General features: G+C 38.0%; 1 protein-coding gene across 4 annotated transcripts; it reads right to left on the reverse strand.

Moving 5' to 3' along the window:
- Positions 1-7,194: 7,194 nt before the first annotated feature.
- pspc1 (paraspeckle component 1) lies at positions 7,195-38,954 on the reverse strand. 4 transcript variants are annotated; one of them, XM_059551767.1, is made up of 9 exons: positions 38,400-38,952; positions 34,227-34,528; positions 32,916-33,011; positions 32,590-32,786; positions 26,897-26,981; positions 17,310-17,415; positions 13,099-13,156; positions 12,440-12,552; positions 7,195-8,714 (listed from the first exon to the last, which is right to left on the reverse strand). In XM_059551767.1, exons 1-9 carry the CDS (start codon positions 38,739-38,741, stop codon positions 8,502-8,504), a joined length of 1,512 nt encoding a protein of 503 aa, XP_059407750.1. In that variant the 5' UTR covers positions 38,742-38,952; the 3' UTR covers positions 7,195-8,501. The 4 variants fall into 4 exon arrangements, with proteins under 4 accessions (XP_059407750.1, XP_059407749.1, XP_059407752.1 ...); XM_059551766.1 differs by having other exon boundaries at positions 12,440-12,570; XM_059551769.1 differs by lacking the exon at positions 7,195-8,714 and adding an exon at positions 10,377-10,486 and having other exon boundaries at positions 38,400-38,954.
- Positions 38,955-72,089: the final 33,135 nt, after the last annotated feature.

Genomic DNA, 72,089 nt, shown 5'->3' on the forward strand with positions numbered 1-72,089 from the left:
TTAAGTGTGATTTATCAAGATGAGTTTATTTTTTATCAATGCTATTGTAAATACATTTAAATTCAAATAAAACTTTCTCCAGTTTAATTTAATTGTGCATTGATTCATTCATTTGTAAGAATCATTATTATCTTTATTATTATTTTATCTGTGTAAAAGCACGAGAAAAACCTACACACCAGTCTCCTCACCTTCAGGCATTTGCCCTAGAGTGAATATTTAAAAACAAAGTCATTTCTGAAATAAAATACTTATACATTTTCAAATAGAACAGAATAAAAATAATAAATTCAATCACAGTGGGGGAGTCTTCTTTGGTGTGACTGTAAATAATTTATTTTTTCGGTTGGTTTTCACAAAAAGAGGTAGTGAACACGTGAGAAATACATTGATAGATTTATATTATATATATTGTATATTCTGTTTGTTAGATTCTACAAAAATACTACATATAAAAAGGATACTCGACAGTGCAGTACCTTTGTGTGACCACAAGATGTAGATGTCACATAACGTGTGAACCTGTTAAAATCATATACACGTGAAAAGGGAATGTTGTATATGTATGTATCTAAATGTATATTTAAATATATAGATATATAATTTTTCCAATAAGACTTTTTTACATACCATAAATATATTGTGACAAGAGACAAATATCTGTTTTTTTTATTTCTATAAAACTTTGATTCATAACATGAAAATCTTTTTTTTTAAGACAGTAGTATGACAATTTAATTCTAACAAGAATGAAGACAAAACACAAAGTCATTTCTGAAATAGAGCACTTATCGTATTGCAAATAAATGAACGATTCGCACCATACATGATGCCCCAAAAACACTAAGTCCCACCCATACATTCGAAAATCAAGTAAGTGATCAACTCCATATCTCGGCACCTGGTGGCGCTAGACCGACGAAACCAAGTGCAATCGACTGGGGAGGGGCCAAGGAGTATGATAAACCACGTTTCAGCTCTCTAGCAGATACGGATCACAAGATATGGGGGGTCGATCAATTCAAAGGTGATCAATCTTCGCATTTATCCCTATAACCTAACCCTAACCTAACCCTAACCCTAACTCTAACCCTAACTCTAACCCTAACTCTAAACCCTAACTCTAACTCTAACCTAACCTAACCCTAACCTAACCTAACCTAACCCTAACCCTAACCCTAACTAACCCTAACCTAACCCTAACCTAACCCTAACCCTAACCCTAACCCTAACCCTAACTCTAACCCTAAGGTGATCAATCTTCGCATTTATCCCTATAACCTAACTCTAACCCTAACCCTAAAACCACCCAAAACCTAACCAAAGCACTCCAAAAACACTTGGGGACCCCCGAAAACCACTGGAAACCACTCAAAACCAACAAAGACCCCACCAAAACCACCCAAAACGTGACTAAGTCCAAAATTCCCAAAAAATACTAAGTCCAACCATATGACTAAGTCCAAAATTCCCAAAAAACACTAAGTCCAACCATTGACTAAGTCCAAAATTCCCCAAAAACACTAAGTCCAACCCCCACAAAAACACTAAGTCCCACCCATACATTCGAAAATCAAGTAAGTGATCAACTCCATATCTCGGCAACTGGTGGCGCTAGACCGACGAAACCAAGTGCAATCAACTGGGGAGGGCCCAAGGAGTATAATAAACCATGTTTCAGCTCTATAGCAGATACGGATCACAAGATATGGGGGGTCGATCAATTCAAAGGTGATCAATCTTCGCATTTATCCCTATAACCTAACTCTAACCCTAACCCTAAAACCACCCAAAACCTAACCAAAGCACTCCAAAAACACTTGGGGACCCCCGAAAACCACTGGAAACCACTCAAAACCAACAAAGACCCCACCAAAACCACCCAAAACGTGACTAAGTCCAAAATTCCCAAAAAATACTAAGTCCAACCATATGACTAAGTCCAAAATTCCCAAAAAACACTAAGTCCAACCATTGACTAAGTCCAAAATTCCCCAAAAACACTAAGTCCAACCCCCACAAAAACACTAAGTCCCACCCATACATTCGAAAATCAAGTAAGTGATCAACTCCATATCTCGGCAACTGGTGGCGCTAGACCGACGAAACCAAGTGCAATCAACTGGGGAGGGCCCAAGGAGTATAATAAACCATGTTTCAGCTCTATAGCAGATACGGATCACAAGATATGGGGGGTCGATCAATTCAAAGGTGATCAATCTTCGCATTTATCCCTATAACCTAACTCTAACCCTAACCCTAAAACCACCCAAAACCTAACCAAAGCACTCCAAAAACACTTGGGGACCCCCGAAAACCACTGGAAACCACTCAAAACCAACAAAGACCCCACCAAAACCACCCAAAACGTGACTAAGTCCAAAATTCCCAAAAAATACTAAGTCCAACCATATGACTAAGTCCAAAATTCCCAAAAAACACTAAGTCCAACCATTGACTAAGTCCAAAATTCCCCAAAAACACTAAGTCCAACCCCCACAAAAACACTAAGTCCCACCCATACATTCGAAAATCAAGTAAGTGATCAACTCCATATCTCGGCAACTGGTGGCGCTAGACCGACGAAACCAAGTGCAATCAACTGGGGAGGGCCCAAGGAGTATAATAAACCATGTTTCAGCTCTATAGCAGATACGGATCACAAGATATGGGGGGTCGATCAATTCAAAGGTGATCAATCTTCGCATTTATCCCTATAACCTAACCCTAACCCTAACCCTAACCCTAACCCTAACCTAACCCTAACTAACCCTAACCCTAACCCTACCCCATAACCTTAGGGTTAGGGTTAGGGTTAGTTAGGGTTAGGGTTAGGGGTTAGGGGTAGGGGTAGGGTTGGGAGTTAGGGGTAGGGGTAGGGGTAGGGGTAGGGGTTGGGGTAGGGTTAGGGTTAGGGTTAGGGGTAGGGGTAGGGGTAGGGGTAGGGGTAGGGGTAGGGTTGGGTTAGGGTTAGGGTAACCATGTAGTCTTCAATAGTAATGTATTAAAGATTAGTTGAGTAAGGGTAACATTAGGAAGCTTACATAAGCAAACTAAAATTACCAACTGAACATTTAGGCAACAGGGATCAGAAAACAGGGCTTAAACTATGAAAAATACACTTAAATCCCCAGAAATGTCATTAGACCAGGAATCCCCATTTTGAATTAACTGTCAAGAATGTTGATTTTATATGTTAAATACAGCTGTTTATTAGTGAAAAATTCATGAGAATCTATATAGTCTTTTCATACATATTTGGAAAAGCACAAGATGAATGTAATATTTAAAATAACTTAACCATCATCTGAAACTTCTAGGAGGGAGGTCTGGTAGAAGTGTGATGCCCCACATTATTCTTTCCTGCTACCTCAAATCAGCTGGATTGAGGGAAATGTTCAAGACAACCTCTTCAGTAGTGTACCTAAGGATCATAGAGTGTTAAGCCTGAAGGTCCAGACTGAGTAATCCCAGCCTGGCATCACACCTTCCCCCCAACCTCTAAATCAAAATGCCATTGGAAGATACACACGTGGGAACAACTAATCAACTTTCCCCTCTGTTTGAAGAGCCAACCCCTTTCTCGCTTGTAAATGTAACACACACTTTCGTTGGATGGGGAGAAAACTATACGTAATTACAGCAGGGGTATGAAGACAAATTTATGCGACACAAAATGTCAGGGGAATCTAAACATGTTTTGAGAGGGATTGTGGATGATATGTTAGCATTTGCTGATTTCTGCTAAATAAATTATCCTCTCGGTTATCAGGGGCTGGCGCAAAATGCGGCATCGGCTTCTCACAGCAGCACTTCTGACTGCATCTACAATGAACATTCAATTCACAGGCAACAGCTCTGGTGGACATTCCTGCAGTCAGCATGCCCATTGCATGCTTCCTTAAAACTTGCGATATCTGTGGCATTGTACTGTTGTACAAACTGTCAGAAACCATCTCAAGGAAGCTCATCTTCATGCTCCTCATCGTCCTCATCTGGGTCTTGACCTGACTGCAGCTCGTCATCGTAAATTACTTGTGTAGGCAAATGCTCACATTTGATGGCGTCTGGCACTTTGGAGAGGTGTTCTCTTCATGGATGAATCCTGGGTTTCACTATATAGGGCAGATGGCACACAGCATGTATGATGTTGTGTGTGTGAGCAGTTTGCTGATGTCAAAGTTGTGGATCGAGTGGCCCATGGTGATGGTGGGGTTATGGTATGGACAGGCGTATGTTATGGACAACGAACACAAGTGCATTTTTTGAAGGCATTTTGAATGCACAGACATATCATGTTAAGATTGTTGTGCCATTCATCCACGACCATCACCTTATGTTGCAGCATGATAATGCATGGCCCCATGTTCCAAGGATCTTTACACAATTCCTGGAAGCTAAAAAAAACTTCCCAGTTTTTGCATAGCCAACACACTCACCGGACATGTCACCGATTGAGCATATTTATGATGCTCTGGATCAGCGCATATGACATTGTGTTCCAGTTCCTGCCAATATCCAGCAACTTCACACATCCATTGAAGAGGAGTGGACCAACATTCCACAGGCCACAATCAACAACCTGATCAACTCTATGCGAAGGAGATGTGTTGCACTGTGTTAAGCAAATGGTGGTCACAACAGTTGTTTACAAGACACTCGTTTGGGGTTGATCAATGTGAGGGTGTATAGTGTTTAAAGGCTGAAACCCTCTATGATCCTTACTTACACAACTGAAAAGATTGTCTTGAACATTTCCCTCAATCTATCTGATTTGATGTAACAGGAAAGAATAATGGCAAAAAAATGCCTTCCATTAACAAATACCTAATTATAACCCTAACCCTTAAAACAATTCATTTTTATTTCAGATTTTCAAGAAATGCTTAATAGATGTTTAACTTCCACAAAATATTGAGACACAAAAAAACAATGAATTATCTAATGAGGTTTCCTGTTTCCCCTCTCTTTCATATTTCTGTAACAAAATGCAACTGTTTAAAGTAGGACGTGAAGACATTTTCCTTGTTGATCTGGTAAGTGTTACCAGTCTTACTCTTCCTTGAATAATGGTTGATGAATACCCAAGGGTTTAACAGGACTACCTTAAAATGCCACAAGAAAGTAAAGAACCTAGGCAAAATATATATTTAAACATTACTTCATCATTATAAAAATGCTCTCAGCTAAAGTGAAAACTTTGTAATTACTTGTAGAATTTGAATCTTCAAGTTTGCCTCCGTTGACTCTAAGCTATTAAAGGAAAGTACTACCTAAAGCACAGTTCAGTGTTCCATGTAAGGCTGATCTTGCTGCAGGAATGCACTGCACAATCACAGCGATACACAGAACACAGTCTCTCTGTCTCTCTCTCTCTCTCTCTCTCTCTCTCTCTCTCCATCCACAACAAAGCTGCAGCAAAAAATACATCCTTCCCACGTCCATCCAAGCTGTCTGCTTTAGCCTGGCCTGTTTCTCCTCACACCAAAAATTGTTTTCTCTTTTTGTCCACATGATCAAGGCAGATTTTAAGTACTGATAAAACAAATTATTGGGTTCCAAAAACAATATTATGTTAGACATAATCACAAACAAAAAACACATACTATAGGGGTCAAAATATAACTTTAATAAAATATAAAAGTAAATAACTAACTTGTAATTAAATTGTATTATTTTCAAATTACAATTGTAGCTAGACAGTCCCCTATGGCTATGCTTTTACTAATACAGTTTTCTGATTGATTTGTATAGTCTCTAAAGCATTTAAGCAATGGCACACAAAAAATACTTCAATAAAAACAAAGATTCCTTTTTGTAAGGGTTGTAATGTCCACGTTTTTGTTGAAGAAATTAAAGAGGCTAGCATTTCTATTGCTACAAGGTGGCCAAAATGAAAGATTTAAGGTCCGTTTTTATTACCACAAAAATATTATCTGAATACTTTCTTAAATTATTATTATTTGAGGCGATTTGAAGTATTAAAGCCATGGTAAATTGGTAGTTATCATTGCTACAAGAACCATGTTCTTTTTTTTTTTGTAGTAAAATTATTGTTCATTTTCGAAAGGGAACATGGAAACACAGAGAATATTAAAGAAGATGCGGCATGAATATTATCACAGACATTAAAAAATGTAATTAACTTAATGTTATCAAAATCCAAAAAAGTGTAACAGGATTATTTATGTAGCCTACCTTAAAGTGATGCACGGGCCCATGCTTGGCTTTTTTTTTTTTCTTACCACAGTGCCGGACTACTACTGTTGTCTTTTCCCAGGCATAGTTGACCATCTGTTATGATTATTTGCAGACAGACGCAAACATGAAGTGAGAGCGAGCGCGGGCGCGGATGCATGAATGGCCCATCACGTATGTTTTGCCTGTCTACTGCCTTCACTGTAAAATGCATTTTTTTAATAATTATGTTTATATATGTTCATGTTTACATGCTTATTTACGTTAGATTTTGTCTGAGAGGAGGGGCACTGGACGAGTCAGGGCTGGCGGCGTGTGATGGGGCACACCTGAAGGAAATGGAGCCTCATCACCGCCGCTGTTTAAAAGCCCAATTAACGCGCCTCTCCTCGGGAGACCGGTCTCTTCCCCGTGCATGCACACTGGTGTCCTCGTGGGTCCAGGAAGGGTGCGTTAAGGGACTCCCGCGCCACCAGAAACGTGAGCTGCCGGACCCGTTTACACGGCCGACGGGCCAGGATCCGGGCTGTCCATCCCCTTCCAGCGCCGCGGCCAACGAGAGTGATGCGGCCGCTAGAGGAAGCCGCCGCCCCTCGCGCCCCGGACCTAAGACGGGAGCGCGTGCGGCCGCCGTACTCCGCCCCTTACCTGGACCCTTCCTCCACGAACACTGCCCGACCCACACGAACCCCGCAGCACGACGAGGACACCAGATTCCCTGTTTATTTTGGACACCCTTCCCCTTTGGCCACCTTTATCCCGGTTTATTTGGGTTTCTGTTAATAAAAGCCTCTCCGAGGCCTGACGCCACGCCCACTGTGTCTGTCTTGTGCTCCTCCCGTCACAATATATAAACAACCCAACACAATGTGGGAATTCTGACTCAAGTTGATGGTGGGAAGGAACCCTAACTCCACCGGGTGAGTGAGAAACCAGACTCAAGTCTGACAACCTGTTCTCATTTAGCCTAAGCAAATGAACACAATGTGATACCGATCAAGGTACAACACACTGTAATTTATTTAATTTAGAATGGGCGGTTTACAAAATCAACAACATATAAAAGCACTCACATTACAAAGTATTACGTGAAACATGACACTCAAAAACAAATGTGCCATAGAATGGCTGCATTTATAAAATGAATATGAAAATGTATAAAACATTTTCTAAGTAAAATTCAAAGTAAAAAATATTTAAAATAATTAAGGATTGCCTCCCCACCAACACAATGTAAAAAATAAAGTTATTTTTTATTTTTATGGCAAGGCCAGTTTATTTATATAGCACATTTCATTCACAATGTTAATTCAAAGTGATTTACATAAAGATGCATCAAAATAATCATAAAACAATCACAACAACAAAGAAAAATATTAAAATGAGGATTTAAAAAAAAATGATTTAAAACGCACTTATGTCCACATAAAAAAATGCTTGTCATTTTATTCATGAGATTATACCTGTGAGGTCTGGATGAGAGTCTCCAAGAACACATCAACACTCTGGAAAGAGATGTTCAAAGACTATGTTTGCCAAATTGAAAATCTCTCCTGCTCAGGAAAGGTGATAGTTCTGGGAGTTTGGAAACAATAACACTGCAGCAACGACAAGCATTTGCCCCCCCACAAACAAACTTTCTCTTCCAGGAACATCTGCATGTTTCATATTATCAGGGACCTCTGCACCAACTTCAGAACGTTCACCTTCATGGTACCTTCATCTGCGTGTTCCACACTACAAAGAACTTCTCTGTGCTCCAGAATATCAGCATTACCCAGTTCTTTGTGTTTAAGACCATTTAAGCAGAATCCAACTACTTCTTCCCAGTGCAACACTGCCCGGCACAATTAGTGGAAGACACTGCTGCCATCAGACTCATGCATTGATCAAGTGAAGTAAAGTTACTCAATAGTGACAACTGGGAAATTTATTTCAAATCTTTGACTCAAACACTAATGCAGTTATATTAAAACATTTTTATTCAATTACTGACATTCTACAGAAAGCAGAAAAAAAATGAAGATCTTAAAAAAAAAACTAAAAAAGGAATCCACTACCGTAGTTGTAAGTAATCTACAAATGGCTTAGGATATTTTTACACACAAGCTGATTCAATGACATTTAATAATTTATGACAGTGTTTCACATTAACACAGGGCCAGACTCATGCAATTTCTGTCCATGTTGGACATAAATGCTGCTTAAGAAAAAAACAATGAGAAAGAGAATATATCAGTAATCATTAGTGGATCTGCTTCAATCTGAACATTTGGAAACACAATTATCAGTGAAAAGAAATATTAGTATCTACGCCGTTTGTTATTAGGCCCATCAAAGTTTCCCCCTACTGGACTTCCCCTGGCAAAGCCACTCTGGCCAAGCACAGCAGGAACAGGACCTGGGCCAGCCACCATGGGTGAGTGCTGCTGCTGCTGAGGAGAGTCAACACCAGACTGCCCAGCCACAGAGGAACCCATCTGAAGAGGCGATCCCTCAGAAAAACGATCATTATGCTGAATTTTATATTGATCATATAATATTTTAGTTGTTGCAGAAACAGCCCAAAAAAAGTCATTTATTTTCCCACGAAGTTCAGTGGATGTGAAAGATAAGCAGTAGAGTCCAGGAACACCCAAAAGAGGAAAAAACAAAAAGAAGGAATTATTTAGTTAGTACAGAAAGCATGCAAAATCTTAATGACAACAAGAGTAAAAAAATATGCACAAAGTACACTCAAAGCAATAAAAAAGGTTTGTTAAATTTTACTTCTTAAATTTTATTATAAAGATGGCTTAAGTGGGTGTCCTAACAACTCCTGCTATATGGTAATTCTTTGCCCCACTGGTCAACTGTGGTATTGCTCGTCAACTGCACGGTTTACTAATTAGGGCTTCAAAATACCACCTAACTTGCACTTACTTCAAAATTTTTCTGTTTTGTATTCTGTTGCTCTGGGGGTTCTTTATGCTGTAACATTTAGGTTGTGTTGTGCACGTCACATGACATTAAATATTGGACCATTTTTTATTAATACGAGTACCAGTATATGAGCAGAGTATATAAATTTATCCCTGTGCACCCTCTCCCAAGTGGACAATGTCCGTCTTTTTAAATGTTGGTTTAGCACTGATGACAATAAGATAACTGACAATGTTCCTGTGGCTCAGTGGTAGAGCACTGCGTTAGCAGCGCAAAAAAGTTGTGGGTTCAATTCCCATGGACACACATATTATTAACCTAACCCTGAATGCACTGTAAGTTGCTTTAGATAAAAGTGTCTGTTAAATACAATAAGACCTACTACTATACTAAATAAAAGGCTAGATGCTATGGCAATCTGATTAAGCACATTGGTAGGATAATTTAACAGGCTCCTAGTCTCTTTAAGCTCACTAGTAGCATTGAGTGAGTGTGTTCACGATGCTGCTGACGTGTTTTCTGGCGTGCCCAATAACAAAGATAACATTATGTAACATAACATATGTCATTAGCATCGTACGTCAACTGTCACAGCAGTCATGCTTACAACTGACCCGGAAAAGAAGACAATGCTGAATAAAGTCATAATTTTTGGACCAAAATGTATTTTCAATGCTTCAAAAAATTCTAACGGACCCTATGATATCACATAGACTACTTTGAAGATGTTTTTATTACCTTTATATACTATACAGTGTATGTATACTGTACATACATTTTCAATGGAGGATCAGAAAGCTCTCGGACTAAATCTAAAATATCTTAAACTGTGTTTTGAAGATGAACTGAGGTCTTACAGGTTTGGAACAAAATGAGGGTGAGTCATTAATGACATCCTTTTCATTTTTGGCTGAACTAACCCTTTAACATGTTCCTATGATAGTCATTAAGCTTTAGTAGTGAAACTCAGTTTAAATGGGCCTAACCCTAACCCTAAGATCAAACTCCACTCCAAAGGCAGATGATCTCTTTAACAGAAAACCCTTTTCAAGAACTACCTCGAACAGCTTGTTTAGACTACAGCATGCTTCTTCTGGATATTGTGAGGTCACAAAGTCACTCATTTAAATAATCTCTGCCCAGTGCTCCTAAACATTATAACCGCATTGTTTTTTACACCTGTAGGGCCAGGCTTTGGGCCAATTTTCATATCATAGCTCACACTGGCCAGGGATCGGGGCTTATTTAAGCTTCTCCTTTTTATATTTTAGACATTCATCAGTTAAGGTGCTGGAAAAGATGCTCTGTGTTTAGTGTCCCCGCCAGCAGCAGCAGCCAGCGTGCCTTCAGCGCAGATGGAAGAGTTCTAGAAGAAAGGAGGACTGAAATTAAAACTACAGCTGTCTCGACTATAGATTTTTCTAGTTCAAGTAAGCCATTATTCAACTGATCGCACATTTATATTAATTTAATTACTTAAATATATACTAAACCGTTAGGAGCCTTTTAATAAATTGTCTAGCTAGCCTATTCCAGCCTCAAGCACAAGCATAAAGCTTGCTGCAAAGCATCAGCAGAAGTGTTAATGACTTTCTATAGATAAAGCTTTCAATAGATATTTTTCTTTTTTTTATGTCTATGAGGCAAGTAGCATATATGTTGAGTTTCAGTTCATTTTTGTGATGCGCTCCACTGTTAACGGACACAGAGACAGCAGAAAGTGCATTCCTGTTTGCTTTATTTAACTAAAAGCACAATATTTTGTTGATCATGTGAGTGTACATTAATAAAATTAGACTTTACAGTCTGAATTAAAAGAGCGCTTTAGCTTCCACACTCTGCACAAACACTTGGATATGCACCTAACAGCACACAATTATCTGAGCTAAATGTTTAAACTAACATTGTATTATGCTTGAAGTGTTTATCGATGGATTTTATAGTGTTGGTTAGAGAAGGCTAAATGGATCAAATGTGTTAGTCACCGTGGGCCACTTGTTCTTCACTTTAAAAAACAAAAAATTGTTTAAAGTTTTTTCTAAATTACCTTAAAGTGGAAGTAAAGCAATCAGTCAAATTTACATTTTGTAAAGTGATATCCATTTTATTAAAAAAAAAATATATAAACTCGATCAATGTTACCATTTTAAAGAAAAAAGGATGTTTTGTTGGAGCTGTTGGAGCATGTGTGCCGCCATCTTGCAGTAACACCGCGTTGTTCCACTGGCCAGTTAAGTAACATAAGCATTTCTTCACTTTTTGAGAACACGCTTGTTTAAATGGAGGAAGACAAACTTGAAAAGACTGTTGGGCCCATAATAAGTGCACATGCTTAGTCGAGGACACCGAGCATTACTGCCGTTACAGGTGGAAGAAGTCATGAACCTGATCTGGTTCAGGGTGAAGAGCGGGTCAGAAACAAAACATGTTTTACGTGGATACTCATCAAAACAGCCATTAACATAATATGCTGAGCATTTGCTCAAGCAGACTAGAAAGACCACTCAATTTGGTACTCAAGTAGAGTCCGAGCAGAGCGCTTTTTGCATGTGTGTGTGTGTGTGTGTGTGTAGAGAAACAATCTGTCACAGCACGCGAGTACTGTATTGAAATCTCTTTTGTGCTGAGGCACATTTGAATGGCTTAAAACGCTTTAATGTTTAAACTGACAAGGCTTAAAACACATTAGAATGATAAAGCAGCACCAGCCAGATCATTTAGGTGATTAGGTAAACTGCATTCTCATAACTGCAGGTAAATTCGCAGGAGAACATAAAATATGTTACATACCACTATTGGGAAACAAGCCAGTGTAATGCAAATATGTCTGAAAGGTCTGACATAACATGCTGCATGAACGCTACTGTATGAAGCATTGTTTGTTTACATAACCTTGCACCTTGCATTATGAAAACAATGTTTGGGATACAATGATCAAAAGGTGATAATGATATAGATAATGTATATGTTGAATAAACATCCAAGTAACAGTTAAAATTTAAAAGTTTCAAAAGCATTCAATAGTAAAGATAGGCTTATATTACTCTACGGGCCAGCGGCGCAAACCAAGCGCATGACGTCACACGCAATGGTACTGCAATAAAACACCCTTTAAAAAAAACTAAGTGTTTGTTATATATTTTTTATTTAAAGTGGAAATCAATTTACTAGATAATGTAAACTTGACCGACTGCTCCACTTAAAAAAAAACAATTTTCGTAATTTTTATCATCTCCTTGAAGATCTTAAGTCCGATAAGAAAAGAAATGGCTGAACAACAAACTGTACAATAAGAAGATGCCAAACATCAATACATTACCATCACTCCATTATCTGGAATTAGGGGAGTCCCCATATTTGATGATCCATCAGGCCCCATGGCTCCGACTCGCCCTGCTAAGCCCATTTGTGAAGGGTTTCCACTAACCGCAGCTACAGGGTTAAATGAATCTATGTAAGACAAAGTACATCCAACATACACTGAGAGGGATAATTCACTGAAAGGGTTAAAGAAACTATAGTGCATTGCAATATGATGTCATGTGTAAATGTGTCGTTTTCATCCAAATCATCAAAAAAGGGAATACTGTACTTCACTACAATTTACACACTATGAAAAAGAATGAATAAAAGATGAATAAAATTATTAAAAAAATAGAATAGAAAAATGTATGAAACTTGGCAAACTTGGAAATCTATGTTAAACAGGCAGCAAGTGTGATGATGTTTGTACTCATGCATCAAAATATTACATGATTGCATCCTAAACTCAATGACAGAAAAACACACACACTGGGGTACCTTTACTTAACATGTATTTTAATTATTCAATTAAGTTTAAAGAGAATAAGATTTTTTTTTCAGATTAACTAAAAAGATTGCAAAGCTACACTTTTAAATGCACATGAAAGTGATGCACTGCCCCAAATGACATCAAATAAAAGACATACTGCCTGTGGAGTCTCAGTATGATCATACCTCCCATAGTAATGCCTCCACGGGTTCCCATTTCATTCATTCTCATATCCTGTTCTCTCTGAAAGTGAAGGAGGCATTTTAATTGTTAGAAGTCTCAGTCCACACAGAAATAGAAACTTAAAAAATATGCCCAATTGAGAACACAAGTACACAAAGTACAAGGCTATCATGTACAAATAAGCAAGGATTTAGAGCAAGATAGCAGTATAAAACAACAGCTAGAAGTCTTTGTGGACTCAGGACGGACTATTCATGCAAAACATTGTAATAAGTATACATAATTATGAAACTGTTATACAGTTGAATTTGTTTATACCATAGTCCAGTGTTTCCCACAGACTTGCACTCTATTTGTAGCGGAATATATATATGTGTGTATATATATATATATGTGTATATGTGTATATGTGTGTATATATATATATATATATATATATGTATTTATGTATGTATACACACAGTACAGACCAAACGTTTGGAAACATTACTATTTTTTATGTTTTTGAAAGAAGTTTCTTCTGCTCATCAAGCCTGCATTTATTTGATCAAAAATACAGAAAAAACAGTAATATTGTGAAATATTATTACAACTTAAAATAATGGTTCTCTATTTGAATATACTTTAAAAAAATAATTTATTCCTGTGATGCAAAGCTGAATTTTCAGCATCATTCCTCCAGCTTTCAGTGTCACATGTAACATCAGTTGATCACATGATCATTTAGAAATCATTCTAATATTCTGATTTATTATGAGTGTTGGAAACAATTCTGCTGTCTCATATATTTGATAAATAAAAGGTTAAAAAGAACTGAATTTATTCAAAATAAAAATAGAAATTCTAATAATATATATTCTAATAATATATTTTCTTTACTATCACTTTTTATCAATTTAACACATCCTTGCTGAATAAAAGTATTGATTTTATTGAAAAAAAAAGAAAAAAAAATTACTGACCCCAAATTACTGACCAGTAGTGTATATTGTTATTACAAAATATTTATATTTTAAAAACATAGCTTTTTTTTTTTTATTCATCAAAGTATCCTAAAAAAGTATCACATGTTCTTCATGTATCACAATATTAAGCAGCAGAACTGTTTCCAACTTTGATAATGAATCATCATATTAGAATGATTTCTAAAGGATCATGTGATAATGATCCTAAAAATTCAGCTTTGCATCACAGAAATAAATGATCATTTAAAGTATAATACATTTTTTCTGTATTTTTTATCAAATAAATGCAGGCTTGATGAGCAGAAGAAACTTCTTTCAAAAACATTAAAAATAGTAATGTTTCCAAACTTTTGGTCTGTACTGTATATATATATATATATATATATATATATATGCCAATTCATTCTCTACCAAGAGATAAAAGTTTCCATGGTAACGGCTGTACACAAAGAAGCGCTTTATCAGACATTACATGCGATATTCTCTTGGTCGGCGTAACGTCACAAATCATGTGACCTGCATAGCAACAAGTTGCCGCCGTGTTTGAAGGGTAAAACAAACCGAAGGCAATCAAGGCAAAGCCCGAGGAAAATCAAAAAAGGTATCTATTCACAGAAGTTTTGTTGTGGATTATGTCAGTTATGGATACTAACGGACTACTTTGTATTAATGATGAATGATATCTGTGTATGCGAATGTATGTCGGTGGTGAGAAGTGAAGTGAATGTAATAAAACACTCATGTAAAGCGCTTTGTGACTAACGTTAGATGTATGTGAAAGGCGCTAGCAGCTATACAAATACAGATCTTCTTTCTTCTATTACAGAATGTCTTATCAATATATAGAAAGTCTACTTGTGCCTGCATTGACCAGGTACCACAGAAAGCTGTCGCTTGTAGGTTTAACGTTACAATCTTGTCCCTATCGACATCCAGCTGAGTCCTGGGAGAACAACCCAAAGGCATGGCCCAGGCTCGAGTATCCAGACATATACAATTATCTCATCAATTCCCCTGGTATGAACACCATGTGTACATACCATGTGTCCTACACTTGCAGTCATATTTAAATAGGAGGAGCAAACGTAATGGTAATCGGATGTAGGCCGCCATAGTTTTGTGCTGTGTGCTGTAACACCTCGTCCAATCGCCTGGAGCCATTTCTCTCTCCTTTCTGGCTCAGTTGCCTTGCTAGGTATCATATAAAATGAGAGGTCACTCCTCTTTACGCTGTTGTTTGTGCAACTAACAACACAACAGTTTTTAGGCATGATTCTCGGCAGTTTTGCGCTTGTTTGTCTTCCGCTTCGTGTTGCTTAATGGCGAGCGCTTGTTTGTTTTACCCTTCGCCGCGGTTGCTATGCGCGCGCAGTGCATTATGGGAGTAAAAGTCCCGGATGTCCGACCTCGAGAATGAAATGAAAATGACATTACATTTTCTGAAGAGGGTCAGTTTCAATGTGGACTGCAATGTGGACTGCCATAACATCAATGAAAAACATTACTGAAGGCTACATTGATATTATGCACTAATAGGCTCTGTGTGTGTGTGTGTGTGTGTGTGTGTGTGTGTGTGTGTGTGTCAGAACCTGCAGTTGCTGTGTGACGCGCGTTCGCTGCGAGCGTATAGTGACGAGCTGGACGCGCTCTGAGAGAAGGCCGTTAAAATCGATTCCCTGTTTTCGTTTTCTAAACTTGTGTTGGTTGGTCCGATCGATTGTGCAGCTTTTGTGACAAGCTTTTTGTGATTGTGACAGCCCTTTGACATGCTTAATCTTTGATAGGCAGACGCGTGATAACAGCTCGACCGTGAGTGAAACCTAAGCGCTTGCTCACGGATGGGAGGGGCGGGTGAAATTCATTTTCGGTTTACGTTTTCGGCTGTTTTTTTTATTTCGGCCCGAAACCGATTTGCATTTCGGCCGAAAATTTTCGGCGACCGAAATTTCGGTGCACCCCTAATTTTACTCATTGCATGAACAAATGCAGAGAACATCTAAAAGCTCATTTGCAGGGTGTAATCCTTCTATAACCCCGTGACAATAGCCTAGATATGTATATATGCATATATAGATTCCCCTATATATGGGGGAAGTCGTGGCCTAATGGTTAGAGAGTCGGACTCCCAATCGAAGGGTTGTGAGTTCGAGTCTCGGGCCGGCAGGAATTGTAGGTGGGGGGTAGTATACAGTTCTCTCTCCACTCTCAATACCCCGACTGAGGAGCCGTTGAGCAAGGCATCAAACCCCCAACTGCTCCCTGGGCGCCGCAGCATAAATGATGCCCACTGCTCGGTGTGTATTTTCACAGTGTGTGTGTGTTCACGGTGTGTGTGTGCACTTTGGATGGGTTAAAAGCAGATCACGAATCCCGAGTATGGGTCACCATGCTTGGCTGGATGTCACTTTCACTTATACACAATAATCATCACACAATAATGATAAAAAATATATAATTTCTTTCTCCATTAATTTGTTGCGTCTTCCAACATGCCTAATAAACTCTTTTAGTCCCGGTGTCCTCACATGAAGACATGTATGAAATCAACGTCCTGTTTCGTAACAAAGTCATATTTTGATTTGAAACCCCATAACATTTTCCTGAGATGTTGATTTATACACAGTTTAAAAATTTGTCAGATTTAAATTATAATGACAAAATATTATCATATTTCTATCACACCCATTCATTCTACGATTTTGCTTCAAGGCAGTACATCAAGGCCATATCACATCAAATCTGAATTAAATGGTGAGTGCAGTCAGAGAAACTTGCCCTGATTATAAACATAGCAATAATTTAACAAACTTAAATAACAGATAATTTTAATGCTACTAATGTGAAGTATACAACAATAAATGGTTCTGCAACAAAGAACAGCTGGCTGTACCTGAGATATCAGAAATATGTGGGCCAAAGAGACCATGATGAAAACGCTGTCCTTGATCGGTCTTGTTTTTATATATTATGTCATAAATATCCAAAAATAGAAAACAATCAGCAGCTTGGTTTCGATATAAGGTGTTTTTGCACTAACAAACATTTTTTCTGAATAGTTCTAAATATTATTACAGTATGTAAAAAAAAAAAGATTTTTACAAAGTACAATGATCGCTTATATGTAAAAAAAAGATCATGGAAAATGTGATCTCACTTCATAAACCCACAGTCATAGTCTGGAACCCTGCTAAAAGAAATCTTTAAAAGGTCATCTTTAAGAGAATGTGAAGCATGTTCCCTGTACTCACACTCTCCATGAAACTGGGCTTGAATCCATCTGGTTGGCGTCTCGTGTCAAGCTGCTCTCTATGACGCATCATATCCTCCTCACGTCTACGTCTCTCTTCCTCATGCCTAAGCAAATATTCAAAAACTCTAATTTAGTTACACTGCACATGCTGAGAATCCAGTCATGGTTATACAGGTGCACCTCAAATTAGAATGTCGTCAAAAAGTTAATAATAATAAATAAATTCAATGCACACAGACTGAAGTAGTTAAAGTCTTTGGTTATTTTAATTGTGATGATTTTGGCTCACATTTTACAAAAATCCACGAATTCACCATCTCAACAAATTAGAATACTTCATAAGACCAATAAAAAAATTTTTTTAGTGAATTGTTGGCCTTCTGGAAAGTATGTTCATTTACTGTACATGTACTCAATACTTGGTAGGGGCTCCTTTTACTTTAATTACTGCCTCAATTTGGAGTGGCATGGAGGAGATCAGTTTGTGGCACTGCTGATGTGGAATGAAAGCCCAGGTTTCTTTGACAGTGGCCTTGAGCTCATTTGCATTGTTTGGTCTCTTGTTTCTCATCTTCCTCTTGACAATAGCCCACAGATTCTCTCTGGAGCTCAGGTCTGGTGAGTTTGCTGGCCAGTCAAGCACACCAACACCTTGGTCATTTAACCAACTTTTGGTGCTTTTGGCAGTGTTTGCAGGTGCCAAATCCTGCTGGAAAATGAAGTCAGCATCTTCAAAAAGCTGGTCAGCAGAAGGAGGCATGAAGTGCTCCAGAATTTATTGGTAAGCGGGTACAGTGAATTTGGTTTTCAAAAAACACAATGGACCAACACCAGCAGATCACATTGCACCCCAAATCATCACAGACTGTGGAAACTTAACACTGGACTTTTTATTATTAGTCTGTTTCTCTCTTATTCCGAGGTCACCGCAGACACCAGATCCAGTCTGTGTCCAGATCAGAGGGTCACTGCAGTCACCCGGATCCAGTACGTATCCAGACCAGATGGTGGATCAGCACCTAGAAAGGACGTCTACATCCCTGAAAGACAGCGGAGACCAGGACAACTAGAGCCCCAGATACAGATCCCCTGTAAAGACCTTGTCTCAGAGGAGCACCAGGACAACTAGAGCCCCAGATACAGATCCCCTGTAAAGACCTTGTCTCAGAGGAGCACCAGGACAAGACCACAGGAAACAGATGATTCTTCTGCACAATCTGACTTTGCTGCAGTCTGGAATTGAACTACTGGTTTCGTCTGGTCAGAGGAGAACTGGCCCCCAACTGAGCCTGGTTTCTCCCAAGGTTTTTTCTCCATTCTGTCACCGATGGAGTTTCGGTTCCTTGCCGCTGTCGCCTCTGGCTTGCTTAGTTGGGGTCACTTCATCTACAGTGATATCGTTGACTTGATTGCAAATAAATGCACAGACACTATTTAACTGAACAGAGATGACATAACTGAATCCAATGATGAACTGCCTTTAACTATCATTTTGCATTATTGACACACTGTTTTCCTAATGAATGTTGTTCAGTTGCCCTGACGCATTGTATTTAGTTTAAAGCGCTATATAAATAAAGGTGACTTGACTTGACTTGGACTTCAAGCAACTTGGGCTATTAGCTTCTCCACCCTTCCTCCAGACTCTAGGACCTTGGTTTCCAAATGAAATAAAAAAAACTTGCTCTCATCTGAAAAGAGAAATTTGGACCACTGGTCAACAGTCCAGTTCTTCTTCTCCTTAGCCCAGGTAAGACGTGTGGTGGAAAAATTCATTGAACATTGCTTCTGTATGCCTATATATGCATGTGTTTTCTTTGAATTGCTGTGTGGGTTCACAAGGGCGACACCTGGGGGGGAAACAGATGTCTGAGAATGACCTGAGAGGGTTTAAATTTTGCCACGCCAGACGCCTCTGACGTTGTCTGTGGTTCAGGAGTGGCTTAACAAGAGGAATACAACTGTAGCCAAATTCATTGACACGTCTGTGTTTGGTGGCTCTAGATGCCTTGACCCCAGCCTAAGTCCATTCCTTGTGAAGTTCACTCAAATTCTTGAATCGATTTTGCTTGACAATCCTCATAAGGCTACGGTTCTCTCGGTTGGTTGTGTATCTTTTTTTTCCCACACTTTTTCCTTCCACTCAACTCTCTGTTAACATGCTTGGCTACAGCACAATGTGAACAGCCAGCTTCTTCGTCAATGAATGTTTGTGGGTCACCCTCCTTGTGAAGGGTGTCAATGATTGTTTTCTGGACAACTGTCAGATCAGCAGTCTTCAAAATGATTGTGTAGACCAGTGAACCAAACTGAGATACCATTCTGAAGGCTCAGGAAACCTTTGCAGGTGTTTTAAGTTGATTAACTGATTGACATTTCACCATATTCTAATTTGTTGACATAGTGAATTGGTGGTTTTTTGTTAAATCTGAGCCAAAATAAATCACAATTAAAAGAAACAAAGACTTAGCAGGTGACTGTGTCATTGTATCGGTTTGAACCACTTGACCACTGTGTACATTAGGGATGTGCACCGATAGTCGAACACTCGAATATTCGTTCTGCTCTAATTATTCGATAAATAAAAATGATATTCGAATTTCGCAAAAAAACAAAACAAAAAAAAGTTCACAATAAAACCTAATTTGGTCACTTTCTGTGATTCTCCACGGCATATTTGAAGATGTATGCAAGAAAAAAATTAATGAATGAATAAGGGGCCGTTCACATAAAAAAACGCTAGGCGCGCCGCTTTCTCCTCCTTTCCAAAGCGCTCGGGCAGAAGCGCTCCCTGAGGCATCTGCCGTTGCTAGGCAACAATGACGCGCTATCTCCATGAAGACGCAGAAATTTCAGCAAAGGATAAATGGATTTGCAGCACAAAAAAATCGCTTTCAGTAGCTCTGCTACTAAATTTATTTCAAAATGGCAATCCATATACAGCTATAATCAGCAGTTCCTTCATCTTGGCTGAGCTTTCAACGTTGTTATGGGAAACGATGAAGCTGAATGTTTAGTTCTTGTCACATGACCCTCGGTGCACTTGTTTGAGATGTTTTTAACTCGATGCAGTGCGGACGCACCTGAAAAAATCGCGACTGCGTCGCTTCCATTATGAGCGCGCACCTACATTGGAAATAACGAACTTGAGCACGCAAAAGACGCGATATGTGAACGGCCCCTAAGAACTGCGGTCTTCTACAGTACTTCAGATATGCCGTGGAGAATCACAGAAAGTGACCGAATTAAAGAACATTGTTGCGGCATCTCTCAAGCAACAAATAAACACCGCTAACTTGGAGAATGCAGTGAAAACTCCTCTTCTCGCGTCTGCCCTAGACCCTCGGCACATCTCAGGTTTCTTGATGAAAACATGAGAGAAGTAAGAAAAACCTTTTTTGAACATTATCAGAACATTATTTTCCTTGATGCGAGTGGTGCGGATGCAGCCGCCGTCACCAACGATAAAGCTGATGCAATGCCCACTGGTCGGAAAAGGCTGAGCCAGTTCTTCAGCGATGATTACAGAGAGACCAGCCGAGACGAGTGGGAACAGTTCTTGCTGGAGCCATGTATTCCTCCAGATGAGGATCCCATTCAGTGGTGAAACGAAAACACGAAGCACTTCACAAAACTTATTCGCTTAGCACAGCGTTATTTGTGAGTCCCGCCAACGTCTGTGCCGTCAGAGCACGTTTTCTCCGTGTCCGGCCTTATTGTTAACAGACTAAGGAGCCGACTTTCCCCCGATCATGTTTACATGCCCGTGTTTCTTAACAAGAACATGTAAAACAATAGAGGAAAAAAAAGCAAAAAAGATTTGCTGACAGTTTAAAAGTTTCAAAGTTAAGTGTAGCCTACGTTATACAATAGCCTAATTGCTGCAGGCTATATATATATATATATATATATATATATATATATATATATATATATATATATATATATATATATATTAAAAGCTAAATGTTTTCATTTCGGTTCATTCTGGTAAAAAAAATATCTCCAGGTTCCATATGCAGTGCAGCCCTTCACCATGACATACAGCACGAGCAGCAATCCACTTTGGCATATTTTTGCTCATTATGATTTTTTTCGCATCGATACTGAAACACGTGTGAACTACTCCTATTAAAAAGCCTATTTTACCTCATGAATAAGAGTTTAGCTTCAAAATTGGCAACATCACAAATAAGTAAACGTTTGGATTAGTCCCGAATGAGAGAGCTTAACCTTATGTTTCGCTTTAAATTATTTTTTATTAATTTGTTTTTGTTTATAAGCCTATATTATTATATACTGCAATTATTATATTATTATATACTTCTATTTAGCCATTAGAATGACATTTTAATTCTTGTTCTGTTCTGATAAATTTGTTAAATTTAAGTGAAGGGATCAAAAAATATCCTGTTGGTACATTAGGCCTGCCGTTATTATTTCTGAAAAAAAAAACAACATGCAGCAAACGAAAATAGGCGATTAATCAGTTAAAATTTGTTATTGTGGGTTAACAAATTTACATTACATTACTTAGGAATATAGTTTGGGCCTAATCTAAACTATGTTACTAACTATTTACAAGTTTTGTGTATGTTCATATCAAAATATAGGCCTATTGTTAGTTTTGGGAGACATTATATTTTGTAGACTTTGTGATTTACAATGCACAAACCAGAAGCAACAATATCTGCAGAGAAGGGTTGGCCATTCTCAAAACATAAAATATCAATTTTGTTTCAATTTTCATTTTTTTTTTGTGTTTCAGAGGAAAAATCAGTGTTAAGGCATCTCTCCATTACAGATCCCTCTGAAAGAAGAATTGATCCAAGCGCCTATAAATTGCTTAAAAAACTTTAACAGAGATGTCTAGAGGGTATTTAATAGGTCTGCACCCACATAAGATTTTTCTAGTTACTAGTCGTTCATTTGTCATTATTCAACTAATGGCAGGTCTATATTAAAGGTCCCGTTCTTCGTGATCCCATGTTTTAAACTTTCGTTAGTGTGTAATGTTGTTGTTAGAGTATAAATATTATCTGTAAAATTATAAAGCTCAAAGTTCAATGCCAAGCGAGATATTTTATTTAAAAGTTCGCCTACAAAAAACGACCAGTTTGGACTACATCCCTCTACTTCCTGCAGTAATGACGTCCCTAAAACAGTTTTTTGACTAACCTCCGCCCACAGGAATACACAAAAAAGGGGGCGTGGTCTTGTTGCGCTCCGACGGAGAAGAGGAAGAGCTGCGTTTGTGTTTGGCGCCATGTCGTCGAAAAGCTGTTATTTTCATCTCAGAGTCCAATCATCTTTGTTTGGGCTTCCCAGGGACGCTGTACTTGGAGATTAATGGTTACAATTTATGTTTAGCTCGGTTCCCGAAAATTATAATCCACATGTAAAACTATGTGCAGCATATTTTGCTGAGGACAGCTTGCTGAGGACAACTTCCTCAATCTCAATCAGTTTAATGCCGGATTCACACAAAGATTATTCCTGAAAGATGGAGCAGTTCCCTCTTTGTCTGGAGAAGGCGTTGTTTATGGACCACAACCGGTAAGTGTATTTTATTATTTAAGTTGGTGCGTTTAACAGTTTCTGTAACTTATTACACAAAGGGCAACGCTGTTTAGCTTTGTTAACTAGATGTTAGGGCTGTGCAAAAAAAAATCAAATGCGATTTTCATGCGCATCTCGTCAGTAAAACGCTCCTGTGATTATAAGTACATCTCCAGCACATGCTCCTGCACACTTGTATTTCCAGGAGGGCAGCGTGCGCTCAGCTGCTGTCGAATCACAACACAGGAACCGCTGGCACAATCAGAACTAGTCACATATTTCTGAAGGAGGGACTTCATAGAACAAGGAAGTCATCAGCCCGTTCTTATGACAGTGGAAACAGCGGTATACAGATAGGTGAATTGTGTGAAAAATACTGTGTTTTTTTTTACACGCGAAACATGAACACATGTTATATTGCACACTGTAAACACAATCAAATATCCATAAAGCACGAAAAACGGGACCTTTAAGATTTACATATAATCCATAATGAGCCTTAATATATTCCATGCTCAAGCACATGCATTAAGTTTGTCACAAAGCACTTGCAGAACTAGCCCAATAATTGTGAAAAAGGAGACATTTTAATTATTTATTATTAAACAAATGTTTTCTTGTCGGCTGCAAGATGAATTTCACATTGCTGGCTCTCTCCACATGGACGCGACTTTAGAGAGAAATGCAACCTTCACAGATTACATGATGCTTTTGTGTTTTGAATTGATTCGTTTAAAAGTAGACGTTTCAAGCATTCTGTAGATATATTTCCCATGTATGTGAAACACCCCAATTTTAAGTTATTTCATTATCAGGAAAAAATTCACGTGATCGAGTGGGCGCCTCCCTGTCATGCATGCGCATTAATAATTTTCACCCAAACACTTGAATATGGATAATAATTAGGGCTGCAACTAACGATTATTTTGATAATCGATTAATCTGTCGATTATTTTTACGATTAATCGGTTTATGTACTTATATTTTAGTTTTTTTCAATTTTTTCCCCAAGTAAATTATTAATAAATGGTCTTTATCCTTCAGCGTAGATTTTTAAGAGATTGTAAACATTTTGCACTGTCATATCCTCATCAAAAATATACCTGGAGTTGTTTTATTGTGTTAGTAATCCTTTGTCAAACTCTTCTGCAATCAGAACACTGACCCATACTCTAGCAAATTTCACAAGGAGATTTCAAATAATGTTTTCACCATGGCAGTCCTTAGAGCTCCTAAAGTAGTTTAACATCCCGAACAAAGCTTATTAAGGAATCTTTCAGAACATATTTTCACGAAGAATAAGGATAAAACAGAATAAAATTGCAGTGCATTGCATTTTATTATTTACTTGGAAACAGCTTTATAGCTTTTGCTGTGAAATTGTAGACAATCCTTCGAATAAAGTGCCAATGGCATGAAACCTGAATGGAACTCACAATTGAAAGTAAAATCCATCAGAAGGTTGTGCAGAAAAAAAAAAATTGGACACACAAAAAACCTGCTGTGTGAAAAAGAGCAGTGAATACTTAGAAACAAAAGTCAATTTCAAATATCTTTAAACATTTACCTCTCTCATTCAGTCATAATTAGGCTGCACGACTGAATTTTGAACTGGTAAACGACAAACTGATCACAGAACATGTTTGTAAAGCTTTAAATGTTAACTGTTAAAAAGCAATGTTATCAGCTTTTACGACTAAACATTTGCAAACAACATTGTACTGGAGAATCTGCACAAATGAAAGTCTTAGGGCCGTTCACAAATCGCGCCTAAAAACGCGTGGAAAACGCTAGGCGCGCCGCTTTCTCCTTCTTTCCAAAGCGCTCGCGCAGAAGCGCCCCTGAGGCGTCTGCCTTTGCTAAGCAAACATGACGTGCTCTCTCCTTGAAGATGCGGAAATTTCAACAAAGGATAAATGGATTTGCAGCTCAAAATATCGCTTGCAGTAGCTCTGCTACTAAATTTATTTCAAAACGGAAATCCATATACAACTATGATCAGCTGTTCCTTTCATCTTGACTGAGCTTTTAACGTTGTTACAGGGAAGGATGAAGCCGATTGGTTAGTTCTTGTCACATGACCCGCGATGCGCTTGCTGCATTCTGAAAAGTTGAAATGTTTTTAACTCGATGCGGTGCGGTGTTGGAAATAACGAACTTGAGCGCGCAAAAGACGCGATATGTGAACGTCCCCTTTTTTGAAGGCTCAAAGTATAGTACTCCCACATCACGCTGAATGCTGCAGAGACGCTGTTCGGGAAGCACGTGACATAAAACGAGGCCAGCTATTGGCTATTCGCTACTTCTCCTGCTGTACTGGCTGAGTAAAACCTCCGGTGGCTCATTACTGCCACACTTTGGTCACCGCAGATTTGAAATATGCAAGAAATGAGCCGCTTACGGCAAATAAAAGTTATTTTTGCAACGAATCGATGACTAAATTAGTTGACAACTATTTTAATAATCGATTTTAATCGATTAAATCGATTCGTTGTTTCAGCTCTAATAATAATAATAATTCACATTTTTCATATGCATTTCAAAGTAAATATTTTTTTTTACATGCAATTACCCAAAATAAAACCAAACAAGATTTGTAATGAAGATAAAATATGTAGACAAATAAGAATAGATGCTGCACCAAATCTTGCACTCTGATATATGAGGCTGCAATTTATTTTTTTTACTTTACTCAAATTATAAAGAAAGCAAGTAAAGAAACTCCCTTTAAAATCACTAAGGCTGTCAATGAATGAAGCTTTTTTTTTACATCGTGTGTATTTTGTTGATTATAATAAGAGAACTGGAGTTTAAACGTGAGGACGTATTAATCCATTCATTCTTTAGAGTTTCAATGATTTAGCTAAATATTGCATGTTTAATTTATTCGTTTCGTGTTTTAATTAGACCTAAATAATGGGAGCGAAATTATACAGTGCCTCACGTTTTACTAAAATAAGGAAAATAATTTATAAAACACCCAAGCCTGGCTCACTAAAATAGGCTACCGCTTTTAATACGCCGGTGCAAAGTAAAGCAATGTGTCTTTTGAATAATATAACGCATAACTCATATTAAATAATTAATACTGCACACCTATAAAATGTGTCAAATCTAAAATATGTTGTAGATAAAATATAAGCAGCACAGGATCATAGGCTTGACATTTATCTTGCTTGAATTAATTCTAAAAAACGCACATAACTTTATAAGGACTAAACTTTCATCTGTGAATATTAAATATTTTAACTAGCCTACAGTGTCTTTCCTTCATTTTCTCCGACTGTAGCTGTCAAATGTAACAAATCGGTGAAGCAAAGCTGACGACTATTTGTGTAAATGTGCTTTGATGCGCTTGTTTGATAACTTGTGGTTAAAGCCGCACTCAGCGGTCAAAAGCTGCAAATGCACTTTACAGACACAGCAGCGGCGGTACGTGCGGCGGTAGAAACTACATTTTGGTTGGCAACCTACTGTACTTTATCTCTGATTTAGAACGAGCAGAAATCTGCGAGAAATATAACGTCCCAAAGACAAAAGAAATCATAAAAAAGCTGGCAGCGCTGTGTCAAATGCAATAGCTGTGCACAAAGTGTTTGCGTCTCAGCTCCAGGTTCAGGCTTATTTATTTGTTAATGACTAGTCAACATCAACTCGACTTTCTTATGACATAAAAGTCAACTTTAAAAAAATCTTAAGTCATTCAACCCTTATTAGCTATATGATAACACAGTCAAGCCAAAGGCTAATGATATTAATAATCACTCTGTGTCTGAGGTTGTTGTGTAAATTCATAAAATGCAGTAGATTCTGATACGTGGACTTGATTACTCAATCACACCAGCTCCAACTAGCTGCTCTACTTTCACTCAGGCAGCAGATGATCTGCATATTCTGCACACCCACAGAAAACCAGACAGTGCATGAGCGTTTCATTAAATAACATTTGGAATTTAAAACATTCTATATAAAATGTTTAGCATAGCCTACACAAATACATGTTTTCTCTTTCAGACAAAAGCACACCTCATCTCAATCTGCTTGCGTTTCTGCAGCTCCTGATTCCTGAGCTCCTCTAAGCGCCGCAGCTCCTCTTGACGTCTCATGAGATCTGTTGGTATAAATCCACAAATGTTTACTGTGACAAAGTGAAGAACATCAGTACGGTTACGTGAAGCAGGGAAATTATTTGCAGCCTTGTGGTATATGACACTCATGTGGGCCTGGCGATAAAATGGTATCGATAGTTCACCATCATCGATAACGATAGAACATTTTTTCGATATATTGCACGATAGTCTGATGCTTTTTTTTCCATTTAAAGGCATGTGTTATGAGTGACAAGCAGACAGTCAAGAAGACAGCCAACACAACAAACAAACATATGCTGAAATGAGTGCCAGCGAGGATACTGGAAATCAAAAACAGGAATATTAGTCGAATTTAAAATAAAAATTTGCATTTGAATGCAAAAACGGTGTAGAGCGTATTTAAATTATAAGGAGCCTTATAAGTGGCGCACGAGTTGCGGTGATGATAGACAGGGGCGGACTGGCTTTTCCCGGTGGCCAATATTTTTTTTTTAAATGACGGAAATCATATGAGTGTTTTGCCCTTGCTCCCTGTTGATCTACTCCATTGCGTATCTTAAAAAACATGCCCCCTTTCACAGAGAGAGAGAGAGATTTATCCGGTACAGCGAATACTTGCAGAGACTACTATTTTGAGATAATTGTGTGTGTGTTCATTCAAAATTTATGATGCACGAAAGATTAATTAATTCTGTGTACGCGCATTGTCTGAAATGCTGCTCTCAGCGCGTGCTTTGAATAAGTGCGCGCAAGCTCCGAACGCGCGCAAATTGTTTAAAATGCTTGAATCAGCAAGATTTAGAAACAAGTTCAAACGATCAACTACGATCTGTTTCACCCCTTCAAGCGAGAGAACAACGCGAATCAACAAGTTAGGAATTTAACATCACTATTCAAGATAGCCCATCGGGCAGGGCGGGGATATATTTTGGAGTCCTACTGGAAAACACAATAGCCCCGGGATGTCGGGCAGGCGATTTTACGAGCCCTGCACCTCAGATCTATCCAGTTTGTGAACCATTGGTTTCCACACTTGTTTCGTTCAACAAAATAATTGATTATTTTAAAAGATTGACTCAAAAGAATCATCTGTTCACGAATTGGTTCATGAACTTGTATTACCAAGTCAAAAATAATCTATTATTGAACATCTTGAATAAATAAAGACTTCAAGTTCATCTGTAAAGCACATAAAGCTATCGTTTGACTTTGTAAACGTGCATGATTCATATGGATCTGTTAACTGAATGCAAAGTGTGAGTTCTAGGAGATGTTTTGTGTCGTGATGAGCCTTTTTGAGACACATAACTATGACTATTGCACTCGCATCTCACAAGAGATGAACAGAAAGTAGGTCTGTGCAATTAATCGCATCCGACTGTCATGCGCATCTCTACAGTAAAGCTGGTCCCATGATCACCTGCTTTCAGATTGAGCTACATTCGCTACACAGAGTCATAGTTCACTGACAATTAGGCAATATCGCATTCATAATCGCAAATGAATCGCATCTGATTTCGAACGCAATATCGCCTAGCTAGAGCAAGTGATTGAGATTTATAGGTGCTGGTCATATAATTCACTAATTCCATTCAAAAAGTGAAACTTGTATATTATATTAATTCATTACACACAGACTGATATATTTCAAATGGTTATTTCTTTTAATTTTGATAATTATAACTGTCAACTAAGTAAAATCCCAAATTCAATATCTCAGAAAATTAGAATATTGTGAAAAGGTTAAATATTGAAGACACCTGGTGCCACACTCTAATCAGTTAATTAACTAAAAACACCTGCAAAGGCCTTTAAATGGTCTCTCAGTCTAGTTCTGTAGGCTACACAATCATGGGGAAGACTGCTGACTTGACAGTTATCCAAAAGACGACCATTGACACCTTGCACAAGGAGGGCAAGACACAAAAGGTCATTGCAAAAGAGGCTGGCTGTTCACAGAGCTCTGTGTCCAAGCACATTAATAGAGAAGCGAAGGGAAGGAAAAGATGTGGTAGAAACAAGTGTACAAGCAATAGGGATAACCGCACCCTGGAGAGGATTGTGAAACAAAACCCGTTCAAAAATGTGGGGGAGATTCACAAAGAGTGGACTGCAGCTGGAGTCAGTGCTTCAAGAACCACTACACACAGACGTATGCAAGACATGGGTTTCAGCTGTCGCACTCCTTGTGTCAAGCCACTCTTGAACAACAGACAGCTTCAGAAGCATCTCACTTCAGAAAGGACTGGACTGCTGCTGAGTGGTCCAAAGTTATGTTCTCTGATAAAAGTAAATTTAGCATTTCCTTTGGATATCAGGGTCCCAGAGTCTGGAGGGAGAGAGGAGAGGCACACAATCCACGTTGCTTGAGGTCCAGTGTAAAGTTTCCACAGTCAGTGATGGTTTGGGGTGCCATGTCATCTGCTGGTGTTGGTCCACTGTGTTTTCTGAGGTCAAAGGTCAACACAGCCGTATACCAGGAAGTTTTAGAGCACTTCATGCTTCCTGCTGCTGACCAACTTTATGGAGATGCAGATTTCATTTCCCAACCCGCACACAGTGCTGAAGCTACCAGTACATGGTTTAAGGACCATTGTATCCCTGTTCTTAATTGGCCAGCAAACTCGCATGACCTTAACCCCACAGAAAATATGCGGGGTATTGTGAAGAGGAAGATGCGATATGCCAGACCCAAGAATGCAGAAGAGCTGAAGGCCACTATCAGAGTAACCTGGGCTCTCATAACACCTGAGCAGTGCCACAGACTGATCGACTCCATGCCACGCCGCATTGCTGCAGTCATTCAGGGGAAAGAAGCCACAACTAGGTATTGAGTGCTGTACATGCTCTTACTTTTCATGTTCATGCTTTTTAGTTGGCCAAGATTTCTAAAAATCCTTACTTTGTATTGGTCTTAAGTAATATTTTAATTTTCTGGGATACTGAAAGGGATAATCCTTAGTTGTCAGTTATAATCATCAAAATTAAAATAAACATTTGAAATATATCAGTATGTGTGTAATGAATGAATATAATATACAAGTTTCACTTTTTGAATGGAATTAGTGAAATAAATCAACTTTTTGATGATATTCTAATTATATGATCAGCACCTGTACTACTAATCATGGGACCGGCTTTACTGATGAGATGTGCATGACAGTCGAATGCGATTAATTTCACAGCCCGAACAGAAAGCCATGTAAAGTTAAAAGAGGTTAAACTTTAGAAAACGTGTCTGGAGAATTTGGGGTTTTATTCCTATTCACTGCATCACATATGTTTTTAATGCAATTGTGTGACCTGCGCTTTGGCTGTTTGTATTAATATATGCATACATACAAAATGCTGTTTTGTTCATTTTGTTTATTCAATTTACTAAATCATAGTTGATTTATAAATATTAGTTTAGATCAGGGATAGGCGACGTTGGTCCTGGAGCGCCGCTATCCTGCAGAGTTCAGCTCTAACCCTAATCAAACACACCCGAACAAGCTAATCAAGCTCTTCAGGATTACTAAAGCTACAGAGAAGTTCGTTTTTTTTTTTGTTTTTTTTTTGAGGGTTGGAGCTAAACTCTGCAGGACAGAGACAGGCCAATTGTTTCATTAACACTTTCTTAATCTGCATATAAAGGAAATATTTGTTTGAGTTTTTTATTTTTATTTTGTCTGTTAAGACTAAAATAGATTAATGTTCTTTGTCTTAATAAATTGGCTGAATTAAAAAGACAGTGGTTAAATGTAAACTTTTTTTCTACTGCTCTGCTTAAGAAAGTTTATAAAACATTTTCAATAATTATTGATATCGAACGATAGGAAACATTATATCTTGATACATTTTTTTAACTGTATTGCCCAGCCTAATATGTACTCCTGTCTAGTGATCGATATATATATATATATTTTTTATTACCGATACCAATTATTTGCATGTTTTTGCCCTATAACCGATATGAAAAAACGGTATATATCAACTGTTATAAAGTAAATGAGTGTAGAAAGAACTTTGCTTTGGTTTTTCCTTTTTTCAGACATGCTTCTTTTTTAAGTGTTGAAAATTAGTATTTCATGTTAAATTTAATCTTTATATTACAAAAATAAAAAAAACATTTTATTTATAAAAAGCATCAACGGCAGCAACACTAATATTACCAATAAGCAAAAAAAAAAAAAAAGTAGAATGTCTAATGTTTTCAAATGGAGAAAATAAAGGACAAGAGTCATATCAATTTAATTTTAAACTACCGTTTTATTAGGTTTATAAGCTGTTTAATAGCTACAGAGTCAAGAATAATTCACTGGATAATTTTAATTCACTGAATAATATTCTCTGGAATATTGGAATATAACAAACAAAACATCGTAATTCATTGCATTTCTTAACTGGAATGTTATATCAAAATTATTAATAATATCTTGTCCTTTTATATTATAAAATGCCTGCTGACAGTGCGGTTTATCAGTGCAGTTACACAGAACTATACTCAAACTGTGATCGCTTGCGCGAATAATAAATAATAAATTTCTATAATTGTATTGTACCAGAGTTGTATTTATTTAGATGTTTATTAGCAAAATAATGGTTATATAGTAAATCGCAATAAAATTTAGGGTGTTTTAAACAAGTGAATCATGTTAAAAGTTACATGCGATGGCTGTGCTGGAGCATTTCCTGACCATCAACCACATCAACCCGCTGAGTGAACAGCGAAATGAAAGCGGCTTCACACGACTAATGAGGAGCACAGACAACAGAGAGAGAACTAAATTCACCGCTTTCTTTTCCCAACATGCACTCATTCATGGCTGTATTATTTAACTCAGCAGTTCTCAATTCCAGTCCTCGCGCCACCCTGCTCTGTACATTTTGTACGTTTCACGTAATGCTTCAGACTTTTGTTCTATTCAAACATAAGTGCCCTGTGAAGTGGACATCACAGGATATTCTTCTGGTTATCTGAATCAGGTGTGTTAAAAAAAAAAAGAGACGTGCAAAATATGCAGAGCTGGGGGGAGCGAGGACTGAAAATGAGAAGCACTGATTTAACTCATGCAAAGCTACGTCTCTATTGGGAGAGGATCTTGACGGATTATATGCGTGACTCTGACTTCACAAGACTAACGATAAGCATAGACATGGCGGCATATTAATTCAGGAAAAGTTACGTCTTTATTGGGACAGGACTTGATGGATTATGTAACATGACTCCTTGAGTTAGTCTCTATTTCTAAGAGCCAAGCTACATAAACTATCTATCAGGCATTTATGCATCAAATTTGTGTATAACTGGCTGTCACGTTAAATTAAGTTTACTAAATACAATCAAATCAAGTAACTGCACGCTGTTGTTGTTGTTTCGTCTCCCTTCAGACACACTGCAATGGCGATCCTGTGTACAATTCTCAAAACACCCACAAGATGGCGATCTTTATCGGTGAATCTGATATTACAAAACCGATATCCGATTATGGTAAAATGCTTAAATATCTGAGAAAATATCGGTAAATCGATATATCGGTCAACCTCTACTCCAGTCTGTTGTTTCCATCACAGTATCAATATAATAGAAACAATCCATAGCTGTTTTCTCAAGCACAACAACTTCATTTTCTTTCAGAAAGCTACCTTGTCTCATCATCATGAGTTGATGCTCATGTTTGGCAGCCTCCATTTCGGCCTCCAGTTTCTCCTTTGCCTCTTGTATGTTGTGTTCCACTTGTTCCCTCTGCTGTTTCTCCATCTCATCCAAAGCCTTCCAGCGCGAGGAGTACTCAAACTCAAAGGTTCCCGGCTGAGCAAAGCGTGGCTGCTGCTCCCTTTCCCTGGATTGCAGATTGTTGTGATTAATTTATGGTTAATTTAAAAACTCCACTGAGGCATTATTTTTTTTTTCTCCTTAGTTATACTGTAAACATTAAAAATACAATTATTCTAAATGTCTTATGAATTACTTATGATACTGTGCTGATTTTTGCAACAGCTTTTCTGGTAGCCCATCTTCATCATCAAACTGTTCTGTTGGCTCAATAATGACTGGACGAGGAGACCTGAGGGACAAAAACAAAACAGATCCATGTGAAAAAAAAAAATTAGACGAGGCATAAAGACCAACCATGTCAAATTAAAATATTCTCTTATTGGACATATTTGATATGTAAGGGATAATGTACATGCAGCAGTTTGTTATCACAGAATAACTGCTGACCGTGTGATCAGGGGTCTTGTATCACTCTGAAGGGGATTAATCTATGATAACAACCGACTGGATGTACATTAACCCACTTATTACATGGCTACTTGCCACACACGTCAATTATTAGACACAGAATTTGATTTGAGTTGAAATGTTTGGACGCAAAGCTTCTGTGAACACAGCTGTCGTGAGCAAGAGGCGAGTTCAAACTAGATGGACACACAGTGAATTTAACACTTATTAGACAACATTTAACCACATAAATAAATGATGATAAAAGAGATTGATTTAAGATTAAAATGTTTTAAAATCTTACCAGTTTGTTAGGTACTGTATTTTCCGGACTATAAGTCGCACTTTTTTTCATAGTTTGGCTGGTCCTGCGACTTATAGTCAGGTGTGACTTATTTATCAAAATTAATTTGACATGAACCAAGAGAAATTAACTAAGAGAAAACATTACCGTCTCCAGCCGCCAGAGGGCGCTCTATACTGCTACCACCCTCTCGCGGCTGTAGACGGTAATGTTTTCTCTTGGTTCTTGGTTCTAAATAAATGCGACTTAGAGTCCAGTGCGACTTATGTTTTTTTCCCTCATCATGACGTATTTTTGGACTGATGCGACTTTTACTCAGGTGCGACTTATAGTCCGAAAAATACGGTAATTTATTATCCATTACAGTGTATAAAATAATGGTCGCAAAATGGCAGCAGCTGCGTTTGTTTAAAACGAGAGTGAGTCCGCGATACCAGGATGACAATTAAATAATTGTACACATAATATAGAATCGGGATTGAATATTTTATTAGCTAAACAAACGCAAAGCTTCCACCGAGAAAAAAAAACTTTTTTTCAAAAAGAAAAAAACAAGAGTACAGTCCCAACTTGAGTTACCCGGACGAGCCGGTGTTATCAGCTTTTACCGGTTGTTATCGGGGAATAACACACCTCGGAATGTCACGACTGATCAGGATCAAGTATTCCCACAGAGCCGTGTAATAAATGAAGATACAGAAAGATCGATCGATAATATACATTGATCATACTGTGAAAATGAAAAGTTATTACATTGTAAGCAGAAGGGCTCCATCTGCGCAGCGGTCCAAGGCTTTCCGGGCAGCAGGCTTATTGGCAAACTCCACAATCCCCTTTCCTGTGGGTCGACCTCGGTCATCAACCACCACAACTGCCCGCTCCACTGGGCCGAACTGGGAGAAGGCCTGCTCCAGCAGCTCATTGGACACCACGGGAGAGAGGTTTCGGACTGTGAGCGCGGCCCCATGTGTGGCAAAACGAATGCGGATGGGTCTGTTCCCCAGCATCGTGCCGTCCAACTCAGCCTTAGCAATCTCTGCAAGTGTTCTTGTTTCCTGAATAATGAAAATGGTGATAATTTGCTCAATAAATGATAACGAATGCTTAATTGCTGCAATCAACTCATTCACCAACACAGGTGAGCACAGTCAGGCAAACGTCTTTTATAGTCATCATGGCAAGAATCCAATAAATAAAGTGCATTTCAGTCAAAACAAATTCTAATTTGCGCAAATATGGATCCCACCCAAAGCTCACACATAAATCTGCCTCTCAAACAGCACGCAAATACAGAATTATCTTATTACACATAAAAAGTCAAATTCACACAAAATCGTGTCAAAACACACGTTTTGGCAAGTATTCACACAACACAGTCAGTTACACTAAGTGTACGTAGAGGGTTGAATCGATGTCCTTAATGCAGAGATCACTTCAGGTGAAATGCTATAGGAATACTATAAATCTGCTGAAGCATTCAATGTCACACCAGGACAAGACCACAGGAAACAGATGATTCTTCTGCACAATCTGACTTTGCTGCAGTCTGGAATTGAACTACTGGTTTCGTCTGGTCAGAGGAGAACTGGCCCCCAACTGAGCCTGGTTTCTCCTAAGGTTTTTTTCTCCATTCTGTCACCGATGGAGTTTCGGTTCCTTGCCGTTGTCGCCTCTGGCTTGCTTAGTTGGGGACACTTCATCTACAGTGATATCGTTGACTTGATTGCAAATAAATGCACAGACACTATTTAACTGAACAGAGATGACATCACTGAATCCAATGATGAACTGCCTTTAACTATCATTTTGCATTATTGACACACTGTTTTCCTAATGAATGTTGTTCAGTTGCTTTGACGCAATGTATTTTGTTTAAAGCGCTATATAAATAAAGGTGACTTTGACTGACACATAAGGCAATTTCTGCAATTAATGAATGAATGGCGTGGCACACTGTTTTGTTTACTAACGTACAGACATATTCAAGAGTGGACGACGCTTGTGGTGTTTTCAGCTTCTGCTGTCTCACTATGATGATATGAATACACAAATATCATCTCCAGCTGCTCTGAGATTCACTTCATTCGCATTTTACCATTTCATAATTTGAGAAAACTACCATCTCATCACATACACAGCAGCTGCAAGTTCCTTAAAAAAGGTTAGAGAAAAATGTACCGTGCCATGGTATAACAGTAATACTCACTCTCTCAAGAAAGTAACTCGTAGTCTTGAACGCAAATGGAGAAAAACTAACTTGGAAGTTTTTAGAATTGCATGGAAAAACAGTATGTCCAGCTATAGACAGGCTCTAAAAACTGCTAGGGCAGAGCATATCCACAAACTCATTGAAAATAACCAAAACAATCCAAGGTTTTTATTTAGCACAGTGGCTAAGTTAACAAATTACCAGACGCCACCTGATTCAAATATTCCACCAACGTTAAATAGTAATGACTTTATGAACTTCTTCACTGATAAAACAGATAACATTAGAAATACAATAGCGAATGTAGATTCTACAGCGTCTAACACTTCAGTTTCATCCATCGCACCCAAAGATAAACTGCAGTGCTTTACAAATATAGGACAGGAAGAGCTAAATAAACTTATCACTGTATCTAAACCAACAACATGTTTATTAGATCCTGTACCCACTAAATTACTAAAAGAGCTGTTACCTGTAGCCGAAGAACCGCTTCTCAATATCATTAACTCGTCGTTATCTTTAGGTCACGTCCCAAAACCATTCAAGCTGGCGGTTATCAAGCCTCTTATTAAGAAACCAAAACTAGATCCTAGTGTACTGGCAAATTATAGGCCTATTTCAAATCTTCCATTTATGTCTAAAATTTTTGAAAAAGTTGTGTCTGCTCAATTGAGCACCTTCCTGCATAAAAATGATCTGTATGAAGAATTTCAGTCGGGTTTTAGGCCCCACCATAGCACAGAAACTGCACTTGTTAAAATTACAAATGACCTGCTCCTTGCGTCAGATCAAGGCTGCATCTCATTTCTAGTCTTACTTGATCTTAGTGCTGCGTTCGACACCATAGATCATGACATACTCATAGATCGATTACAAAACTATACAGGTATTCAAGGGCAGGCTCTAAGATGGTTTAGATCCTACCTGTCCGATCGCTACCATTTTGTTTACTTAAATGGGGTGTCATCTCATTTATCATCAGTAAAATATGGAGTGCCACAAGGATCCGTCCTAGCTCCCCTTCTATTTTCAATATACATGTTGCCCCTTGGTAATATTATTAGAAAATACGGAATTAGCTTCCACTGTTATGCTGATGATACTTAGCTATATATCTCAACGAGACCAGATGAAACTTCCCAATTATCTAAGCTAACAGAGTGTGTTAAAAATGTAAAAGATTGGATCACAAATAATTTTCTTCTTTTAAATTCGGATAAGACAGAGACATTAATTATTGGACCAAAAACACTACACAGAATCTTGTAGATTACAATCTGCAACTAGACGGATGTACTGTTACTTCCTCTACAGTCAGAAATCTGGGTGTTATATTAGACAGCAATTTGTCTTTTGAAAATCATATTTCCCATGTTACAAAAACTGCATTCTTTCATCTTAGAAACATTGCCAAGCTACGAAACATGTTATCTGTTTCTGATGCAGAAAAGCTAGTTCATGCATTCATGACCTCTAGACTGGACTATTGTAATGCACTTCTAGGTGGTTGTCCTGCTTCTTCAATAAACAAGCTACAGGTCGTCCAAAATGCAGCAGCTAGAGTCCTTACCAGGTCAAGAAAATATGATCATATTACCCCAATTTTACAGTCTCTGCACTGGCTACCTATTAAGTTCTGTATCAGTTACAAATTATCATTACTTACCTATAAGGCCCTAAATGGTTTAGCTCCTGCGTACCTAACTAGCCTTCTACCACGCTACAACCCATCACGCTCCCTAAGGTCACAAAACGCTGGACTTTTGGTAGTTCCTAGGATAGCAAAGTCCACTAAAGGAGGTAGAGCTTTCTCACATTTGGCTCCCAAACTCTGGAATAGCCTTCCTGATAATGTTCGGGGTTCAGACACACTCTCTCTGTTTAAATCTAGATTAAAAACGCATCTCTTTCGCCAAGCATTCGAATAATGTATCTCTTAAATTGTGACTGTAGTTGCATCTGCATTTTTATTCTTTAGCTTGGGTTAAACTAATTTTACTTTGTTGGATCAGCAGCTATGCTAATGATGTCTCTGTTTGTTTCTCTGTTTCTGCTGGGATCTTCATCCGGTGGTAACTAGGATTTACACAAGCTCCAGTCTGGATCCAGAACACCTGAGAAGAGATGATGCTGACCCTCAGATGACCCCAGATGATGCTAACCTTGAATCAACAAACAGAACTAAATAATTATTGCTACATGTGTGACTGCATCACATAATTACTATTAATTAATAATATTGATAGTTCATCATCTAGCTGACTACGTCTTGTATTATTATTATTATTGTTATTTTTCTAAAATCCTGTCAAACGTGCACAAACTACTAGCTACTACTAAATATTGTAGAAACATAATTTTCTGTAAAGTTGCTTTGTAACGATTTGTATTGTAAAAAGCGCTATACAAATAAACTTGAATTGAATATATATATAAATATATATATATTTTTTTTTATCGCAGGGTCCCTGAAAATAATCAGTTACTGAACGATCTTTGACGCCTGGTTAAATCGGCCAACACGGGATTTATAGAAGGGAATGAAACGGACTCGAACTAGTGTATATATATATATATATCAGCTTAATAATTATAAAATTATAACACCACTTGCCTAGAAAACCCCAACCCAAAATAATCTGTACATGCAACTATTTATGTAACTACATAAGACTTTGCTGTGCTGGATACAGTACGTTTAACGTTAAGTGTCTCACCAGCCGAATGAAGCCGAATCCTCGGTCTCGGTTGATGAAAACCTCCTTTGCTTCGCCATATTTGGAAAACATCTTCTTGAAATCATCCTCCGTCATATCCGATGGGAGATTACCGACAAAGAGTCTGCACCGCTGGGTGAATGTTTTCTCCCCGGGTCTCCGAAAGTTCTTCAGGTTCACGGTCATCTCGTGAGGCTCGGTGTCGGCAGAACTCGGGTCCGGAGGCGGGGGAGCGTCGGTGACCTCGCTGGGATCCGCTGGAGAGTTCACGTTATGCGGCTGCGGAGATGCAGCTTTAGCGCTGCTCGGATTATTCACCTGCTGTAGGTTACGGTTCGCCATCACGCTGCAGCCTGAACTATCGCTAAGAAAACACTGGTTCTGGTTTTAACTGGCTTTAATTGAAATACTCGTAATTTACTAACAGAATTACGTTATTTTATGTTATATTCTATCTACTATTATGATAACACAATACGCAATAACCCAAAAGAAAAAGCTTCCAGCTCCTGCAGCTATTCTTCTTCTTCTTCTTCTTTGTCGTTTTATGGCGGTTGGAAAACCCGCCATTGGCGCAGATATCGCCACCTCCTGGGATGGAGTGTGGAGCGTTGATATTATGGGGAACATTAAATAAATAAATAAAGTCTTTCTTAAATACTGCTTATTAATCCTGTTTCCTTTAGAAAGTGTAACAGTATATTAAACGCCTGTATATTTATTTAACTGAACAGTCATACTCAGGGCTGTTTTTAACGTGAGTTTCTGCACCCCAATGCCTTCAGATGATTATATCTCTGTGCCATGTATTTCCCTTAATTTAGAATTACATGCTCCACTGATTCCTCTTCCTGACAATCCTCACACAAACCAGTCTAGTATCTACAATTTTTTTATGTTTTATTTAGTTCCAATGCCATAGCCTTGACCTTAATACAATTAAATTCCATTTCTTCTCTCCTGTTTTTCACTGCTTTTTCCCAGATAAAGTATTTCACCTCTGTGCTTACTGATTTCTATTTGCATGTTTTCCTTCTTTAACACCACCTCATCCACTTTCATTTCCTTTCACTCCTTTGTGAATCGAGACCAATTAAAATGTAATGCCCCTGCAGCTAATACTATGCACACACTGCCATCTGCTGGGATGTTGTGCAAATGCTGGATTATAGAAATCAACGGATGAAAAGGTAATTATTACCATGATTTACAGAAGACACCCACTAAAAATGTAATTCAGTGTGAGAATAGTGCATATCTTGTCAGCCATATTTAGAACCAGAATCATGAGATATCATGAAAAGACCATTGTTTAAAAGACTATCGCCTGTGTCTGAGTTCATTATTTACCTGTGTATTTATATGCCCTCAGCTTTCTTTGTATGTTATGTGTGAAGATGTGACAGTTTTCATTACCTGTTGGATTTCTGTTTTGATCCTCATCTCCTCTTCCTTACATGCCCTCCTTCATGACATTTTCTGCTTTTGTTTAAAAATGTTAGATTTTATTTTTGTTCTTTTTAGAAACTCAAATGGATGGCATGGTGTCTGTTTTACTCACCTCTTGGTCTGTAGACAGAGCAGGCGATTGCCTCGGGATTCGGCTATGAGGAGAGGCCTCCATAACTATAGCATCTGCTATATGCTAGTCCACCAGTCAAGACCGGCATATTAAACCAATTAATGTTGCCGTTTAAAGCGGGTACAGTCTTCTGAATTTCTGCGTAACGAATGCATCCATCAGGTGCTGCGAAGTGTGTGATGCAAACGGCTAAATAGACCCACAAAGAAGTACAGCTCCTAGGTGTGTGAGTTGTCATCATCTATTTTAGAGTGATTGCAGTGTATTCTAACTATTAACATTTCCAGTCGATCAGCAATCAGAGATCATTCACCGCTTAATTACGAGTTTAAAAAAGCAGTGAACAGTGAATTACGGCGCATCGGGAGCTGACTGTCAAAATAGCTACAGAAGTAAAAGCAGAGAAGTTTGTATTCAAAGTTAAAACGAAACACACTAGAATTTTTTTTAAATATTTCAAATAAAGGATCTCATATGTGTGTGTCTTCTAAACTCTGCTGATGATACTATATTACTGCTCTACAGTAATGAAAGAGAACATAGATAGAAAATAGAAAAGAACATTTATCATTTCAGTTTCAACTAACTAGAAAATAACTTTGTAATTTTTAATTTAATTAAAAAAAAAAAATCTGCTTATTAGTTTTTCTCTTCCACTTGATTTGTGTGTGTGTGTGTGTATGTATATATACAGAGGTGGAAAGTAACGAATTACATTTACTCGCGTTACTGTAATTGAGTAGCTTTTTTGTGTACTTCTACTTTTTTAAGTATTTTTTTTAATCTGGAATTTTACTTTTACTTAAGTATATTTTGTTTGAAGTATTGTACTTCGTTACATTTTAAAACACATTAATTACTGAGTAAAAAAAAAAAATCGCTCCCTGGAAGGTATGGCAAACTGGCGCTAAAATCACAAGAAAGATGCAGACGGACAAAACAGGCGTTAGTGGTGCAGACACCGCTGAAAACGAAACCCCGTCATATTCTGAAGTTGAACTCAAGGAAATGAAGTGAACCCCTGGCCATATGTATGCTCTATTATGCTGTGTATGCTGTGCTTGCCTAGGGAGACCAAACTAGCAGTTTATAAAATCTCGACAAGACATCAACCCCACGTAAGCATATAGAGGTGAGCTAAATAATTGCGTCATTGCATTGGTGCTTAAAATGATGCTTTGACATTTTAGCAAGAGGTTTTGCACAAATTAGCCAAAAAGACTGGTGCGGAGTGTGCGATATATATTGTCTGCGATAATATCATAATTGTTGTTTTAATGATGTACGCGCGCATTTAGAGTGTTCTTTCACTGTGTGATTCAGTCTGTTGAAATGCATTTAGAATGAAATCAATCAAAATCATTTAGAATCAAAATCACACAAAGAATACTGTCTTTTCCTCTAAAAATCATAATCACACACACACATATATATATATATATATAGATCAGTGGGGATTTCTTTAAGACTGCAAGGGAAGCTCAGCTTCCCCTCTAATGTAAAAAAAACCCAACGGTCAAATATGTACTATTGTGTATTATGTATTGTGTTAATCAGCTACATGTCGGCTGACTCGATTTTCTTCTCATACATTCCCGTAGCGTCACAGTGCATTTCCCTGTTGAAGCCGAGCGTCCATTGACTTCGATGGGGCTGCTTTGAACAGTTTTTTTCAGTGCTCCGAAGCTAGACGGTCATTGGATAAATGCTGCGATTATGTCCCGCCCACGGACGCTCAGCGTCTCTGGAGGTGAATGAAGACTGGGCTTCCGCGTGATGATTGGAGGATCTGTCGATCTCCTTTTGACTGACAGCGGTCTGCACCATAAGAAGTCGGCGAAGCTGTTTCACGCTCAGTCCCATGATCGCGGATTTCTCAAGTGTATTCGAAAGACAAACTGCGGCAATATTTCTTGATATTTGTAAAATGTAGAACCACCACAAAATTAAATTGGTAACTAAGACAGATTGAAAATGTGCGCGCACACACACACACACACACACACACACACACACACACACACACACACACACACACACACACACACACACACACACACACACACACACACACACACACACACTATAGCCATCTAGTGGTTAAAGTGATTTATTACAATTTTTAAACTGAATTTCCCCAAAAATGGGCAAAAATCTTACATTAAACCTTATAAAATTATCCATGGTACCCCCATGTATGAAAGTTAGAAATCTGGGTCTTTTATGAAGTGAATTTTACCTGAAATGCTTTTTTCTTTTTTTGTAAAAAAAGCCTATTTAAATAAATATTTATTTATTTATAGAAATGTAAAAGATTTAAATCCTCCAAAAACTGTACAAACTTTAGTAAAAACATAAATGAACAGAGTAAAATTATATTTGTAAAAAATTTAAGTATTTTACTATTACAAAATGAAATGTTATTGTCTGGGGTCAAAAAGACCCCGAGTGTCACTACAAATGAAGACCATCAGAGGGTTATAATGTAGGCCGAAATGAGCTTCCCCTCTTTGAAAGACCAGCAGCCGCCACTGATATATATATATATATATATATATATATATATATATATTTTTTTTTTTTTTTTTTTTTTTTTACAACAGGACAGTAAACTAAGAGACTTGCGTTTTAGACACCATATTGCCATTGTTTTTGCTCTATTTCTACAACAAAAATTTATTCCAAACACAGCCACCAAAGCAAAATTTTGCATCTCTGAGCAACATGACAGTGTTTCGTTTCTGAATGAATCAACTGTTTAAATGATTTGGTTCAATCGCAATGACTCACTTATTAACAGTGACTTGCTGACACATACTGGCCATTTTAATTTCACATTTAAAGTATCTTTTGTTTTTTGTTTTTTTATAATTAAGTTTTTATAATTTCAAATGAGTATTCAACATTTTATGTCTGGCATATCAAAACATTATTCATGCATTTGTAACTGCAGGTTAAATGCATTCTTGTCCTGCACTAAACAGTGTAATACATCTAAATGCCACGTCCGATGAAGCTTTTGCATTTCCTCTGTATTGAAAAGATGAGTTTGTTGATACTGATTTGCCAGATAACAGCCCAAATGTTTTATTATTCTAAATAACTGATTCCTTTAATTAAAAACAACTAGTTTGAGATTAATAGACCTATCCCAGGGGTGTCAAACTCAGTTCCTGGAGGGCCATAGCCCTAACCCTGCTCCAGCACACATATCATGTAGTTTTCAAATAAACCTAAATGATTAGATTAGCTGGATCAGGTGTGTTTAATTAGGGTTAAATCTAAACTGTGCAGGACTGTGGCCCTCCAGGAACTGAGTTTGACACCCTTGGTCTGTCCCATTTTTGACTCCCTCCCACTGGTTAAAATGTAACTAAGTAATTTTTACTCTGAGTAAATTTTAAATGAGCTACTTTTTACTTTTACTTGAGTGGATTTTTTAGACTGGTACTTTTACTTATACTTAAGTAAAATTTCATTAATGTAATGGTACTTTTACTTGAGTAGAATATTTTTGTACTCTTTCCACCTCTGTATATATATGTGTATATATATATATATATATATATATATATATATATATATATATATATATATATATATATATATATATATATATTCATCAGCCTATACTCCAGTATTCAGTGTCACGTAATCATTCAGAAATCATTCCAATATGTTAATCTACTATCAATTATGTTCTTTTTGAGCTTTCTATTCATCAAAGAATCCTAAACAAAATGTTCATCTAATAAAGATCTTCATTGCTAGCAAACAATTGCTTTTGCAGATCTGCTTTCAATTCAGTGCAGATCCAAAGTCATGTCTTCAACGCTCTTGATGTTCTTAAACTTTCTGTTACAACTCTGAGTGAGAACCACTTCAGACAGCTCAGCGCGCGCAGCAGGGAACTAAACAAAATTCACTGGTCATTAAGCAATGTTTCCAGCACTGATAATAAATCATCATATTATTCTGATTTCTGAAGATCATGTGACACTGAAGACTGGAGTAATGAAATTCAGTTACACATCACAGAAATATATTTTAAAGTATAGTAAAATAGAAAAACATTATTTTAAATTGTAATAATATTTCACAAAATATGTTTTCTCACTGTATTCCTGATCAAATAAATCCAGGCTTGATGAGCATAAGAGACTTTATTTAAAAACATTAAAAATAGTAATATGTTCAAACTTTTGTACTGCTAACTTTTACTGTTGTAAGTAAAAACATACAAAATGTAAAATTAAATGTTGTACAAACAAAAATATTAGGGATCATATTTGTTTCAAGTTCTTTTTATTGGGGGTGGGGGGCCTCCAACTAGAGCCTCCTAATGTCTAGAACCGGTGTTCTGAAAATTTGTGCTACCCTTTCATATTTAGCGGCTTCCTATTAAAATAAATGGTACCATAATTCGATAGCGAAAAGTGCTACCTATCAGATTTCAGTGTGAGGCTTTATTAACATGTACACCTACCCCAACCCTAAACCTACCTTTACAGTATGATAAATACGGTGTTGGTAGCCCTGATTATCATTGTTTATAAATAAACTATTTATATTTTACTTTAACTGCAGAAGAAACAAGTTTTAAACAGGAAAAATAAAGAAATTCTTTGATCATTTTTGAGCAAGATGCTAACGCTCTAATCAAATTCAATGATCTATGCTAAGCTAAGCTAAAAGTGCTACCGCCAGACCTGGAGATCGGCTGAATGGATTCGAAAATGGTAATACCCAACTGTTTAACTCTAGGGGAGTTGGAAAATTAGCTTTTTTTTTTTTTTTTTTTTTTTAAAGTGGAGTGTTCCTTTAAGTGTGTCTTTGATTAATTTTTTGATTTCTATAATTTTTGGCTAATAAAATTCACCTTTGATTTTGTTTTAATTTTCCAAAGTTCTTAACAATGGGAGTAGGGAAAAAAATAAATAATCTATTCCAGACTCAATCTATCAATGTGGATTCTCTGTTTTCTGTTTTGAAGTGGGGTGTGTAGCACTTTAATGGGATCATGCAAGCTGTTTGAAATGTATGCCAATGATTCCTGTCATTTCGTGGCAGCCAAGCCATGGTTCACTGAGCACCCACTTCTCCATGTCAGCTCCACAGAAGACAAGCATTTAGTTGCAGTCTTTGAAGAGGTTGCAAAGACCAGAAATAATGTGACTGCTATCCTGTATCACCTATCTCCATTTAAAATCTTCCTCCTATAAACTGCACTGTCACTCATAGCACAAGGCAAACAGATTTAGAGTCATTGCCCCAATCTTCTATGAAGAAATTATTTCAAGCTATCATGGCTGAGGGTAGAGAAATGAAGATGTACTTAATTCTTCAGTACGTCTTCTTAAACAGTAGTTTGAAGATTGTCCACTGATCTTAAGATAATTACATTAGGATTGCCTATTATCAGATTTCAGAAACACTGATGTTTTATATTTAATCTGCAAGCCCCCCCCCCCCAGTTTATTTGATTTGATTTAATGTTATTTTTTATTAAATCACTCACTAAAAGCACAGAGACTAAAGTCCAATTTTAATTTTTCATTCTTTTTTTATTTTATTTTTTTTTACATCTTATCAAATTAAATTAACTAACTCAAGATCTATATATTTTTATGTTGTTGTATTTCTGTTGGTGATTCTCTAATTTTATCATGGCCTGCCTGGCAGTGCCTACAGCTGTGGTGACATAGCCAGTGCCTCCTAGTATTTCCTGCCTTGTAACACAGTAAAGTAAAATCACTTGTCAGCCAGAGGTGTCTGTGAACTGACAAGATGCCCCAGTGACATTTGAGCTCCAAAGAGCAAGTGTCTTGCAACTGAGTGGTCAAATATCAAATAATAGGTCAAGCAGGGAAGAGCAGAGTGGGAGCCCTTAGAAAGGCAGGCTCTAGCAGCCAGCTTGACAGGCATGGGGGGGTTTGGTTGAACGTGTGACTGAACAAAGTGGTGCTCTGTAGGGCATTGTCAAAACTCTGTAGTTTATTGCCTTCAAAAAAGCAGACGTTGACATTGATTAATCTCCTTAACCCCTTGAACACGGAAACAGGAGGCCAGCTTCTCCCCTAGGAGTAGGACAACTTCAGTAATTCATGGCCAATGAAATAGTCTCATTTTGTGTCTCATCAGATCATCGTCTCATTACTTGTCATTCTCACAGTAATCAAACAGTGATGCTTCAATCCTGTCTGCTGTCCATGATCAGCCACTGAGGACATTTACGTTAATTTCACTACTATATTTACAGTAATTTCAGTGATGATAAGTATGATAATAGATCAATTAATGCAATAGGTGGAGAATACAAGATTGATTAAATGCAATACATATCAAGTAACTTATATTATTTAGCTGTTCAGCATTATCTTTCCCTGTTTACCTTCATTCGTGGGGTCTAACAAACATGTGGAATACATTTTCCTCCCCATTCAACCGGAACCAGGAACACTTCCTATGAAACCCTTAATGTCAGTGGAAACCATGTCAACTAGATGCACCCCAGAGACAGATCCCCAGTGAAGATCTCATCACCTCAACGGTCATCAGCACAAGCCCACGTAAACCAGATGAGTCCTCTGCTCAATCTGACCTGTGTTGCAGCCTGGAATTAAACCACATAATGCTGGTTTCGTCTGGCCCCCAAAATGAGCCTGGTTTCTTGCAAAGTATTTTCTCAATTTCTGTCTCCTTTGGCTTGTTGGGGGCAATTCACCCACTGTGAATGCAGGTCTCTTTGTCTCAGTGCGAAATTAATGCCTCCAGGGTCCAGCAGCGATCACCGCAGGTCATGACTAAGCAGAGATCTTTGTCAAGTCAAGTCACCTTTATTTATATAGCGCTTTTATCAATACAGATTGTGATAAAGCACCGTACAGCATAAATTGGGAAAATATTGTGTCATTAATGCAAAATTACAATGGTAAACACTCAATTTTCAGTTAAAGGCAGTTCATTGTTGAATTCAGTGATGTCATCATCCAACTCAGTTCAGTTTAAATAGTATATATGCAATCAAGTCAAGAATAATCACTGGATATTAAGTGTCCCCAACTAAGCAAGCCAGAGGCGACAGCGGCAAGAAACCGAAACTCCATCGGTGACAGAATGGAGAAAAAAACCTTGGGAGAAACCAGGCTCAGTTTGGGGCCAGTTCTCCTCTGACCAGACGAAACCAGTAGTTCAATTCCAGGCTGCAGCAAAGTCAGATTGTGCAGAAGAATCATCTGTTTTCTGTGGTCTTGTCCTGGTGCTCCTCTGAGACAAGGTCTTTACAGGGGATCTGTATCTGGGGCTCTAGTTGTCCTGGTCTCCGCTGTCTTTCAGGGATGTAGAGGTCCTTTCTAGGTGCTGATCCAGCATCTGGTCTGGATAAGTACTGGATCCGGGTGACTGCAGTGACCCTCTGATCTGGATACAGACTGGATCTGGTGGCTACGGTGACCTCGGAACAAGAGAGAAACAGACAAATATTAGCGTAGATGCCATTCTTCTAATGATGTAGCAAGTACATAGGGTGTTATGGGAAGTGTTTCCGGTTCCGGTTTACCTAATTAATGCAGCCTAAAAATCCTTTAACGGATTTGGATAATAAAAGCATATTAGTATGTTATGTGTATGCCAGGTTAAAGAGATGGGTCTTTAATCTAGATTTAAACTGCAAGAGTGTGTCTGCCTCCCGAACAATGTTAGGTAGGTTATTCCAGAGTTTGGGCGCCAAATAGGAAAAGGATCTGCCGCCCGCAGTTGATTTTGATATTCTAGGTATTATCAAATTGTCTGAGTTTTGAGAACGTAGCGGACGTGGAGGATTATAATGTAACAGGAGCTCATTCAAATACTGAGGTGCTAAACCATTCAGGGCTTTATAAGTAATAAGCAATATTTTAAAATCTATACGATGCTTGATAGGGAGCCAGTGCAGTGTTGACAGGACCGGGCTAATATGGTCATACTTCCTGGTTCTAGTAAGAACTCTTGCTGCTGCATTTTGGACTAGCTGTAGTTTGTTTACTAAGCGTGCAGAACAACCACCCAATAAAGCATTACAATAATCTAACCTTGAGGTCATAAATGCATGGATTAACATTTCTGCATTTGACATTGAGAGCATAGGCCGTAATTTAGATATATTTTTGAGATGGAAAAATGCAGTTTTACAAATGCTAGAAACGTGGCTTTCTAAGGAAAGATTGCAATCAAATAGCACACCTAGGTTCCTAATGGATGACGAAGAATTGACAGAGCAACCATCAAGTCTTGGACAGTGTTCTAGGTTATTACAAGCGGAGTTTTTAGGTCCTATAATTAACACCTCTGTTTTTTCAGAATTTAGCAGTAAGAAATTACTCGTCATCCAGTTTTTTATATCGACTATGCAATCCATTAGTTTTTCAAATTGGTGTGTTTCACTGGGCTGCGAAGAAATGCATAGCTGAGTATCATCAGCATAACAGTGAAAGCTAACACCATGTTTCCTGATGATATCTCCCAAGGGTAACATATTAAGTGTGAAGAGTAGCGGCCCTAGTACTGAGCCTTGAGGTACTCCATACTGCACTTGTGATCGATAGGATACATCTTCATTCACTGCTACGAACTGATGGCGGTCATATAAGTATGATTTAAACCATGCTAATGCATGTCCACTGATGCCAACAAAGTGTTCAAGTCTATGCAAAATAATGTTGTGGTCAATTGTGTCAAACGCAGCACTAAGATCCAATAAAACTAATAGAGAGATACACCCACGATCAGATGATAAGAGCAGATCATTTGTAACTCTAAGGAGAGCAGTCTCAGTACTATGATACGGTCTAAATCCTGACTGGAAATCCTCACATATACCATTTTTCTCTAAGAAGGAATATAATTGTGAGGATACCACCTTTTCTAGTATCTTGGACAGAAAAGGGAGATTCGAGATTGGTCTATAATTAACTAGTTCTTTGGGGTCAAGTTGTGGTTTTTTGATGAGAGGCTTAATAACAGCCAGTTTGAAGGTTTTGGAGACATATCCTAAAAACAATGAGGAATTGATAACAAGCCAATGTAATTCCAGATGACGTCAATGTTAAATCACTTTCATCATAAGGACATTAAAAAGAATCAATCCTGGAAATAAATGGTGTGGTTTATTTAGATTACACCAGCAATCACTAATCCATCTAGATTCATAACTTTACATAACAATACAAAACATTGTTAAATGGTGACTTGGAAGGTTGCTATTGTTCAGGGTTGTGTTGTCACACAGCTTTGATCTACACAATACTGTCATAAATATTCAACAATGTGAGGTTATGGTGGCAAAGTTGTTTTGTCTTCAGTGTTGTTAATCTTGCCTGACTCAAGCTGGACCTCATGACAAAGCACATGTTTTGAGATAAGTTTTAGTGAACAATGTGTTTTGTTTTGCGTGTGTGTGCATGGCCCTCAGACCTGTGTGATTGTCCTGCTCTGATCGAAGGAAGCCTGTGGCAATGTGAACCATAGGGCTGCAGCCTCTGCAGTCCTCTGAGTGAATGAGCACTTCTCTTTTTCTCTTTTCCTGCCAGTGGGAAGCCCATTGTCTCCTTAATCAGCCAACTCTGCAGTGCCTTAGGGCTTTTGGGATGTGGTAATCCCAGCGTAGTGTGTAATACTTTGCCCTAATGAATTCATCCTGTGACCACCTAACACCCACTGCAAGGAATAAACTATTATTATTATTTTTTTTACATACTTCATTATTTTTATCATTAGTTTATCAATTGTATTCAATAAGTTCTTGTTGTAAAAAAAGTACAGTATTAGGAAAGTTTTTTTTTTTTATAGCACCCTCTATAGCAAACATCACAGAGAGCTTTAAATCTAATATCTTTTATAAAAGCAGAAGTTTGACCATGCAATGCTCTCTATATATCACACAAATTTTTAAAGGAATTCTAATTTAAATAATATTTTGTCAATGCAACAAAATTGGTGTTACATATGACCTCTTTGGTGACTTAGTTAAAAGCTTTTGAATCACTTGTATTCATGTAAAGTCAATAAAATAAATAAAATAAAATAAAATAAAAACCATGTATAATCATCTCCATCTCTACTTTAGATGCAATTAGATTCAATTTAGCAATACTTATCAACTGATAAATACAAGTACGAACAGAGAATTAACATGCTGAGTTATCATTACCAGTGTCATCCATGGGCCTCTTTTTGTTTGAGTGTAGCCTAGGGTACCAGCCACCCATTTTTTTGAGTCTGAAATCCTAAGTCGTAGTCCCCTCAGCTCACACCTTCATCCAGAGGTGCCATCGCACATGGACCCGCGAGACTCTGCTCCAGGTGGGGGCGCGCACCAAGGCCAAGGCCGATCGCCACCGGTCAAGGCCTCCTGTATACGTCATCGGTCAAAAAGCATGGCTTCCTACCAAGAACATTCCTCTCCGCTCCGTGTCTAGTAAATAAGCTTCCAAATTCATCGGCCCGTTCAATGTCACCAATGTTCTTAGTCCAGTGGCAGTCCAACTCAAACTTCCTCTGGCGTACAGGAGGGTTCAATACATTTTTCCATGTCTCCAAATTGACTGGACTCGAGGCGGAGGGGATGTGGATTTCAGTACCTGGTGGACTCGAAAGATTATGGTCTGGAGGAGAGATGTTGGGTTCCTGCTAGGGACATTCTGGATCACTCCCTTATCGATGATTACGATTGACAGGTAAGTTCCTCTGGGAGAGCCAGGCGGTGCTCCTAGGGTGACGGGTACTGTCATGGTTGGTATTTTCGCTGCCTCTTTTCCGGATTCATGTTGTGTGAGTGTCTGGTGGGCGTGGTCTCTGTTCACGGCTGCTGATCCACATGCCAGCTGATTCGATCAGCGCACCAGCTGCAACGGATCAGCGTACCCTATTTTAGTCTCTCTGTTGTTGCTTTGTCTTTGTCAGATTGTTGTGGATGTTCCCGATCGTGTTTCCCAACCAGTCTCCTGTGATTTTCACGATTCAGCTCTTCTGGTTCTTCATGTCACCATCTGCCAGATCTCCATTCCCGAATCACTTCCTCCCTTTGTCTCCAGAGAGATTGGGTTGTCCTCAGCGCTCCTATGCTGCCAAGGGCTAACGCCGGAATTTCACCTTCAAGCTTCCCACATCTGATCTTCTCTCAGTAAAGATACTTTGTATTTGCTACTGAATCTTTGAATTTATCATTACAGAACGATCTGACCAACATGGATTCAGCAAATACCGGAGAGTTGAATGAGTTCTTGTCCTGAAGCATTTCCAGAATGGATCAACAAGACGAAAAACTGGCTGTTATGGGATGAGCAGTGCAAGCCTTGGTAGCACAGGTGTCCGAGCTCACCCAACATCTTCAACATCTAGCTAAACCCACCGCCTGTTCCCCCCCACACCTGTTACATCTGGCGGCCAACCTGAACCATGCTTACCTACAGTACTCCTGAATTATATTCCGGCGAGCCAAGCTATTGTAGGGCATTTTTGGTGAAATGCTCAATATTTTTTTTTTTCTTCAACCACAGACTTTCTGCACGGAGGAATCTAAGGTGGCCTTCGTACTGACCCTACTTTCAGGACGGGGGCGTTGTGGGGAATGGCAGTATGGGAGAACCAACATCAATGCTGTTTCTCGTTCCAGGTACTTTCCGACGAGATGAAGCGGGTATTCGATTGAGCAGTTGCAGGACGGGAGGCAGCCCATCAACTCCCTGACCTCCACCAAGGGAATCGATCTGTATCGGATTACTCTATTGACTTCCGTACCCTGGCTTCCGAGTGCCACTGGAACGAGGAGGCGCAGTGGGACATGTTCGTGCATGGATTTGCTGATCGCATCCAGAAGGAGATCTTCACCCTGGACCTGCCTAAGAAGCTCGACGGACTCATTGACTTGGGTGGATGCTCTCTTACATCGACTTGAACAGCGGACCAGAACGACCCTGCTTCCTGGAAGCATGAGTGCTGAATCATGAAGATCAAAGGAGACTGGTTGGGCAACATGAGCGGGAATATCCACAACGATCTGACAAAGACAAGGCGACAACAGAGGGACTAAATGGGGTATGCTGATCCGTTGCAGCTGGTGCACTGATCGAATCAGCAGCCAGGAACAGTGATCACGCCCACCAGACACTCACACAAAACAAAACAAACAAAATAACTTTAGACTATGTTTAAAAACAAGAAAACATTATTGCACAATTACTTTTCAATAAACATAATATTTCTCAAAAATGTTTGTATTACATGCAATTTTTGTGTAAAATTGTAACTTTAACATTTGCCTTGTGAGAGTAATTATTCTAGATTAATGCCGGATTCACACTGCACAATTTTCAGAGTGGTCGGATCACTGCTCTTCTCACATGCTTCACACTAAAAGCTTGCAATCTAAGTTGTCTGTACAATTATTTGCTAAGGAAAATAAAACAAACAAAGAAGAATATGAGGGAGAGATAGTTGCTTGCAGAAGCCATGAGTGCTGATGTTTGTTTGCAGATCTATGACTACACCCTCTGAAATGTATCGTACTCTCTCAGTAGCTGTCAGTCTTCACTGATGTCAAAATCGATGTCCAGTCAAAGCACATTTCACACTGCAGCAGGGGCAATTCTAGGATTTTTTTAATGAGGTGGCACAGAGGGGACCAAGTCTTGTGCTATGGGAAAACTCATGTGCACCAACACAATTGGGATGAAATAAAAATGGCACTGCACAAGTGCTTTTAATCTTTGAAACAACTGGAAGAAACTTAACATAGGATTTTTATTTTAAGCGGTGCTGGTACATTGCGCTAAAAAACACAACTAAGCACACATGTAAACATACATTAACATTTTCTATATATATATATATAGATATAGATATAGATATAGATAGATAGATATATATATATCTGGCTTCATATAAACCCTGTCTGGGAAACAGCTCGTATGCGTCTGGTATTTCTGAGAAGTGGTAAAGTACCAATGAATTATTAATATGTGAAAGCTGCATATTTGTCACTCATCTGCACCGAACTCTACAAATTATAAGTACACCTATCTTGCCCTAGATGGAACTTTGCCTATGGCAGTACATCAAAGAGATGCTGAGTGGGCAGTGCTTTTTTAAAGGATATCTTCTTTTGTTTTCCTGCACTTAATGTTTACATTTCCCCCACACCCTGTTTCTGAATAGTGATACCCATTTTTGAATGCTTTCATTAAAATGACCCTTTAGGGCAGGTGTGCAGTTAGCTATAGTACTGTGGCATCACAAAATCCCCAAATAAAGCATCTTTTCTCTTTTGATAATGTCCTCACAACCAGAAGTGTTTCAGCTGTGTATGTCCATGAAACTTTATGGATTCCTGTATATGTTTAAGTACGCCAAGTATCTGGGTATTTCTGGAAATTTACTGTTCTGTGTTACTTGTCTCAGTTATTTTCCACATACATCCAGCAAACTTGAAATTACATTTTGGTTTACCATGTCCAGATATTACCAGAATTTACCATTTTCATGCAGTGTTTTGTCAAGTAAGCTTGAATGAAATTTGAAGAATAATACTGTGTAATTGAAAGGATTGCAGACAGCCATTTAATCTTGACAAACTTCTTAAAATTAATGGTGTAAGACTACAATACGTTATTCATTTTTGTGTATTAATGCCTTTTTTATAGATGTTTCTGCCCAGATGTTTCTAGGCTGTTTCAGTTTGTTTTTTATGCTTGTCCCTCACTAACTTCCCTCCATCTTGTTGACTCAGATGTATGTCTTTGATTACATAGCTTGGGTGCCCACTACTGGCGGAACCATTGCAATGGGCTGAACTGGAATGCCCTAAGGTTAATTAATTGTGATCTGTGATAACATCACAATCATTTTGCCTTGTGGTATATGGAGCTGCCAGAAGAGTATCTATGAAGTAGACACACTCCCTTTGTGAAAATCAAGGGGTAAAGGGTCTGTCTATATAAACACAATAAATAAAAGAGCATACTTACTACAGACTTACTTTTTGGGACCAGAAAATAGTAGCATCTCTCAAAGAGGAAAGCTTCAGTCCCTGTCTCTGGTCTGGAAGTCTGTTGGTTCCTTTGTACTCCAATTAGTGAGCTGGGACAGGAATCAGGTGGCACCCATCATCCTGTCAAGCAGACAGTAGGAGGAGCAAGAGCATCATAAAAGAAACACAGAGCATACACAGAAACAAGCCCCACATCAGTTAATTCAAAATAAAGTCTCTATAGATTTAGCAAGTTAAATCACCAAAACATGTACTATCACCTCTGTGCCCACGAAGTAAAGCAAAACAGTGACCATAAGCAGTAACACTTCACAATAACAATCCATCAATAACTATACACTAATACCTAAATTAAACATTACTTTGATATAAATGATGAGCTAATCAAGAACTAACGTTAACTACAACATGGATCATATGATTTCATGTTTGAAAAATTACCACCTAGACTACATGTTTGTTTCACACATGAATTCATGACTCATGAAGTAGTTATTGTTAGTTCTTGATTAGTACGTGCCTTAATTCATCATTACTTCATATTAAAGTAATATTTAGGAATTAGTACAATTATTCATGTAGTGTTAATGTAAATAGTTAACAGATAAACTATACCCTAATAAGCAAAAATAAATAAATTAATTAATTAATAAAAATAGATCTGTCTTTTGGATAAGACATTAAACTGAGGCCCTGACTCTCTGTGGTCATTAAAAATCCCATGGCTCTTCTCGTAAAAGAGTAGGGGTGTAAACCTGGTGTTCTGGGCAGATTGCCCCCTTGGCCTTTGTCAGTCATGGCCTCCTAATAATCCCCAACCACTTAATTGGCTCTATGACTCTCTCTCCTCTCCACCTGTAGCTGGTGTGTGATGAGTGCACTGGCGCCGTTGTCCTGTGGCTGCAGTTCAAATTGGCAGTGAGGATTCCCCCGAAGTGCTTAGGGAAGTTTGCAAGTATATCTAAAAGCGAAGTGGAACACAGCCTGAGAGTGCAAGTGTGAGAATGCAAGTTTAAGTCTGCTGCCACACCCTCTTGACTTTAGTGAACCTGGACTTGTCATGGAATTGGATGCATTTTTCATTTGTACTTCAATTTCTGTTTTATTCATATAGCACATTTAAAAACAACCATGGTTAACCAAAGTACTTACAAATATCAGGATACACATGCAAACAAAAACAAACACAGTAGAAAAAGTCACAATGTGCAAATTCATCTCGAAATGAAAGCTAAGAAATACAGGTGTGTCTTTAGCAATGACTGAAAGGTTACAACAGCCTGAGCAGTTCTTATGTGAACAGGTAAACTATTCCATAGATTAGGAGAAACCACTGAAAAAAACTTGATCACCTTTATTTTTTAACCTGAATCTCGGAAAATTGAGGAGTATCTGATTAGACAACCTGTGCTTTGACAGGATAGTGGACATGTAAAAGCTCTGACAAATAAGAAGGCACCAACCCTTTTAAGATCTTAAAAACAAACAACAAAATCTTAAAATCAATCCTGAAGTGGACAGGAAGCCAGTGGAGCGAAGCTAAAACTGGGGTAAAGTGTTCATGCTTTTTAGTCCCAGTTAAGAGCCAAGCTGCTTTATTCTTGACTAACTGTAAGCATTGAAGAGAAGACTGATCCAGTCCTACATATAAAGAGTTACAGTAGTCTAGTGTAGATGTTACAAAAGTATGAATTACTCTATCAAACTCCTTACACAGCAGGTAGGGCTTGATTTCATCCAACAGTTTCAGCTGGATAAAAATGGCTTTTACAACAAAGCTAATCTGTTTTTCAAAACTGACAAGGTTATAATTTAGTTCAGTACTGATGTTAACATGATGTCAAAATTAGAAGTAAAACAATAAATAAATAGCCGTCCTGCATATCATTATTGCTCAAAAGGGCATGCAAATAATCCCTATCAGTTCTAAAAAGAAATCTGCATCTCTAATAGTTTGATATTAAATAATGACAAAATTAACTTTTTTTAATGCAGTTTGAATAGGTCTTTCATGTATTCTCTATACTAAGAATGAAATTTGTGAAGTTTGTACAGGATAAAAATTTTGTCTTTGGGAAGACCTCTTTAAATACAAAAACCCAGTCGGTTTTACACTCTCGATGTGGGTTTAACCAATTAATGGCTGTGTGCCTTTTTCTAAAATTGTGGCTCAGTTACTGAATTTAAGTTTGCATAGAAAAAAAACTGTTGTGTTACCGTAACACAAGTTTTGTGTTTGTGTGTGCACAAACGTATGTGTATGTGAGTGTGTCTATTTTGTATTTATGTTTTTTTGTCTTTAACGTTTTTTTAAAAGTTAGCCTTGACTTGGAGGTGACTTTGGTGCTATGACCATGACACACGGGATCAAGGGCTTGTTTGCACAATGATGGTAACTCAACAAACTCAAGAGTTATGGGATTAGTTTTAAGTTGACAAAACTATACAAATCAAATCAGGCTTTATTCATACCATGATGCTGCTCATCAACTTTTTCTGTCAACTCAGGCTTTGATCGGTAAACTATGATTAGTCAGTGGCCAATGAAAAGCAACACCAGCTGCATGAGTACACTCTCAGGGAATTAACACTCAATTCATACCCTCACAGTTGGCTAGATTTACATGAAAACAAATAATCTGTGTGTAATCGGACAGATGGCTCAAACGGACTGAAAAACCTTCATGTAAACATCTTGATCAGATTGAGATCGATCGGAATGAAATTTAGATCGGATAGAAGGGGGTGATTTATTCCTTTTCTAATACAATTGAGAGTGCATGTAAACACTCATTTAGATTGAACCCCGAAACCGAAAGCACTGTGCATGTGTAATGACACAAAAATAGCGTAATGACGCACGGAACGAGTGGTTCTTCCTTTTGATTAAAGTGTTGTATAAATGTGTCCTGTCATTTTAAAACCCTCCTTTCACTCAGCAACTGTGAAGTGGAGCACGACAACCTCCCATCAGCCCTTGTTTTTGATACGCATCCACAGGCAACTTATTTTGGGCTCAGGATGGGGCCTTTTTACTGCGTGATAAATATGAGCAGCACGGCACAGTGGTTTATACGGATATTTATCCATTAATTAATACATATTAATTCTTAATTTCTGCTCACACAAAGATGATATGATGCATAATTGTCAGGACTACACAACATATAAGTGTTTTAAAACCGAGAATACACCAGACCAAAGTGAAAGACTCTGACACTAGGTTTTCACAAAAAGCTCAGTAATATAAAGGATGATTTCTGATTTTCACCATATTTCTGATATTATCGATCAATCTTATCAGATTAACTTCGATCGTTCACTTTTATTTTATTTCCGTGAGTGCAGTACACCTGCAAAGCGTTAGCATTCGTTAGCTTGTCATTAGTGTTTTCATTCGAACCTATCGCTGTATTCTTTTCTCTTCTCGCTCCAGTTTTTCACAAGTTCATCAAACAACTGCAGTATAGAAGTTTTATCAAGCACGGTGAGTAATGGCTTCTCCTATCATTGTTTCTTGCACCTCTTGCCACATGTATAGTTTATCTATCTCTGTCGCTGATGAGGGATTCACATGTGATAAATGCAGGGAAATAGTTAGGCTGACAGAGAAGATTTCAGAATTAGAGACACGCATCCAAACTTTAATTGAGGACAGTAAGAATGTTAGGGCTCTATATACGGCTTTGGATGCGTCTAGCTCAGGGATTCCTGTACATTGTTCGGTTCCGGAAACAGAGCCCCAGCAGCAGGGCAACTGGGTGACGGTGAGGCAGCGTAGTCGTGGGTCAAAACACCGCTCTTCTGTTCCGATCAAAACATTAAACAGGTTCTCCCCACTCAGTGATGCACCCACTGAGAAACCTGATGAAAGTGCTCTAGTTATTGGTGATTCTATTGTACGGAACGTGAATATAGAGACACCAGCCACCATAGTCAAATGTTTACCGGGAGCCAGAGCGCCTGACATCTTGGCAAATTTAAAAGTGCTGGCTAATGCTAAACGTAAATACAGTAAGATTGTTATTCATGCCGGCGCTAATGATGTTCGACTTCGCCAGTCGGAGATCACTAAAAATAACATTAAAGAGGTGTGTGAACTTGCAAGCACGATGTCAGACACTGTAATATGCTCTGGTCCCCTCCCTGCTTACCGTGGTGATGAGATGCATAGCAGATTGTCATCACTCAATGGCTGGATGTCTAAGTGGTGCCCACAGAATAACATAGGTTTCATAGACAATTGGACGAGCTTTTAGGGCAGACCTGACCTGTTTAAAAGAGATGGTCTTCATCCCTCCTGGGGTGGCGCCACTCTTCTCTCTAGAAATTTGGCAAATAGTCTTAGTGTTTATACTTGACTAACTGGGGCCCAGGTCAGGAAGCAGACAGACTGGCTAAACCGACCGTCTGCTAGCTGCCTCCCGTCACAGAGGTCAGTTAATTCTCAGCACATAGAGACTTTTTCACCTAGATATCACACTATAGAGACTGTGTCTGCTCCCCGAACTAGAAAATACAAAAAACGTCCAAACCAAGTTAAGATTAACAATTTAATTGAGGTTCAACAAATAAAAAACAGAAGCAATATGGATAAACAAATGATAAAGCTTGGCTTATTGAATATCAGATCCCTTTCTACGAAAACACTTTTTGTAAATAATATGATCACTGATCATAATATAGATGTACTCTGTTTGACAGAAACCTGGCTAAAACCTGATGATTACATTATTTTAAATGAGTCCACCCCCCAAGATTACTGTTATAAACATGAGCCGCGTCTAAAAGGCAAAGGTGAAGGTGTTGCTTCAATTTATAACAACGTTTTCAGGATCTCTCAGAGAGCAGGCTTCAAGTATAACTCATTTGAAGTAATGGTGCTTCATATAACATTATCCAGAGAAACAAATGTTAATGATAAATCCTCTGTTATGTTTGTACTGGCTACTGTATACAGGCCACCAGGGCACCATACAGACTTTATTAAAGAGTTTGGTGATTTTACATCCGAGTTAGTTCTGGCTGCAGATAAAGTCTTAATAGTTGGTGATTTTAATATCCATGTTGATAATGAAAAAGATGCATTGGGATCAGCATTTATAGACATTCTGAACTCTATTGGTGTTAGACAACACGTTTCAAGACCTACTCATTGTCGAAATCATACTCTAGATTTAATACTGTCACATGGAATTGATGTTGATAGTGTTGAAATTATTCAGCCAAGTGATGATATCTCAGATCATTATTTAGTTCTGTGCAAACTTCATATAGCCAAAATTGTAAATCCTACTTCTTGTTACAAGTATGGAAGGACCATCACTTCTAACACAAAAGACTGCTTTTTAAGTTATCTTCCTGATGTATCCAAGTTCCTTAGCATATCCAAAACCTCAGAACAACTTGATGATGTAACAGAAACTATGGACTCTCTCTTTTCTAGCACTTTAAATAAAGTTGCTCCTTTATGCTTAAGGAAGGTTAAGGAAAACAGTTTGACACCATGGTATAATGAGCATACTCACACCCTAAAGAGAGCAGCCCGAAAAATGGAGCGCAGCTGGAGGAAAACAAAACTAGAGGTATTTCGTATTGCTTGGCGGGAAAGTAACATATCCTACAGAAAAGCATTAAAAACTGCTAGATCCGATTACTTTTCTTCTCTTTTAGAAGAAAACAAACATAACCCCAGGTATTTATTCAATACAGTGGCTAAATTAACGAAAAATAAAGCCTCAACAAGTGTTGACATTTCCCAACATCACAGCAGTAATGACTTTATGAACTACTTTACTTCTAAAATCGATACTATTAGAGATAAAATTGCAACCATTCAGCCGTCAGCTACAGTATCACATCAGACAGTGCACTATAGACCCCCTGAGGAACAGTTCCACTCATTCTCTACTATAGGCGAGGAAGAATTGTATAAACTTGTTAAATCATCTAAACCAACAACATGTATGTTAGACCCTATACCATCTAAGCTCCTAAAAGAGGTGCTTCCAGAAGTCATAGATCCTCTTCTGACTATTATTAATTCCTCATTGTCATTAGGATATGTCCCCAAAACCTTCAAACTGGCTGTTATTAAGCCTCTCATCAAAAAACCACAGCTTGACCCCAAAGAACTAGTTAATTATAGACCAATCTCGAATCTCCCTTTTCTGTCCAAGATACTAGAAAAGGTGGTATCCTCACAATTATATTCCTTCTTAGAGAAAAATGGTATATGTGAGGATTTCCAGTCAGGATTTAGACCGTATCATAGTTCTGAGACTGCTCTCCTTAGAGTTACAAATGATCTGCTCTTATCATCTGATCGTGGGTGTATCTCTCTATTAGTTTTATTGGATCTTAGTGCTGCGTTTGACACAATTGACCACAACATTCTTTTGCATAGACTTGAACACTTTGTTGGCATTAATGGAAGTGCATTAGCATGGTTTAAATCGTACTTATATGACCGCCATCAGTTCGTAGCAGTGAATCAAGATGTATCCTATCGATCACAAGTGCAGTATGGAGTACATCAAGGCTCAGTACTAGGGCCGCTACTCTTCACGCTTTATATGTTACCCTTGGGAGATATCATCAGGAAACATGGTGTTAGCTTTCACTGTTATGCTGATGATACTCAACTCTATATTTCTTCGCAGCCCGGTGAAACACACCAATTTGAAAAACTAATGGATTGCATAGTCGATATAAAAAACTGGATGACGAGTAATTTCTTACTGCTAAATTCTGAAAAAACAGAGGTGTTAATTATAGGACCTAAAAACTCCGCTTGTAATAACCTAGAACACTGTCTAAGACTTGATGGTTGCTCTGTCAATTCTTCATCATCAGTTAGGAACCTAGGTGTGCTATTTGATCGCAATCTTTCCTTAGAAAGCCACGTTTCTAGCATTTGTAAAACTGCATTTTTCCATCTCAAAAATATATCTAAATTACGGCCTATGCTCTCAATGTCAAATGCAGAAATGTTAATCCATGCTTTTATGACCTCAAGGTTAGATTATTGTAATGCTTTATTGGGTGGTTGTTCTGCACGCTTAGTAAACAAACTACAGCTAGTCCAAAATGCAGCAGCAAGAGTTCTTACTAGAACCAGGAAGTATGACCATATTAGCCCGGTCCTGTCAACACTGCACTAGCTCCCTATCAAGCATCGTATAGATTTTAAAATATTGCTTATTACCTATAAAGCCCTGAATGGTTTAGCACCTCAGTATTTGAATGAGCTCCTTTTACATTATAATCCTCTACGTCCGCTACGTTCTCAAAACTCAGGCAATTTGATAATACCTAGAATATCAAAATCAACTGCGGGCGGCAGATCCTTTTCGTATTTGGCGCCTAAACTCTGGAATAACCTACCTAACATTGTTCGGGAGGCAGACACACTCTTGCAGTTTAAATCTAGATTAAAGACCCATCGCTTTAACCTGGCATACACATAACATACTAATATGCTTTTATTATCCAAATCCGTTAAAGGATTTTTAGGCTGCATTAATTAGGTAAACCGGAACCGGAAACACTTCCCATAACATCCTATGTACTTGCTACATCATTAGAAGAATGGCATCTACGCTAATATTTGTCTGTTTCTCTCTTGTTCCGAGGTCACCGTGGCCACCAGATCCAGTCTGTGTCCAGATCAGAGGGTCACTGCAGTCACCCGGATCCAGTACGTATCCAGACCAGATGCTGGATCAGCACCTAGAAAGGACCTCTACATCCCTGAAAGACAGCGGAGACCAGGACAACTAGAGCCCCAGATACAGATCCCCTGTAAAGACCTTGTCTCAAAGGAGCACCAGGACAAGACCACAGGAAACAGATGATTCTTCTGCACAATCTGACTTTGCTGCAGCCTGGAATTGAACTACTGGTTTCGTCTGGTCAGAGGAGAACTGGCCCCCAACTGAGCCTGGTTTCTCCCAAGGTTTTTTTCTCCATTCTGTCACCGATGGAGTTTCGGTTCCTTGCCGCTGTCGCCTCTGGCTTGCTTAGTTGGGGACACTTCATCTACAGCGATACCGTTGACTTGATTGCAAATAAATGCACAGACACTATTTAATTGAACAGAGATGACATAACTGAATTCAATGATGAACTGCCTTTAACTATCATTTTTTTCATTATTGACACTGTTTTCCTAATGAATGTTGTTCAGTTACTTTGACGCAATGTATTTTGTTTAAAGCGCTATATAAATAAAGGTGACTTTGACTTTTGACTTTGTCTGTAAGGGAGCTGCTCTTGGCCGTTTATGTCTCTATCCATGTATGGCAAACAAAAATGCTCTGTGGCTCTGGAATGTGTCTTTTTATGACCAAGGTGCCCATATTAAAACTGTGAAGTCTGAGTGACAGAAACAATTGCCCACCACTCTCAGTCAAAGGTGGACCAGTTACTCTAAATATTTTCACAAAGTTTTATCTTATTGTAGAGTAGGGAAGACTAACCCTAGCTACAGAGCTTTCTACAGGCACACAGAAATCAGAGAGCATGTTCAGAAGATAAACAACGAGGCCATTTTCAACAGGAACATTTGCTTATTTTGGTTACCAAATATCGTGAAAACTAAAGAAAACAAGAACAATATGTTTCACTTTAAAACCTACAAACACCAGAGACTGTGTCAAATCATGCACCATGAGTTTTGAAAGACCCACATAAGAAGGGCAATCTTTCTTTCCACATTGTGTCTGCCTTCACAGAACACCAACATTTGAATACACATAAGAAAAACATGCAATATACAACAATTTATGAAACAATTTTGACAGCACAGATCATGAAATATAATTGGTAAACTCTCCTTGTCGCATGTTGATGCCTATAGAGTCTCCCTGACTGTAAGAGTTGAAACTAGCTTTAATTTCAAGTTTATTCTTACTCATAATAAAGTGATTCAGCCTCCTAATTAAGTACAACCTTTCTTACAAATGCTGTCAGTATTCTCTTAAAAATTAGTTGGGCATCAATGTATATCCCCAAATACTTAAAATTACAGACAAATTCTATTGGATTCCCATAGAGCACTACAGGTTCCAATTCCAAGGTATTCTATTTATCTCCAGTAATTACCATCTCTATCATTTTATCTGTATTTATCACAAATGCACTCAAAAAGGGTTTTTAAATGCTCATGATATGTAGAAGTCTTACCAATGTCTCCAACTCTCAGAAGACCCATGAGAGCCATATCATCTGCATATTTAAAAAGACTAAGAACTTTATTTTTTATTTTAACTCATTAATGTACAAAATTATTAATATAAATATATAAAATCATATATAAAAGGTTTACAATCAACCAATAAGTCAGGCATCTCATTTTTGTAATGAATGTAGCAACTTAACAAGATGGATAAAATAAAAGAAAATTAGTAACACAAAACAATACAAAAAACAGACGAGTATGGGTTTGTGAAGTGCTGGGTCTGTAGCAGAACCACGCTGCAAAATAGTTGTGGGACAGCTGAGCTAAAAATGCTTGATGAGTATACTTGCACCCCTTTTCCACTAGCATGAACCAGGTGCTAGTTCAGAGCCAGTGCTATTGCAGGTTTGGAGTTGGTTCAAGTGGCAAGCCTTCTAAGAACCGGTTTGCCTATCCACGGGCTAAAGAGCCACCACAGAGCCTTCTTACATTCTTACATCGCTGAATACGCTTCATCTTCTCCAGTAATGCTAGAGCAGCAGCGCCAAACACAACAGGCTTGTTTGAGATGCATCGACGCCATGCAGACCGATCGGTGCATGATGCCAACGCACCGTGAAAGCGATCCAAAATCATAAAGAGAGTCATCGGCTCTCTGATCACTCCTGCAGCACCCCGACTGGTCTGTACAGTGATGATGCAGCCCGAACAAGTCTAAACACACAATCAACAGTGGTGGATATTGCATTGCTATTGATGTTCATTGCCTTGCAAATCTACATCGACATCCAAACACGGCAAATTCAACATGTTCATGTTTAGCTGCCATTTCAAAAATGGCGGTCAAAGGTTTCTGTTCATCTTGGTGGTCACATTAATCCTGCCCCCAGTCCCTGATGCAAGTGGTTCTTACTTCTAGACAAGTCAAGTCAAGTCACCTTTATTTATATAGCGCTTTAAATACAAAATACAAAATACATTGCGTCAAAGCAACTGAACAACATTCATTAGGAAAACAGTGTGTCAATAATGCAAAATGATAGTTAAAGGCAGTTCATCATTGAATTCAGTGATGTCATCTCTGTTCAGTTAAATAGTGTCTGTGCATTTATTTGCAATCAAGTCAATGATATCGCTGTAGATGAAGTGTCCCCAACTAAGCAAGCCAGAGGCGACAGCGGCAAGGAACCGAAACTCCATCGGTGACAGAATGGAGAAAAAAACCTTGGGAGAAACCAGGCTCAGTTGGGGGGCCAGTTCTCCTCTGACCAGACGAAACCAGTAGTTCAATTCCAGACTGCAGCAAAGTCAGATTGTGCAGAAGAATCATCCGTTTCCTGTGGTCCTGTCCTGGTGCTCCTCTGAGACAAGGTCTTTACAGGGGATCTGTATCTGGGGCTCTAGTTGTCCTGGTCTCCGCTGTCTTTCAGGGATGTAGAGGTCCTTTCTAGGTGCTGATCCAGCATCTGGTCTGGATACGTACTGGATCCGGGTGACTGCAGTGACCCTCTGATCTGGACACAGACTGGATCTGGTGGCTGAAAGTGTGTGTCTGCCTCCCAAACAATGTTAGGCAGGTTAAAACAAGCAATGTTTTGGTGCTACTTACCCCACTTTCCCTGCTTCAGAGCTGGTGATTTGGGTAGTGAAAGACAAAGAACCGATTTGAAACTATGCTCTAGCTCCGAACCAGCACTCAAACTCCTTTGATGGAAAAGGGGTATTGGAGGGCACTCAAACACTAGATTCGTCTTTGGTACTCCAAATGTTTGTTTAGGAATTAGTAAACTGAATGACATTTACAACTGTACTGGCCAAAGTTAGTTTATATTTCTACAATACTAAATAAAGCTTATCACAGAGTGCAGGCAATCGAAAAAATATAGACAGGGCTGGGAAGGTTACTTTTAAAATTTATTTCACTACAGATTACAAAATATAAGCTTTACAAAGTAATCAGTAATGTATTTTGTTAGATTACTCAGGTTTAGTGAATTAATCTAAATACTTTAGAATACTTTGAAATACTTAAGCTTTGTAATGTAACACCAACTTTTAACAACACTTTTAATGCTACATATAGAAATAAAGGGACCAGAGACCTTCACTTTTCAATGAGCCATGTGTATTACACCACAAATCACCATACAGTCAGTAATACTACAATATGTATAGTTATTCAGTTGCAAGGGAGACATTGAATAGTCCAGACAATCATAGTGGCGTCTTTCGCTACTATGAACTCCGTCTTAGGGATAGTAGGAACAAGATGAAACAGTACTTAAGTGCATTGTTGATGAGGACACATCTGCCTGGAACCATACGAACTGTAGCTTGTAAAATGTACAATAGATGACAAAGATGTTATTGGCAAACTGAAGACAATGAATCCCCTTTTTGATCAAGGTCCTAGCTACAATTGAGCTGCCTCCAAATGCCTGCACGTTGAACCCTCTGCATCAAACAAACAAACAAACAAACTTAGTGACACCATTAACAAATTTACCCATCTCATTTACATAAACATTGCCTAACATCATATATACAACCAAAGTACTAACAGGAGTACTTACACTTGAGTTTAAGAACATTTAAGAACCTCAGGTTCCTCAAATCAGGGCCAAAAATACAAGAAAGCATTACTGAGAAAGTTTCACCATGTGGTTAACACATCCTTCCTACCTCATACTTGTTCTCTTATCCTTTTGATGCTACCAGGCATATCACTGGCTAGAGTGCCTCTAGTGACAGGATTAAATATTGCTTGTATAGAAGGCTAATGGGACCAATGTAACTGTTGAACTGTTACAGTAACACAAAGGATCATATTAACTTGATGTCTTGTTTTTATGCTTTCCAACTCTAAATAAAAGTGACATCTACCAGTCATAAGATTTGTTTTCTTTGAATTTTATTTTTAAAAACAGTTTTCCACAGAATTTCTATGAACAACAAAAACATTTTATGTCATTTAAATCTTCCAATCAATAGAAATTCAGATGAATACAATGAATGGGATTCCATACTGTTTCATGCTGCTTTCCAAGCTTAAAATAAATAAAAAAATTAATTAAAATTTAATTAAATAAAAGTAGCCAAAACAACTGGCACAGTTGTCCAAGTGATACAATAGATTTTTTTTAATGAATGGACCAAACTTTAAGTGATTATAATCCTCTATATAGAGAAGCGATCATCAGGTGTGCCCCATCACACACCGCCAGCCCTGACTCATCCAGCGCCCCTCCTCTCACACACCCACTCCTATCGGGAGCCTGGTGAAGGGCGGCGATTTAGGACGGGGTGCCGATGGTAACCAGAGGGGAGGCAGCTGACTCATCACAATATATATATATTTCAAAATGAGATTTAAGTCTAATTATAAATTAAAATGTGTTATTTTATTATTTCTCAGACAAAATGCTGCATATTTTTTTGTGAAATTGAAATGTTAAATGATAAAATAAGCTTGAAATTTTAAAACAAATCCTAAATGTAATAAATAGTATACTAGAAAAAACTGAAGTAAAAACAGAATGGTCAGATTTTACCTTTGTGAATGAGACGCAAATGTCACTCTCTGACAGCAGGTGCGACTAATGGAACACCAGGTATTTAAAGGCTGCTGCCCCTTTAAGACCGAATGCACAGATCCAATATAATAATGCACATGAGATTTCTTTCTCCACTGTATATGTTCACTTAAGACATAACTGACTGTGCTTATGAGAATACTTGCAGAGACAATTATTTAGAGATGATTTTGTGTGTATGTGTTCATTCAGAAGCAAGCATACCCGAAAGAGGAATCAATTCTGTGTAAGCGCTTTGTCTGAAATGCTGCTCAGTGTGTTGAACAAGTGCTCGCAACCTCCGAATGTGCGCGAATGGTTTAAAACATTTGGATCGGCAAGGTTTAGAAACAAGTGCAAATGATCAACTTCGATCCGTTTCACCCCTACAAGTGAGTTAACAATGCGTATTAAGTTAGGAATTTTACATCACTATTCAAGATAGTGATGTAAAGTTGAATTCAGGGCGGTGATACATTTTGGAGCCCGACTGGAAAACACAATAGCCCCAGGACGCCGGGCTAGCGATTTTGCGAGCCCTGCGCCTCAGATCTATCCAGTTTGTGAACCATTGATTTCCACTCTGGTTTTGTTAAACAAAATAAATAATTATTTTAAAAGATTGACTCAAAAGAATCATCTGTTCTTGAATCAGATCATGAACTGAGCCAAATATTATTAATTATTGAACATTTTGAATAAAGAAAGACTTCAAGTTAATCTGTAAAGCATATAAACTATCGTTTGACTTGATAAACTTTTATTTCATGCATGATTCGTGGATCTGTTAACTGAATGCAAAGTGTGAATTTTAGGAGAATGTTTGTGTCATGATGATGAGCATGTATGCACGCTCACTAGGAGTTGCTAAATGAACAGGCTGCTGCACACAGTTTTTTTTTTCAATGGAGAATTATTTTTCGTAGCCTATTGGTTAAAATCCCCAAACTGTTTACTTAAATATTAAATTAAGAAATTACATTAAAATTAAAAGTAATCACTTCGGTAATCTAAAATACTTTTCAGATGTAACTGTCTGTATGTAACTAATCTGATCACCCCTAATTTAAAATGTAATTATAATGAAATACAGTTACTCATATTTAGTATTTTAAATATGTAACGCCGTTACATGTAACGAGACAGGAGAAACATACTCCCAAGCCCTGAATATAGAGCCTCTTTTTCAGCACATTTGTCTGAATTGTGATAAAGAAACCATTTTATTACTTCTCAGGTCTTCAACTGAGATCATCCCTGAGATGGAGAGAGGTACAATGAGCAAAAACAACATATATTTGGGTGGCTAATTATTATGAAACACAGACTCATTGTGACCTTTGAGTGAAGTGATTGACATAAACTGACAGTTACAATCCCTAACCTTCACAAAAGTCTGGCTGTGCCTAACCCAGTGAGACAGCAGAGCCCTCTACAACATGAAGCCCTTACTTTACAGTATTGATCCAGTTTGAGAAGAGGCTATACTTGTTCAGCATATTCATTGTTCTCTTTTCTAGCTTTTGATTTACTATGAATTAAAAGTACTGTTTTAGTTTTAATATTTTGAGTGATCAGACTGCTTGTGTCAGTAATTAATTGTCATATAAACATTTTTACTATATATTACACCATTTTTACTACATATTTTTGCTATATAACAAAATATTTTACAGTTATGTTCATTATGATATTTATAGTTTTGTTTTGGGAAGCAGAATTTTAACATTAACTAAAACAGACATTTTTTTATTCTTCTTTATGTGTTTGTCCCCATATCTGATTTATAAAAAATAAACAAATGAATTATTATTATTATTATTATTAATAATAATAATAATATTAATAATAATAAAAGCTTCATAAAAATACGTTTTTATGATTTATTTAGTGTGTGTGTGTCTGTGAGGTTCATAAAACCATTCAATCCCAAACACAACTTTTTTTTTTCTTTTTTCCCCCACCAATTTCAGTATAGAAAACTGTATCTTTTTCCCCCTCAGTTGTGAATATTGCTTGAAATTAGTAAAGTAGTTGAGGCAGATTAAAGTATTTCCCGTTAATTCTGACATTCCCAGTGGAGCACACACCGCAGTCAGAGTGATTAGTTGTGGCTGTGGAGGCCAACTCCGTCTCTTACTTAAAAGATTGGTCCTAATTTCATGAGAAGCTGAAAGAATCTATTTCTGTTATTTGCACTTTTATGTCAGAAAACTTCAAAGATCCTGTCTCATCTTCACCTATCATCAATGACAGTTACTGCACCTTGGGAAGTGAGGGAATAGCTGAGTTTATTTATTCATTTGCACTCAATAAAAAAAACCCCACCATACTCTTCTCTGTCTAAACAGAAAAATACATAAATGCATGCAAAAAATGGTGAGAAGGAAGCTAGTGAGAGGTTCGCTGTTAATACATTAAAAAAGTGTTTTAAATCCCCTAAGGATCTTCAGTAATCAGTTTGTTCCTGTCTACAGTTTCTGGGTGAGGGGATGGCAGGACTAATCAGAAGTGGCATTTGCATGCATGATGCCTAGCAAGAGGAAGAGGAAGATGGCATCTCAAAGATTTATTACTTCTGAATCCTTCTGAATTTTGCCAGCCTAACTTTTTCTCTCAGGGAGGATAGAAATTGTATATGGATATTTGAAGTTTAAAACCTTCAGATAAATGCTAGGCTGAATAGCTTTCCTGCACACCTTTCTTATTTTCCAGCATTTGTGTACAGTGATAGTGTGTAATTCAGCCTGAGGGTAGAACCCAAATGTTGATTCAGTTTGTTAATACATACAAATAAAATGCTATCTTACAATTTTGTTATCTTGATGTAGAATATATTGTGTTTGCATGTTGATTTAGAACATTACAAGCTGTGGAAGAAAACCATCTGATTCTCACAAAAAATATCAAACAAAGACTAAACATTTCAACCTCTACTGCTTCTGTTCAAGGGACAGTTCACTAAAAAATAAAAATTCTCTCATTAAGTACTCACACTCATGTCGTTTCAAACCTGTAAGACCTCCGTTCATCTTCGGAACACAAATTAAGATGTTTTTGATTAAATAATTATCACATATATATATATATATAGGGGAAGTCGTGGCCTAGTGGTTAGTGGTTGCTCCTAACCCTAGGGTTGTGGGTTCGAATCTTGGGCTGGCAATACCATGACTTAGGTGCCCTTGTGCAAGGCACTGAACCTCCAACTACTCCCTGGGTGCTACAGAATAAATGGGCGCCCACTGCTCCAGGTGTGCGATCACTGCTGTGTGTTCACTTTTTATCTATATATATATATATCTATTCCTGTCTGTCACGGTGCTGAGTGGTATGTGATTGTAGCTCTTTGCAGCTTTGTTTTTCTGGTGGAATCTGGTATTTAAACAGCTAAAACATAACTTCATTATGACCATATTTCTGATATTTTCTATCAAACTGATTTGATGTTGTTCACTTTTTAAAGGGATACTCCACCCCAAAATGTTTTGTTTTATTAATCACTTACCCCATGTCGTTCCAAACCTGTAAAAGCTACGTTCATCTTAAGCCCTATTCGGATGGGACTAGTTTTCTAAACTATGTTTGAGTTTGATTCTTACCACCTAACGTCTGCGATTTTCATGTACCAATTCGGACGGGACTAACATCTCCGTGTTTATTACAGAGGTGGGGGGGTCTGTTTTGTGCATCTGGGCGTCACAGAGATCACGCTCTCCGTATGGGTGCATTGCATTCAGTCGTTCGGATTGATTAATATTATTACACAATAAATCCTAAATGGCTAGTACAGCAAAACCATGTTAATGTGTGGTTTCTTTAGTTTACCTGGTTAACCTTTTCTTTTTTTCTTTTTGTAGTAGGCTAAACCCATGTTTAATTTTCATAATGGTACATCTGTAATTAAAACATTATGTAACTGAGTGTGCATAAATGAATGTGAGTAATCTAACCTGATGCTGATATTACAATAGCCAGTATTAACAGTTTACGTGATCTGGCCCTTGATTTTATTATTATTATTATTATTATTATTATTATTATTTATATATTATTATTTATATATTATTTATATTATTGGAAGCAAATATATCAAAAATGCGCGTGTGGTAAGAGCATCTACGGTAATTCGCGTTGGCCAAAACACGAGGAAACAAAATAACACGTTGTGAAATAAAATACAGTTGGCAATCACAGACATTCGCATTCGGACGGGATTAGTTTTCTCAGAGGATCACTGAGTTTGCTGAAAAACAGTAGGTAATTTACTCTGGAATTATCACAGAGGTTGTGTGAGAAAAACACAGATGTGGCAGATTCGGACGGGATTAAAATCACCAAGTACGTCTGTAAAACACAGATTTCTCTAACGACCCCCTGTAAAACTACTCCCGTCCGAATAGGGCTTTAGGAACACAATTTAAGATATTTTGGATGAAAACAGGGAGGCTTGAGACTGTCCAGTAGACTGCCAAGTAAGTTAAACTGTCAAGATCCAGAAAAGTATGAAAAGCATCATCAGAATTGTCCATCTGCCATCAGTGGTGTAACCATAACATTATGAAGCGATGAGAATACTTTTTGTAAGCGAAGAAAACAAAAATAATGACTTTATACAACAATTCCTTTGTCAACAGTCTCCTCTGTGTCTCTCCATATCACCGTATGCTATGTATGCTCTTCTGTATTAGCTGCGCTACAAGGAAGCACTGTTTCTACATGTATTTAGTTTGATTTGAAAGAAAACAGTGCATCCTTGTGGCGCAGCTGCAGTAGGGGTTTAACGGTACGCGTATCGTGTACCGTACCGTTCACAGGCAAATTCCAAATGGAAGTGATCATCCCTATCACCTTGGAGTAGAGACTAGTTTGGACTGACCAGGGCTAGTGTGTGCCATTATGTAGTCATTTGCAATCAACTTGGCAGAGGGAGTGACAGTTTCCTGATTATCTTCAGCTGGCATGTTCCCATGACAATGCAACATGGTGTCCGTCAGCAGATGTTGCTGTTTTAATGTCATTAATGTATTTGTATTGTTGTTAGCATAACTGTTGCAAATAAACATACATTTTATATGGAAGTATTTTTTTATTTTTATGTATGCTAATATATTAAAACCAATGTGTATTAAATGTTTTAAATTATAAAATGTATAGCCTATATTTTTTATGCGAAGTGCTGTTTTGCAGTGTTGCCAAGTCCATGGTTGTCCCACGGAATTGGGTTACTTTAACACTGTTGCTGCAGGTTGAAACCTCCAAAATAACATGATATTTATCCCCTATAATGGAAATTTTACAAGGGGTAACCCCCCAAAAAACTTGTATTTTA

Source organism: Carassius carassius, chromosome 6 (genome assembly GCF_963082965.1).
Source record: "Carassius carassius chromosome 6, fCarCar2.1, whole genome shotgun sequence".
NCBI lineage: Eukaryota > Metazoa > Chordata > Actinopteri > Cypriniformes > Cyprinidae > Carassius > Carassius carassius.

Bases quoted from the DNA above. Each gene is read 5' to 3' on its own strand.
- pspc1 (XM_059551766.1), bottom strand. From the start codon at position 38,741: ATGGCGAACCGTAACCTACAGCAGGTGAATAATCCGAGCAGCGCTAAA. The intron at 17,416-26,896 runs GTGTGCTTTTGT...ATATTTGCTTAG, and splicing joins CGCAAGCAGATTGAGATGAG to GCATGAGGAAGAGAGACGTA. The intron at 8,715-12,439 runs GTAATGTATTGA...TATAAAATTCAG, and splicing joins TTCCAGATAATGGAGTGATG to CATAATGATCGTTTTTCTGA.